The sequence below is a fragment of the Lygodium microphyllum genome, chromosome 21, assembly GCF_053477565.2.
Source record: "Lygodium microphyllum isolate KBCC chromosome 21, Lygodium_microphyllum_v1.1.10, whole genome shotgun sequence".
In the NCBI taxonomy this organism is placed as follows: Eukaryota; Viridiplantae; Streptophyta; class Polypodiopsida; order Schizaeales; family Lygodiaceae; genus Lygodium; species Lygodium microphyllum.
In genome coordinates, this window is record NC_141155.1 from 93,559,197 (window position 1) to 93,631,285 (window position 72,089).

The 72,089-nt window shown below is 39.7% G+C and overlaps 2 protein-coding genes across 6 annotated transcripts; both read left to right on the plus strand.

Moving 5' to 3' along the window:
* Positions 1 to 7,513: 7,513 nt before the first annotated feature.
* On the plus strand, positions 7,514 to 38,785 carry LOC148018293 (uncharacterized). Of its 5 annotated transcripts, none has more exons than XM_087661461.1 (6): positions 7,514 to 7,782; positions 8,281 to 8,424; positions 8,537 to 8,609; positions 37,244 to 37,340; positions 38,372 to 38,471; positions 38,601 to 38,777. In XM_087661461.1, exons 1-6 carry the CDS (start codon positions 7,525 to 7,527, stop codon positions 38,685 to 38,687), a joined length of 759 nt encoding a protein of 252 aa, XP_087517587.1. In that variant the 5' UTR covers positions 7,514 to 7,524; the 3' UTR covers positions 38,688 to 38,777. The 5 variants fall into 5 exon arrangements, with proteins under 5 accessions (XP_087517587.1, XP_087517590.1, XP_087517589.1 ...); XM_087661464.1 differs by having other exon boundaries at positions 38,372 to 38,496; positions 38,601 to 38,682; XM_087661463.1 differs by having other exon boundaries at positions 38,372 to 38,496; positions 38,597 to 38,664.
* A 15-nt stretch (positions 38,786 to 38,800) lies between these two features.
* On the plus strand, positions 38,801 to 44,107 carry LOC148018294 (uncharacterized). The gene is made up of 11 exons (XM_087661558.1): positions 38,801 to 38,848; positions 38,924 to 39,091; positions 39,671 to 39,739; positions 39,861 to 39,917; positions 40,639 to 40,905; positions 41,758 to 41,850; positions 42,786 to 42,896; positions 43,042 to 43,121; positions 43,224 to 43,481; positions 43,558 to 43,651; positions 43,736 to 44,107. The coding sequence occupies exons 1-11, from the start codon at positions 38,801 to 38,803 to the stop codon at positions 44,036 to 44,038; spliced, it is 1,548 nt and encodes a 515-aa protein (XP_087517684.1). The 3' UTR covers positions 44,039 to 44,107.
* Positions 44,108 to 72,089: the final 27,982 nt, after the last annotated feature.

Consider the following 72,089-nt stretch of genomic DNA (forward strand, 5'->3'; position numbering starts at 1 on the left):
TGTAGTATATGGACCTATGCCTTCCCAGTCACTTGGTGGAGCATCGTACTTTGTGACCTTTGTTGATCATGCTACCCATCGTGTTTGGGCTTTTCCCTTGGTGCAAATTGAGGATGCTGCAGTTATGTTTGACAGGTTTATGGTTTCTACTGGTAGTAGCAGGCCTAGGTGCTTGCAGATGGATTATGAGAGTCATGCTCTCTCTCCCAGCTTTCGGACCTCTTGTCAGTAGTATGGCATTGATTTCTTGTGCCCACGATATTATGGGATTGCTCATGGCATGTGTCTGACCTTACAGGCAAAGGTTGCTTCTATGCTTACCACAGCTGGGTTGTCTTATGGCTTTTGGGCTGAGGCCCTTATGACAGCAGTCTATTTGGTTAACAAGACGCAGTGCTTGACCTTGGATGGTATTACACCCCATGAGGCATGGAGTGGCATGCAACCCTCCTATGATTACTTGAGGATGTTTGGTTGCCAAGCATCTGTACATATGCCACATGAGCCTATGTCACATAGATGTATCCTCCTTGGTTACAGAGATGGTGACTTTAAGACCTACAAATTATGGGATTTGGATGCCCATCAAGTCATACGTAGCCGTCATGCTGTCTTCTATGAGACGCAGACACCTCTTAGCCCTCTTGATGAGCATTCAGTATGCTTGTGGTTGATTTTACAACAGCTACAATGCCATTACAGCAAGCTGTTTATCCTGAAAATGAGGCACTTATTGGCCCAAATGACGTAACTATGCATAGTAGTCAGGGTCAGGATATTGGTGGTCAGTTGCTAGACCCCTTGTAGGCTCATGAGAGTTGTTTTCTTGTAGTTTTGCAGGCTAGACAGCGAGCCATATGTCAGTCTTCCACTTCGCTGTGGCTAGTCTTGAGACCCTGTTGGACAAGTGTCCGGGATGTTGGCCCTCTTTCAGTGATTGACTCTGGAGAGTTTGGCGCTGTCTTATATGCGCCACGCTGATGCTATGCGCGACTCTAATGCTTTACAACCGTGCACTGATGAGTTGTTCTTGCTTTATGAGAAGCATTCTTGGATTGCTCCATTGTATGGAGCTGCGGGATCGCTTAACTCCTGGATGTCACAGACTCATGGATGCTTGACTCTTCTTCTGCAGAGGTTCCCGACACTTCTTGCATAGCTCGCTTTCTGATTGGACATTGGGTGAGATGTTATGATTCCTCACCTTTTCTTTTTTTTTCTTTGTTTTCACTCCCCAGCCACATTGGCCTTTTAGTGGGAGGCTGTTGGGGTAAAAGGCCTCTGGGCCTACCCGTATATATTGTGACCGCCCATTCTTTATTCATATATAATATGATAGTGCAATAAGGATGTCAGTTCAATTGGACAGTACCTACATTGTGTGTGCTCTTCTCTCCCGCATCTTCCTCTTCTCCTTCTCCACTGCCATTGCATCCCCTTCAAGGCCTCTGGGCCTACCCATGTATACTATGACCGCCCATTCTTTATTCATATATAATATGATAGTGCAATAAGGCTCTCAGTCCAGTTGGACAACACCTGCATTGTGTGTGCTCTTCTCTCTCGCATCTTCCTCTTCTCCTTCTCCACTGCCATTGCATCCCCTTCACTTGTTGCAGGAGGATCAATGCATGTATGAGGATTACCAGATAGAGCAACAATGGGATGAGGAGGTATATCGAAGATGCCTATTTTTCTCGACAATCCAGAAGGTGAATATCCCTCCAATGAGAAAATTTTATACAAAAAATACTCAAGGAAAAAACTAACATAAGAGACACAAGGATCTAGAGGCATGGTAAGTGAAATGAGTTGCATTCTTAGGAGTATATTGCACTTTGTTATCTCCTAATGAAGAGACTATGATGGGTTCACAAGAAATTGATACTGATAGTGTGGTTACTATAAAAAGAAAACACAAGGACAAGCGCACATCCAATATCATTGAAGAGAGGCTAAGCAAAGTTCTACCATCATCACCAATTAATTTGGTTTCTCCACACCTAAAAGGTTTGATGTTTTGAAGTACTATAGCCAAGACATCTCTTATGTCCCTCTAGTAAAAATATTTTATTGAATATGAATCATAACCACCAAACCATGTAGACCCTTTCGTTGATACCACTAAGGAGCATATCACAATGGAAGGCATCAATGAGGAGGTCCGTGACATCGGCATGGATAGAAGGATACAAGTTCTTCCAGATCTCGCAATGGAGAGTGTTACCTTACACACTGCTATAGAGAGATGCACGACAATGACAATAAGTAGTGAGGCATTACATGGAATTGACACACGTATTATAGAGCACCAAGATGGAAAGCTTGCTTTTGTACAAAACTCATGATGTGAAGGCACATAATTTTTGTTAATCACCAAAGTAACATCAACAATATTTTTAAACATGCAGAGGGTAGAAGAATCGAGCATCTTGGATTTGAGGTCACATTGGACGTGGTGCGTGCACAAAGAGGTAAAGAAACAATGCTCGTGAATTCTACGCATGTCATGATTGGATGATGTCAGAGCTTTAAAATATTCTATCATTATATGATGTTAATAGTGATGTGTGTCCTTGTGTAAGGAAGGAAAGAATGCAAGAACACAAACTAGCAGTGCTAGGGGATGTGGCAGCTATCGGTAAACAAGTGTGACTCATGGTTTTTTTTTCCCGCAATACAATGCCAATAAAAATGGTCTATGTTTTTGTAGAGGGGGATACAATTTTTGATTTTCGATCTATAATGCTAGAGGATGTGCCAGCCCCACAAACATCGATAACCTAACATGTCTCAATAATACTATCTACAATAACATTTTGAACGAAAAATATGTTGCTAATTATGAATTTATCATACAGAGGGCCATGCTGAAAGTCATGTGGAATTCCGCTTGCAAGACATCATCTCCCATGAAGCTACAATGGTGCAAGATATTCCAACCACACATGCAAGTAAACAAACATGTAAGAATAATATTATCTATTGTTAACATTCAGTAAGAAGAATATGTAACTAATCGAGAAGTCAATGTGTAGAGGTCCACAACATTGAAAGCCCTATGGAAGACCCCTTGCAAGTCGTCGTTTCCCATGCCACTATGATGGCAAAGGTGGAGTGGCATATTGTTCTATGCGACCCATTCGAGATTGAACATGCATTGCGAAATGATAAACCAAGTGAGGCATTCTCTCGATTGGTAGAGGCATTGGAGGAGGTCAACCAAAACAAGATGGTTGACGTTGATGAAGAAACCACAAACACAGCATGCAATATCATGGTGGTTTGTCTCCTTGAAGATAGTGCCGTGTATGGATTGGGGGATGGTATTCCATTGTGGAACTCCCATATTGAGGTAGAGTTAGTCGATGCCATGTATCTGGTTGATTGTGTTCTCAAGGACACAGGGATGTTACTGTTCCTTGCCACAACACACTCCATGGTAGAGCTTGTCGAGTAGGTTGTGGAGGATGGACATTGACAGATGGAGTCAGGGAAAAAGTGTTGGGCCTTACGCATGGCACAAGCTATTCATTGTGAGACACATATATGTGTCATTTGGGGTAGAGAGGTGAGAGTTTTAAAGTCATGATATGCTCATGCTTGATACTATCTATATAACACACTTGTTGGCTTCATTTAGTGAGTATAATTACTAAAATTAGTATTTCAATCTTTAAATGCAAGTACATATGCTATATATTCTAGCATACATGCATTCAGATATCACTTATAATGGAATAATCCCTCTGGAGTTCACAAAGATGACATTACTGTGCATGAGCGGGTGCAAGATACATCAAGATCCCCAATGAGAGGTCAATATGAGATCCAATGTTGTTAAACTATTATTGATATATTTTGTAAGCATTTAGTAGATTCTTAATACATTATATGACTACTAAATACTGTAGGTTGCATGCAACGTGGTAGGGCTTTTTGGAGCTCGTTCTTGCAAACATACACAAAAGAAGGGGACATGCCCATTTGAGGGAAACCCCATGGACACAATCCTTCTGGAGCACATGCTTCCCTGCTTGACTGAGCTAGCGTGTTTCTGTGGTTCAGTCCTAGACTTTGTTAGGGATCACAAATTCCACCCCCTAACAATGGAACTCGATTGATATTTGATGTGCATGATAAATATGTACTTTCAAAATTATTAGATTCTTTTTATTTACAAGTGTAATAAAATGAGGATGAGAGGGAAGAGGAGAAAGAGAGAGGAATGTGCAAGTGAAGGAGATTCTGTATAGGCATTTGCTCAATTGCAATACTACAAGATGTGTAAAGAGAGCATGTGCAAAATATCTAGGGAAGAGTGGAGTGTAGAAACGTGCATGCATGTAAATGTATGTGTGCACAGTGGATTGAGTAATAATGAGGTAATATTGTTGTCTCAATATTAACTATTTGATTAAAATGAAAAACAATAGATAGCTCATGTTACTGCAGTGAGTGTTACAAACTATTTGATACCCTATCCACTTGTAGTAAGTCCACACAAAAATGCTCAATTGAAAGTAGTGAAAACATGTGCAATATAGTATTGCCTATGTGTGTACAATGGAAGTGATATATCATGATATAATATCAAATCATGCACATAAAAGTGAGAGGTACATAAATGTATATATGCATGTGGGATAACAATGAGATATTATTTTTGTCCTAATATATAACAGCTAAAAGTGTTTAAGATAATTTACCTCATGCAAACCCTTGACCCTTGTAATAATAAGAGGGTTATGAAAAACGGATGGATGACCCTTGCAAAATTAAGAGGGGGAGATAGAGACAAGTTGCTAATTTAGAGTGTGTATGAGAGAGGGAGGGGGGAGAGAGAAAGGCTGCTATTTGAGAGAGAGAGAGAGAGAGAGAGAGAGAGAGAGAGAGAGAGAGAGAGAGAGAGAGAGAGAGAGAGAGTGTGTGTGTGTGTGTGTGAGTGGGTGAGATAGAAGTAGATGGGGAGGAGAGAAAATAGAGAGAGAATAATTGGTGGAAGATGGGGGAGAGAGAGAGAGAGAGAGAGAGAGAGAGAGAGAGAGAGAGAGAGAGAGAGAGAGAGAGAGCTTAATTAATATAGGGGGAGAAACATGGGAGGGGACGGTAGTGGTGAAAGCGATGGAGGTGGTAATGACAATGGCAGTGGAGGTGACGATAGAGGTGGTGGTGGTAGTGGCAGAGGTAGTGGTGGTGGGTGGTGGCAATAATGGTGGTGGTGGCAGTAGGGGCGGTAGTGGTGCTTGATATGTGCACAAGAGAATAGGAGGAATAAGTGGAATATGTGGAACAAGAAATGGAGGTTTCCCAGAAAAGCTCACTTGAAAATTTCGCTTCTTGCCCTTCCTCTACAAATTGTTGGAAGATTATGATGATATATTTCAATTTCCCTCTTATCTTCCGCCCAAACGTGAAGTGGATCATCCTATTGATTTGCTTCCAAATACCAAGCCTATCAATAAGCCTCCATATCGTCTCTCAAAGTTGGAGAGAGAAGAAGTCGAGTGCCATGTAAAAGAATTACTTGAGATGGGTCTCATAGAACCAAGTTAATCTCCATTTGCTTCTCCCGTTCTTTTGGTAAAGAAGAAGGATGGATCATTCCATATGTGCATAGATTATCATGAATTGAATAAGGCCACAATCAAGAATAGGTATCCAATACCAAGAATCAATGATCTTTTGGATGAGCTGAAAGATACCAAGGTCTTTTCAAAAATCGATTTGTGATCAAGATACAATCAAATACATACTGGAGATGATGATTTTGGTATTGTTGAAATTAAGTCCATGTTATAGGTTGAATATAAAGTGAAAGATTTGGGAGAGTTGAAGTACTTTCTTGGCATTGAGGTAGTGACTACACCTCAAGGGATTTGGTTGCTATAGAAGTAGTATGCACAAGATATGTTGCTCAAATATGGAATACTAGGCTATAAGCCCATGGAAACCCCATTAGACCAAAATGTAAAGCTCGGAGTTGATGTTGGCAATGAGATAGAGAATGTTACAATGTATAGGTAGATGGTAGGTAGCCTTATTTGTCTTACTATTAAGCATCCTAACCTCAATTACTCAGTGGAGTTGATTAGTCAATTTGTATAAAAGCCACGTAAACCTCATTTGGATGTAGTTAGGAGGATTATATGGTATGCTAAGGGTATATCTGAGAATGGATTGTTTTATGGGCTTGGAAAGCCTCTTGAGTTGACAGGATACACTAATGCAGATTGGACTGGTTGTTCATATGACAGATGATTGACAAGTGGATATGCTTTCAATCTTGGAAGTAGTATGATTAGTTGGAGTAGCAAAAAGTAGCCTACAATTGCTCTCTTTAGTACAGAGGCAGAGTATAGAGGTGTAGCCCTATCTACATGTGAAGCAGTTTGGCTCTTAAAACTACTGAATGACTTGGGTATACATAAGGATAGATTAGTCACATTGTATTATGATGACATGAGTAGTGTGCTTCTTGGTAGCAATACAATTTACCATTTTAGATCAAAGCAACATTGAAGTATATTATCACTTTATCAGGGAGATAGTGCTTGTAGGGAAGATAGAGTTGATTAATGTGAAGATTGAAGACCAGGTAGCTAATATCTTTACCAAATCACTTGGAGTCTAACAGATGACTTGAGCTTGAGGGGGAGTGTTAAGAATCAAGCTCAGTAACCGACATTGTAGGACAACTGTAGCCAAGTTGTCAACCATCACGTGTGACATAATAAATGAGTCGGTGTGACTCAACCGTAGTTAGTGTTTGTGGCCAATTAGTGGCTTATCTTTATTCACTAGAGTGTGTGACTGAGAGTGTTTTTCTGCATCAATGAAATAATGAAGGAATGAGGGTACACTGCCCTTTTGCCATCCTGTGCCTATCTCTCTCCCTCTCTTTGAACATTTATTGTCCCACCACACAATTGTTTTGCACTCTTAGGGTAGTGTCACACCTAGAGTCTTGATCATACTTTCAAAGTAAAGGTAGCCATATTTTTAGTAAGCAAGCAAGCAAAAAGAATGTATCATACCATGTTTATTTTACTTGTAGGACTCTCACAAAGTGTAGTCTAAACTAGGCATCACACTACCCTCTTGATGCTTTAATGCTCCTTGAAGCCCTGTGAGAGAATTGGGCTCAAAGATCACTTAGAGTGCCTTTTCACGGCCATGCTTCAAATGCACGAGAGATACTTGCAGGGAAAAATTATAGACTATATTTGATATTTACAGCCTTCTTTTGCACGTCACACAACTTTTGCAAATTGGCAAGCGTTATAGTACTTTAGTGATAGCTTGGTACATTTAACTTGCTATAGCTAGTGATAGTGCATACACTCTTTCTCAAGCTTGTGTGTACTTCACAAGTAGTTGGAGAGGAGGTTTTCAAACTCAGCACGTGAAACCCCTCTTAACGTGTTAAAAGACTGAAGCCTATGTCACGTTGGCACATGCAGAGGTCATTTGTCACGTGCCAATGCAGTGAGTCATCGGTAATGAATGCATTTTGAGGAGGCAATGATCTCGTGGGAAGGCTTGCTCGGTCTTCGCGTAAGAAAACATCTGGCGATGATGCCGATCGCATCAGTAGCATCACTCCTGTTCTTGCTTCGTTTTCTGCACCTGGTCGCATGCCTGGAGGACCCTCCTGCGCCTGCGGGAAGCTGTGGCTGCTGTTATTGTTCTTCGTCCTGTGTTTTTCATGAAATTGCTCATCCTGCTACACGTGATTTGGAGTGTGGCAATTGCTTTATCGTCTTGGATAGGCTCAAAAGGGTAAGAGATCAAGGTCAATATCAAACTGTTCGGATGATTGAGAGAGAGAGAGAGAGAGAGAGAGAGAGAGAGAGAGAGAGGTAACGGGATACGGCCTATGAGACAGAACCAGGCACAATGAGTAGCAATCACTGGGTATCAATGTGTACCTTGCAAGGCGTAAAATGTGGGCACCTATGCCAGAAAAGCGCTTTTCACGGTTGGTTGTACACTTCCACTTGCAAGTTTGCATTTCCCCTCTTACTTGTGCGAGTGGCCAGGAGACCCTGCGGAGATTGAAGGGCTCTTAAAGCACCGTGAGCTGAAATTTCAGTAACAAAGGTTACAGTGATTACCTTTGATCAACAGATCTTAACCTATAGTGGTGCAAAATGGCAGCTGCCAGAAACAACGGCGTCGGGGGTTTTGGACATTTTGATGTCAGTTAGTGCATCCAGAAATTGCTGAGATCAGTGTACAGCCCAGTTCCCGAGATGACTGAGCTTGTTTGTAATGTAGGTAAGGATGGCATGGGAGGAACATGGTGTAGCCAACAACAGTTCCACACTACTACGATATATTAAACAGCTCGATCATGGCACACTCTTTCTCTTATTGCCACTTGCACTTGGGCTGCTTTATATGCTTCTATGCCCGGTTGTGGTGAGTATAATCTAAAGCGTTTGGTGCTTGGTTGCGACTGTTTGTGGAACATTAAAAAGCTACAAGTCAGGTTATCATTATGGTCCATCACTTTACATGATGATTTTAACAGCAAAGGATTCGACTTGTGGCTCAGCAAACTTTTTACGTTGGCCATAATGCACAAAATCAACGTTCTTGTCCAGGTACAGTTCTTGCTATACCAAATCGATTAATCTCTGTCCTAAATGATCAGATCATTATGGTGATGAGATATGTCAAAGTGAATGCAGCTAGGCATTGCTAGCAGCCTTGTTGACATATATTGTCTTCTCTAACTTCTTAATGACTGCCAAATGGTCTTAGTTCATTGGACTATTGGGACACCAATTTGTTTGTCGCTCCAATTTTCCATAAGGTTGGGCTACTTGGGATGCTCAATTGTTTGTTGGTTTTATCCAAAATCCTTTTGTTAAATTCGTAGTTTGTCATATTGTGTTGTTATTGGATCATGACCATTGCTTGCTACAATTGAGGTCCTGAGTGGACCACAATTGAGAAGGTCTAAAGGAATGAAGTATACAAGCGATTGGTGAACCATTATGGTCATATGAGTATGCAGTATTCAAATGATGTCTAAAGTGCAACATGAGGAGCTTGTGTGCTTCAAAGAAGCAATTGGCGATGCTCATTGGAAGAATGCTATGGATGAGAAGGTGTATGCATTGACCAAAGAAAAGTTTAAACTTCTTGTTGCAAAGACAGATTCTATAAAGTTTGGAGGCTGGATTGTTGTAGTTTGGAGGGTTGAGGCCTACTAAAAGTGGAACGACACATTCTTAATGTTGTTCAAACATCAAGCAATCATTGTTTACGATTGACAACAACAATTTACAGCAAAGCTAACATGAGTGTTTGTGAGTTGAGACTAGCAAGTGTGTTTATGTGTGATTGAAGTTGTCAAAGATTACAAGATTGGTTGGAGTTTGATTATGGAGTGATTGTGATCCATCTTGGATAAAGCAACAAGGCTTCTTTTAGGATTCGTGATTTTCTTTGGATTCTCTTATCTTTCTTTGAGTTGAGCATATGGGTTGTCTTATAATTGTTATCAAAGTCACAAACGTTTACTTTTTGTATTAAGGTAAAGGTAAATACAAAATGTTTCTTTCTCTCAATGAGCTTTGAGTAGCCACATCCATCCCTATTTGATCATGCACAAGAGTGTCAAAGGCTTTTGTCTTCAATACCCTATTTGGTTCAAAGTTGGGCTATTCCAACATCATTGCTTCTCCTTTTGCACAACAATAGTACAAGGGTTCATTATCCATGAAGGCCATAGTAATATGGGACGACTATTTTCTAGCTTTTTGTTCTAGTTTCATCTCGTTCTTGTACTGTTCTAAACTTGCTTCCATGTTAGAGCCCCCTCTTATGGTAACATGGGATGGCAATTCATGTCTCCATCCCGGTCCTTGTTACCATCCCCAAAACCCATGCCATGTTTCTATGACGGAGGCTTTTTATAAAGGGCTCATTTTTGCAAGTGACGATGATACGCATTAAGATAAAGAGAGATATGTATTGAGGTGATGGCACTTCCCCTTGAACTCTCTTTTAGTGTTGACTTGGGGAGGCGCATGGAGTCAAGGGTGGCTCTTTCTCTCGCAGTTGGAGGTTCTAGACTCTGTGGGTGAAGCTTGTTTTGTGGATATTGCATTGGGGCTATCTACTTGGAAGATGGGTAGTACAATTGGGGGGAATTCTCCGCCTAGTATGCATGGAGGATCAAAATGGAAGTGTTTACCTACTCTTTGAAATGTTTCTAACTTGTTTTAGTCTCTCTTTGCGAAAGTTTGCAAGGTAATTTAGAGGGAATTAAATTATATTGCATCATAGATTGTTGAACGTTGTTATAAAACAAACATAAGTAACATCAACAACCATTTTAACTACTCACATTAACAAAGTAATCCTCTACTAAAAATTCAAAAGAATTGCTTGGAGCTTGTGCAATATTTATTGAAGCCTTTGAAGTTGACTTCGCCTTAATATTCCATGGACACTCTTTGTCTCCATGAATGTGCCTTGTTTAATGATATGTGAAACGACGGCATTTTGTTGGAGTAAAAGTGCCTGTGTCTAGACGTCCTAACTTTACTTCACACTATGACCGCACACTTGTACATTGCAAGTGGTGGGTGCCTATCACTATCACTTTATTCTTTATTCTTTCAGCAACTATTGAATAAGGAAAGGCCAGTCACACATTGTTTAATGATATGTGAAACGACGGCATTTTGTTGGAGTAAAAGTGCCTGTGTCTAGACGTCCTAACTTTACTTCACACTATGACCGCACACTTGTACATTGCAAGTGGTGGGTGCCTATCACTATCACTTTATTCTTTATTCTTTCAGCAACTATTGAATAAGGAAAGGCCAGTCACACATTGTGACCGTTGAAGTTTCCATATCTTGTGTCTCTTTCTCTTGCTCTCTTGCTCCTGTTAGAGATCAGTCGCCCTGGTCGGACTGCACAGTCCACAGTCCAGTCGAACTGTACAGTCGGACTGCCACGTGGCAGTCCGACCTGCTTTTGTACAGTCGGCCGCATTTAATGCAGCCGACAGGCAGTTATTTGGCGCCCAGATTTTGGCTATTTATAGCCGAGTTTTCAGCAGTCTGCCCATATTCTTCTGCTCGCAGATTACAGGCTGGTGGCTCGCGTAGATTCTGTCTCTATTTGCAGATTTCAGACAGGAGATCGTGCAGACTGCAGCGGACTTCGAGGTGAACAGCAGGTTGCATCGTCGAGGTGGAGACTCGCAGTCCAGCGCATTGCGCCCGTGTACATATCTGCATATCTTTGTATACAACACACTTTATACAGCAGATCTTCATCTTCCACTGTCTCTTTCTCTCTTCTCTCTGCGTTCTCTCTCTCTCAGTCCTACACTTCTGCACCGCTGCACTCTGACATGGTATCAGAGCTGTGTAGAAGGGCTGACTGAGTGTAGAACCAACTTGAAGAGGAGTTTCTATCGCGACACAAGGCTGCGTTTTCAGCGTTTGAGGGCAGGTAGGAGGGCTGCGTCTTGGAACAAGGTTGAAGCGAGCGTGGGCGCGCGGGAAAGGAGTCCAGGTGGTGGATTTGTTGCTGTTTTCTGCTGTTTGACGAGGAGGAAGTTTGAGTTTTCAGCTTTCAAGTGCAGGTTTTCAGTTTTCTGCTGTTTGACGAGGAGGAAGTTTGAGTTTTCGGGACGCGGAAGAGCCCTAGCAGGCTACGTTTTCACAGTCAGATGGGGCTGCTTTTGCGTTTGTGAAGGCATTACAGGTGAAGATGTCTACAGAGATTGACTTGGAGTTCCAGATGATTATGGACCGGAAGGTGCCTGTCTTATCGGCTCTTCCTGCAGATATCGGCGTTCCAAGGCCGATCCGTAGCTTTATGTACACACTTCCGAGGCTGGTTGTGTGCTTTTTGTGTTGTATGTTGATGATTTGATTGTCACAGGTGATCATGCACAGAAGGTCAAAGAGACGAAGGCAGCTTTACATCGGACGTTCGAGATGACGGACTTGGGTCTACTTCATTTCTTTTTGGGCCATGAGATTTATCAGTCTCAAAGAGGGATCTTCATCTCTCAGCAGAGATATGTACAGGAGTTCTTGGTTTCTTTTGCGATGGAGGATTGTCGGACCCTTTCTACTCCTATGGATCCGAACTAGAAGGCCACTTCCCATTCAGCTTCTCCCATGGCGGATGCTTCCTGCTATCGTCAGTTGATTGGATCATTGATTTGGCTCCTCAACACTCGTGTTGATCTGTGTTTTGCTGTTGGGCTCTTGGCAGGGTTCATGAATGAACCTCAGACGGTGCATTGGCAGGCTGCCCAGAGGATACTTCGGTATTTGAGAGGGACGTTTGATTTAGGGATTCACTATCCAGCAGGCACAGGTGGTTCAGATCTTGTACTTGCAGGTTGGAGTGACTCGGATTGGGCCGGTGATGTGAACCATAGGCGGTCTACTACAGGTTACTGTTTTACCTTGGGTACAGGTGTTATCAGACATATGTAAGGCGGGGCTCTAGTAGCTCACATCTTGTGCCTCATGATGACATCCCCTTTCGTCTACTAAGACGGAGTATCGGGCCGCGTCTTCCACCACATGTGAGGCTGTGTGGCTTCGGAGATTGTTGGAGGAGCTTGGCTGCCCCCAAACTCGTCCTACTTTGCTACAATGCGACAATGAGAGTTGCATTGCCTTGGCACGAAATCCTGTTTTTCATGCCCGGACGAAGCACATAGAGATCCAGTACCACTTTATCAGAGAGAAGCTTTTGGATGAGACCATCACTGTGGAGTACTGCAAGACGGAGGACAATCTTGCAGATTTGTTTACGAAGGCGCTTCCCCAGGCTCTACTTCGGAGACATGCCAGATCCCTCCGGCTTTTGCCCCGCCCAGGCTCTGAGAGGGGGTGTTAGAGATCAGTCGCCCTGGTCGGACTGCACAGTCCACAGCCCAGTCGGATTGTTTCGTCGGACTGCCACGTGGCAGTCCGACCTGCTTCTGTACAGTCGGCTGCATTTAATGCAGCCGACAGGCAATTATTTGGCGCCCAGATTTGGGCTATTTATAGCCGAGTTTTCAGCAGTCTGCCCACATTCTTTTGCTCGCAGATTACAGGCTGGTGGCTCGCGCAGATTCCGTCTCTGGTCGCAGATTTCAGACAGGAGATTGTGCAGACTGCAGCGGACTTCGAGGTGAACAGTAGGTTGCATTGTCGAGGTGGAGACACACAGTCCAGCGCACTGCGCCTGTGTACATATCTGCATATCTTTGTATACAGCACACTTTATGCAGCAGATCTTCATCTTCCACTATCTCTTTCTCTCTCCTCTCTGGATTCTCTCTCTCTCAGTCCTACACTTCCGCACCGCTGCACTCTGACAGCTCCATCCTCCATAGCTCACATCTCTCTTATTTCTGCTTGCTCGTGTTTCCACTCGGACTTCTCCCTTCAACTGGTACCAAAGCTTACCATTCGAGAAGCTTCTTCTTTATTTGCTTCAGCCGGGATTTAAGGCTTAGAGCTCAAGGTTTCATGGCAACCATGGCTTCTTCACCCTAAGGTATACATTGTGTTCCTAGCCTTCCACTTCTTCTCGGCTTGTCCCTAGCTATTGAGGCTTGTTTCAGGAATACAAAAGACCTTCCTCATATGTGCTTGAGCCTTAGTCTTGAGTAGCAAGACTAGCAAGCAGGGTAGTTAGCTCAATGCGATTTGTGCCTAGCTGTCCAGCTCACTTTCCTATATTGTAGAAGTCACTTCTAGCTCCTAGAGCTCCCGACACTTGGTAAAAACTTCGGCAATCATTCGAACATTGAGTGGCTAGCTCCCAAGCATTGGTAGAAGTGTTTTTGGTCAGCCATTGCTTCACTATTTGGTACAAATTGGTTGTATAGGTGTGGACAACAAACAATGAGCTCCATTATGCTTGTTTGATGCTTTGGGGATGCTATTTTGATGCTTGGATGGTATGGCTACGCTTTGAGATGCTACTTGGATTGCTTAGAGTTGATTAGCTCGGTTTTGCAGAGTTTTATTGCTGTTATAACTATTGTTGTTGTAACAATTTGTTGAGCAAGCTTTTCAACTAGGAAGGTTTTACCTATTAAGGGTTGATGCTATTTGGGTATACCACTCGTATATATTGATGTCTAGCATTGATACTTGAGCTTGGATATGGTTATGGAATGCTTTGGGACTTGAATTTGAGTCAAATTTCATGTCTTGAGCTTTGGTTACTCGCTTTAGTTGCTTCATTGATTGTCATTTTACAGGTTTGAAGACTCATTGGGTTTTATGCTCTCCAATGTATTGACTGATGTCTATAGGCACCCAAATGCTATATACTTAGTGTATCGAGTCTTACATTGCTCTTTCACACTATGAGATATGCTTGAGTGGATGCACCTTTGAGATGTTTGTATTTACTTGGATACATTGCATTAGAGCTTTGAGTTTTCTACGCAATTGAGCGGTTTACAAAGACAATGGGAGTTTTGTTTTATGTATATGCTCTCTTGGATACTCTTGGATGCAGTTACCCTTACTAGTGGGTTGATTTGATTTATATGCTTTGGATATTAGCACTTACGTCTATTAGCAGGATTTAGTGATGTATACATGCTTCTCGGCTATGTACTGAGCTTCATTACGTTTTCATCAATTAGTTGTGTATTTGACGGATCTTTGTACTTGATCTTGAGATCTTCTATATACACAATGGCTATGCCTATGAAATGTATCGGTTATTGACTCCCTTTAAGTTTATGACAGGTTTTACCATCGGTTGTATACCTACTCATTGCCAGTTGCTCTTATCTATTTCGGTTGTTACCAGGATATTCTTGGCAGTGAAGCTTGGTATTTTTTGATTAGTTACCCACAGTTATCTTAGCACACTGTTGCATTTATTACAATAGTAGTGCAATTGTAGTTTTCAACAGTCTTGGAGAGTAGACATTGTACTTTGGCAGTGTGTTGCTTGTAGTTGGTGGACAACTCTCTATTTTGGTATTCCCTCTTGTTTTGCCCTTGGTTTGGTTGAGTTTTGGGGCTGATTTGCAGCCATTCATAGCAGCTCATTCTCTTGGATTTTGCATTGGTTTACTGTCATTATGGCTGGTTCTTCAAATGATAGTGTTTATTTTTAATATTGAAAACCTTGATGGCACTAATTCACTTATTGGAAGACAAGTATGGTAGGTACTGGTTTAAAAGTAGGTTAGACCATTGAAAACCAAGAGTGTAAAGCTCGAAGGCATGGATCAGGATGAGTCATATAAGCTATATAAATCCACCCTTATAGTGTCATTGTCTAAACATATTTATTTCAATGTTGTGGCACCTAAGGATAATGCTTGGTAGTTATGGGAGAAGATATGCAATCTTTATGACAAGCAAAGTCCTGAATCATAGTTATATTGGTTGAAACAGCTCATGGACCTTCCCCTAAAGGAAGGGACTAGTGTATCTGTGCATTTTAATGAATTTCATTCGATTTTCAGCTAGTTGACTTTGTGGGGCATTGAGTTCAAGGATAATCTCTCTCTCTCTCTCTCTCTCTCTCTCTCTTGTTCTTGCTTGTGACACTTCTTGAGTTATGGGACATTTTTTGTATTACTATGTGTGCTAATATGCTTAAGGATGGCTTGAAACTCTTGGATGTTGAGGGCGGTTTACTCATAGAGGAGATAAATAGAAAGTGTGGATGTAGCTCGAACTTTTCATGCATTGACTGTTAGGGGTAGACATGATGGTAAGAGCGGTAACGATCGTCGTGATAGAGACTCATAGAGGTCTTTAGTCTCATGTGCAGTTTCGTAGTAAGTCTCGTGGTCATAAGTCCTCTCTTACATATCATTACTGTGGTAAGTAGGGCCATTTGGCTGCAGTGCAACAAGATACGCGATAATAAGCACATAAAGAAAGGCAAGGGCAAAATGCTGGAAAAGTTTGATGATCGCATCATTGTTTCTAGTAAGTCTAGTGTAAAGATTGAAGAGATAAATGTAGTGTAGCATGAGTTAGGTAATGAGTATATCTTAGTAGCTTCCTCTCTTGATACTTCTCAATTGACAAATGCTTCATCTACATATTCTTAATGTTCGTTGCTTCATTTGGGGGCTTCTTTTTATGTTACCCTGCATCGGGATTGGTTTCAGTTTTATTGTAGCATGACAACTTTGTTAGACTGAGAAATGACTTCACATTAGATATTATTGGCATTGGGGATGTATGTCTGTAGTTTTCTTCAGGCAACTCTTTTACTTTGCATAATGATGCACATCATGTACCGGCTTTGACAATGTTTTGGTTGTGGTACAATGTTTTGGTTGTGGTTGACATACCACATGTACTTTTATGGCATCGCTGCCTTGGGCAAATGTCCTTAAAGGGAATAAAAATGCTTACTCGTTTGCAGTATCTCCCGTCTCTCGTTACAAATGTTAGGATTCTTGTAACCATTGTCTTTATGGCAGGTAGACACATAGTTCTTATAATAAGTTTGTGTTGGGTGTAAAGGCTCTTTGTTACGCTTCTCGTATATATATTTTCTTATGCATGTGAACGCACCCTTACAGGTGTAAGTGTATCGTACCTAAGTATAAATATATTCTTTTATTCTTTGTGTGTACCACACTGGAATACACCCTACTCACGTTTTTTGCTCTCTTTACACTTTCTATTGCTGCACACATTGCAATCCTGCTGCGCACACCCCCTTTAAATTGGTATTAGAGCTTTGGTCAAGGTGTGTGTGCTTCTCGGAGTCTGTGTGAGTCAGATCAAGCTCATTCGGTGTGCAAGAATAATCAAATCGTCACTTTTTGGGTCACGTGTGTGCTTGATTGTTAGTCGACAGGCCAGAAACCTTGAATCTGGTAAAGGCATAGGTTGTTTTTTGTTTAGGTAGACAGGCACAGGTTGTTTTTGCTCAGATAGGTGGTCTGAAACCCTAAAATTATATAGACAGTTTGAAACCCTAAAATTAGATGGATGACAATTGACAGTACCTTTTGGAATAATGCGACAGCAGTTAGGCCCTCCTGAGGTGATGTGGCAATCCTGCTATTAGTTCTGGACTGACATTCATTATAGGAGCAATCTTTGGACACTAGAGTAGTCAGCCCTTTAGGGATTTTCTCTAATTTTGCATAGTGAATACTTTGTGTAGTGACATTTGACCCAAAACTTGCAGACATTGTACATAATGGCTTTGGAGCATTTGGGGCTTTTCATGAATCAATGAAATTTTACTTAGCTGAGTTGAATTCACTGACATTGGTGCATGTTTGGACCCGAGAAATTTGGGGCTTTTGCAGAATTTGTTAAACTGCTGCAACATTTGCCCTTGTTTGGCACTCGAGAACTTGTATTAATACAATTGGGGCAGATTTGTTAGAGATTTTGGGACAATTCACATTGGCGATGTATTTTGCACTAAATCATGCTTTGGCAATGAAATAACAGCAAATTTGTTGTTGAGTGGGAGAAATTCTTACTTGGGATGTATCAAATGTTGTCAAAAGAGCTTCCTTTAGTACACGTGTTGCTGAATTGACGGATCGACATGTTGTGAAGGTGGTGTCTTGCGACAGCGCACATGGATTGTGGTGAAAGCCACCTTGTCCACCAGATCCTATGCCGTCATAGTGCTGATGTATGCCTCCAGTTCTTGCCTTTTTAAAACCTGAAGGAGTCTCAGCTTGTCTTCTTTTTGCGTACTTTTAGTATGGGAAGCTATAGTAGGCATCTTAATTTGTACATGTAGATAACAACTTTTTTAATCTAGTTCACAACTTTTAGTTGTCGTCTTTCTCCTGGCTAACATTAGAACATAAAAAAGACAACCAATATGACAAGAGTACTTTGGCTCCATGGCTAAATGTGCACTATAACAATGGTATATACAACACTTGGGTTGTTGCATATGGACATTATGGTGATGTACTATTGAAGTGGGAATTGTCTTTTATGCATACTTATCTCATTTTGTGCATGTATATACTGTAATCAACCTGTTTGGACTGAAATTGCAGCAAAGTAACTACTTCTTTAGCACCTTTGGAAGTGCATATTGTGTACTTGTTATATTCAGCAGCCCTGTTATTGGTTGACAATATTCAACACTTTATTGCATAAATTTATTGTGGAAAATGGTCGGCAGTGTATCCACTTTTGACACAAAGAATCTTTTCAAGATTTGAAAATTTGATTGCAATGGCTTCAATCTTTGAAAAGATCGTGTGTGTGGTATCTTGGTTTTGAAGGTTTGTGATAATGCTTTGGAACAAGAAAGCCTGTTGCTTTGTTAGATGAGGAATGAGCTAAGATGAATAAGAAGGCTATTGCTTATATCAAAATGGCAATCACAGATGATATCTTGGTTGATATCAAAGGAATCTCCATTGCACATGAAGTTTGGGTGAAACTCAAAGCTTCATATGATAATATGACAATCAGGTCCATCTCATGTGGAAGTTAGTCAACTTGGAGCTTGATGAGCCCAAGCCTGCCTTAGAGCATTTGAATGTATTTATTGGGATTTGGAGTCAGTTACAAGATGTAGGCTTGCAACCTTTTGATCCCAAGTCGAAGGTTATCTTTTTGCTCATGACTTTACTAGATTGATGGGAAGCATTGGTTGTCTCTTTGAGTGACAACCCCAAGTTGACTTTTAATGGTGTGTGTGGTTCTATCCTCAATGAGAAGATTAGACACAAGGCAAGTGGGGGCAGCAGTGGATTAGCCTATAATGTAAGAGGAAGGATTGAAAAGAAGTAAAATGCTGCAAATAAACACAAAAATCGCAACAAAAGCAAGGAAAAACAATTAGATATCACTTGCCACTAGTGTGGATGCAAAGGGCATAAAAAGCCGGATTGTAGGTACTTTAAAAGGGAACGAGAATGCAAAACACGGATAAATGTAAAAAGCCAAAAGAATGAGAAAGATAGCAACTCTACCCCTAAAGAAACAAAGAAGGCAAATGTGGTACCTAGGGTTGTCATTGAAGAGAGAGAAAAAAATTGAAGATACTGTAGATTTGTTGGTTGCATCCTTGGATCCACATGCTATGGCAATAGAAGACATGTATATTACTAAAAAGGATGTGATAGACGCCTTGTTTGTTGATGATGGTTTATCACAATCGTGGATTGTTGAGAGTGGTGCTTCGTTTCATGTAACTCCGTCTATGAAGTGTTTCTCTTCTTATGTAGTAGGTTACCTTGGGAAAGCTGATCTAAGGAATAACTATGCATGTGACATAGAGGGAGTTGGTACCATACGCCTGGCTCTTAAAAACGGCTAGGAATTGATTCTTCATGATGTCAGGTATGTACCTGGCATCAAGAAGAGTCTGCTTTTAGTTGGGCAGTTAGATAGTAGAGGTTGCTGCACTTCTTATGGTGGTGGAATGTGGAAGGTGCAGAAAGGATCCATGCTTGCCACTAGAGATAGTAAAAAAGAAACTTTGTATAGAGTTCATACTTTCATGGAGCCTCTAGAAAGGCATGTGTTTTGGATTTAGTCCATTATGATGCATGTACCATGCCAATAAAAACTCATAGTGGTTTCTGTTATTTCCTGTCTTTTATTGATGAGCACTCCAGAAAGCTATGGGTTTACTTGCTTAAGCAGAAAAGTGAGCCGTCGGACATTTTAAAAAGGTTTTATGCATTCGTTAGCACTCAAAATGATTAAAATTAAAGTGTATAAGAATAGATAACGGAGGAGAGTATGGATCAAAAGAATTCAATCAATTTTATGATGTAAACGGGATTAAATGGGAGCTCACTGTCCCTTATAATCCAAAATCACACTTTATGTGAGAAGATTTGGTGCATGTTGCTCATAGCTAATCTCTCGCAATTGTATAAATCTGTTTCATATAACCACTTACGGATCTTTGGTTGTGAATGTTATGTACATGTACTTGTTGATAGTAGAACCAAACTTGACATGAAATCCATCATAGGCATCTTCATGGGTTATGGAGATGAAGGTGAAATGGGTTATATAGTCTGGATTCCAAGCATGAAAAAGTAATATGCAGCCAAGATGGGGTATTTAATGAATCAAAACTACTGAAAAATGCCACATCTAGTGACTTAGACAAGAAGAAAGTGAAGTTTCAGTACGATTAGCCACTTGAACAGCCATCAGCCATTGTAAATTCACCCCTGTTTGATGCTGGTTTTGATGACTGGCGTGCCATTATTGAGCCAGATGAAAATGGCAGCAAAGGGATGTTGAAAATTAGCTTGGGCAGCATAATCAGCATGCTGAAAATGAATTACAACAGCCTGAAAATGTAAGCAGCCAAATAACGAGGTTATTGACATTCCTTTGGATGTAGATCCATTGCCCAAGTATACAGATCATTGGGTGAGAAGATTTGCATGTGTTAGAAGACCTATACAAAGGTTTGATCCCTCTTTGGACTGCATTTTACTCACAAATGAGGGTGAGCTTTTCACATACAAAGAGGCATAATCTTGTGAGTTGAAGAAAAGTGGGAGCTAGGTATGCAAGAAGAAATGAAATCTTTGTATTAGAATGATACTTGGGATTTGGTCCCATTGCCCAAAGATAGGAAAGCCATTCCGAACAAATGGGTCTTTAAAATCAAGTGTGTGGATGGCAAACCCAAATACAAAGCCATGCTTGTGGCTAAGGGTTATACACAAAAATAGGGATTGACTTTCAGGTCAAGGTGACTACTCTTCGTGTATTGTTTGCCATTGTAGCATCTATGGATCTAGAGCTTTGATCATATGGATATTAGAATTGTATTCTTGCATGGTGATTTGAAAGAAGAGCTGTACATGAAGCAGCCATAAGACTTTGTTATGTTAGGGAAGGAGAGTTTGGTGCGCTTCTTAAGAGAATCTTGTATGGTCTAAAGCAGGCTCCTAGACAATGAGAATTTGATGCCTTCACACTCTCACATGGGTTCAAGAGAAGCAATGCAGATCATTGCTTATATACAAAGACGGCTAGTGATGAAAGCATTATTATTCTTGTGCTTTATGTGGATGATATGCTTATTGTTGGTAAGCATAAGAGCCAAATTAATGCATTGGAAAGATAGCTGAATTCAGCCTTCTCCATGAAGGATTTGGGTGCAGTTGAACACATTTTGGACATGCGTATAACAAGAGAGAGAGAACAATAACTCTTATTTCTCTCACAAGAAAAGTACATTAGTAAAGTACTCGACAGGTTTTCTATGGCTGATGCTAAGTCTCTTGGTGTACCATTACCACCGTACGCTAGGCTTAGCAAAGCAGATTGCCCAAAAGATGATAAGGCAGCCAGTACTATGAGGGGTGTTGCCTATGTTTTAGCTTGTGGGTCACTTCTGCATGCTATGGTTGCCACTAGACTTGATATTGCTCATGCAGTAGGAGTTGTGAGTAGGTTTATGCCAAACCTTGGCAAAGTGCATTGTGAGTAGATTTATGTCAAACCTTGGCAAAGTGCATTGGGAGGAAGTGAAATGCATCTTCCAGTACCTTAAGGGCACACCAAGAAGATATATATGCTATGGAAAGGGTATATACATTAGATCTGCAGGGATATGTGTTGCAGACATGACAGGTGACTTGGATACTCGCAAGTCTACTAGCGGGTACATTTTCACCTTGACTAGTGGGGTAGTTTCATGGTGCTCTAGATTGCAAAAGATAGTAACACTCTCTACCATTGAGGTTGAATATATATCAACCACTGATGCTTTGAAAGAATCTATTTGGCTTGGCCGTTTAGTCAAGGATTTTGGGCTGACCACTGAAACACCTGTACTTGGATGTGATAGCCAGAGTGCTATATGCTTGGCTAAGAATGCCATGTTTAATGCACATACCAAACATATTGATGTGTGGTATCACTTTATCAGACAGGTTCTGGATGATGTCCTAGTCACATTGACTGAGATCAAAACACAAGATAACCTTGTAGATGTTCTCACTAAGAGCCTTTCAAAGGCTCAACATGAGCATTGCATTCAACTAGTGGGAGTTGGTTAAAGGTTCACTCTAGATCTTTAAGTGTGGGAGATCGTTGGGTGTAAAGGCCCTTTGTTATGCTTCTCGTGTATATATTTACTTGTACATGTGATGCACCCTTATGGGTGTAAGTGTATCCTACCCTAAGTATAAATACATTCTTTTATTCTTTGTGTGTACCACATTGGTACACACCCTACTCATGTTTTTGCTCTCTCTACACACTCTATTGCTGCACATTGTACTCTTGTTGTGCACATCCCCTTCAGTCTAGCATTACGTGCATGGGTGAGCCTCTGGCTCTTGTGCATTCTGATGTATGCTGGCCCATGCCCTCTCAGTCATTGGGTGCGGTAAAATACTTTGTTACATTTGTTTGACGATTATTCGCATAAGGTTTGGGCATATCCTATTAAGTAGAAATTGGATGTCTTACTTATCTTTTAGCGTTGGCTTGCTCTTGTTTTTAAGAATCAACCTAGATATAGGCTGACATGTCTAAGGTTTGACAAAGGGGGTATGTTCCTAAAGCTTTTGAGTAGTTTTGTGATGAGAGGGATATTAAGTGCCAATTGATCACCCCATACACCCCACCTTGAAATGGTATTACCGAGTGCATAAACATGACGATTCGGGAAAGAGTTCGAAGAATGCTTAATCAGGCAAGCTTATCGTAGTATTTTAGGGCTGAGGCAACTACTATTGCTGTACACTTGATCAATATATCCCCCATTCACTACTATTGGCTGTTAGGTTGCAGAGGTGGTATGGTCTAGAAAACCTTTTTCCTATGTGCATCTTAGAGTCATTAGATGTGAGACTTTCTGCCATGTACCCAAGGACAAACGCAACAAGTTGGATCCTTAGTTAGTGAAATGTATCTTTCTCGGTTATGGGGATGTAGCGGAGATGGGCTATTGCCTATGAGATCCTTAGGCTTGGAAGGTCATCCATGATGTTGTTTTTCATGAGGAAAAGATGCATAAGTAGTATGAGCAGGTAGTTGAGGTACGTGTTAGTAGGATTGTTAGCTCATGTGTGAGTTTGTGCATGCCTTTCAGGGCTAGGCACATTGTCTTCATTTTAGGCATTATTATTGTTATTTATTTTGTGGCATTTTATGCTAATCGGCCAACATTTAATGTTGGTTGACTAGTTGCTGGTTTTGGCATATCTTATGTCTATTTATTGGGGCTTCTCCTCCTTTGTAAGGTTGAAGTATAGCGATGGAGCAGAAAGAAGTGTACAGGAGTGATAGAGAGGGAGTGGTCATAGCACGACTGTTTGTATAATAGAATGTGAAGTGCAAAGTACAAAGTACAATCCTTAGACTTTAGGGTTGTGAAAATGACTTAAAGTTCGTTCACACACGTGTGTGTATTTTGCGGTAAGTGACCAAAATGTGTAACGTAAATACATATGAAAATAAAAGTGATTGGGGAAAAAAACCTCTCTTACGGAGAGTAAAAAGTGCCCGAGTGTCTTACGTGCAGATCATTGACACTTCTGTGTGAGCGTAGGCGTGAGTAAAACCCAACAAACCCCCTTGGAGTGATAGATGATCATCATACAAGGGTCATCCACCAAAGGAGATCAAATTTAAAGCATTGTGGGATGCTTTAAATTTGTCGCGAGGAAGAATTTGTTGAAGATATTTGCCACATTCTTGTTGGTAGGATAGTAGACAAGGTTGATATCCCTTGCATGTAGCCTCTCTCTGACAAAGTGATATTGTATCTCAATGTGTTTTGTGCGTGCATGAAACACTGGGTTCCGTGCCACTGCAACGGCACTCCGGCTGTCAACAAACAAAGGAGTACCGTGAGAGATATATAAAGATCAGCCAACAAACGCCTCAGCCATACACATTCAATTGTAGTAGTGAAAGCTGCCTTGTACTCAGCTCATAAGACGATGTGGCAACAATGGATTGTTTCTTGCTAAGCGAAGAAATGCAAGAAGAGCCGAGAAAGAAACAATTGCCGCTGGTAGAGTGATGAGAATCAAAATCACTAGCCCAATTTGAATCACTACAAGCATGTAATTGTAGCAACCCTCCCTTGGCATAAAGCAATCCAAGAGTTCTGGTGCCTTCCAAATAATGGAAGATACACTTCATAGCTTGCCAATGTGACATGTGTGGGCTGTGCATATATATGCTCAAGATTGAAATTGCAAACTGAATATCTAGTCTCGTGCCTCATAAATAAATGAGGCAGCCAACTGTTGGAGCATATGTATGGATGTCAAACTTATCACCGTCATCATGCAAAGATAGCTTAAGTCTAGTCTCCATTGGTGTGCTTACTGACTTGCAATGTTGGAAGCCAAATCTCTCAAGGAGTTTACCAATATATTTGGACTATGACAATCCAATGCCTCTAGCATCATGAATAGATTGAATGCCCAAATAGTAATGTAAATGCCCTAAATTTGACATATCAAAAGTTTACTCTTTGCAAACGTAAAGAGTAGACTTTGATGGGTTGTTTATGAACTCTTGGCTGAGTAAGAAGGCATCAATTTTTGCGCACCAATCTTGTGGAGCTTGTTTTAAACCATACAAGGCCTTTTTCAGCTTGCATACCTAGTGTTCGGATCCTTTAACTGCAAAACCAATGGGCTATTGTACATACTCTTCTTCCTGAAGTTTCCCATGTAAAAATGCAGTTTTAATGTCAAGTTGGTGCACAATCCAACGGATAGACTTTCCCAAGATTACCTTTTGCATAAGAAAAAAAGCACTCCAAAGATGGAGTTACATGAAATGAAGCACCATTTGTCAATAATCCACGATTGTGACAAACCATCATGAGTTGACAACAAAGCATCTATCACATCCTTTTTAGTGATATACATGTCCTCCACTATCATAGCATGTGGATTTGAAGATGCAATCAGCAAATCAACATCTTTATCTTCTTCTATCTCCTCAATAACAACACTAGATACCACACTTGCTTTTTTTTGTTTCTTTAGGGGTGGAGCTGTCATCCTTTTCATTCTTTTTGCCTTTTGCATTAGTTTGCTTCTTGCGTTCTTGTTTCTTTTTAAAGTACTTGCAATCAGGCTTTTTATGCCCTTTGTGACCACACTGATAACAATGCAAAGAAATGCCCTAACACAGAAACATAAACAGAAACCGTACGACAAAGCACAGACTGATAAAAGAATACAGTTAGGGTTAGGGTAACTTAGAGACAATGAACACAATAAATAAATGAAGTGATATAACTACTAAATGATACAATGCTAATGCAGCAAATACGCTATGTGGTAAATGAATACTAAACCTCAGACTCTTGTATCTCAAGGATCAAGGCAGGGATAATGAGCTGGAGAGTGTGTCGTACTCCGAACGAACCCCGAATTGCAACAAGGCAGCCTCCGAATGTCGAACACCAGCAAACGCAGCAGTGAGAAGCTGGATTTGATGCAGTCAACAGTGAGGAGAGAGAAATACTAAAAACCCAAGTAGGACAGTCTGCAGGAGAGAGAAAGACTAAAAACGTAGGCAACAGGTGAGAGAAAGACTAAAAACGCAGGTAGAACAGCTTGCAAGAGAGAGAGACTAAAAACGTAGGCAGGACAGCTTGCAGGAGAGAGAAAGACTAAAAACGCAGGCAGCATGACTGTGATGATGTGGTAGGCTATACGGCAGCAGGTCTACATAGCAACAGCAGTGGCCTGGCTGGAATCAGCTCCAAACTGTGTCAAGAGGGTTGGAAATCAAGCGCCATTTGATGGAGACAGCAATGGACAGCTTCGGCTGAGATGTCCTTTGCGAATGGGGTGTGGGCAGCAAGTTGAAACACTTGAAATTTGCAAAAATGAGATTAGAGAAGAGTGGAGGGCTGGTTGCCTATTTATAGAAAACTAGGGTTCTAGATCCTCTCCCACTTAACTCTCTCGATCCGCTCCCAATTTTAGGGTTTTTCTAAAATAAGCCTAAAATAAGCACGTTGTGGGGCTGTTTAAGTGGTTAAGTGCATTTCTTAGCACAATAAACAAGTGACATCTTGTTGTTTTTCCTTGCTTTTGCTGCGACTTTTATTCTTATTTGTAGCATTTGACCTCTTTTCAGTTTTTCCTCTTACATCAAAGTCATAAGCAAGAAGATAGCCCTCAATTTAGGATCAAAAGCTGGCAAGCCTGCATCTTGTAACTGACTCAAAATACCAATGAAAGCATTTAAATGCTCTGAGGCAGGCTTAGACTCATCAAGCTTCAAGTTGACCAACTTTCGCATGAGATGTACTTGATTGACAGGAGTTGTATTCTCATACGTAGCCTTGAGTTTCTCCCAAACTGCATATGCAGTACCAAGTCCCTTGATATCAACCAAGATATCATCTATGATAGCCATTTTAATGTAAGTAATGGCCTTTTTATTCTTTTTAGCCCAATCCTCATTTGACAAAGCAACATGCTTATGTTTTGCCAAGGCATCATCACAATCCTTTAGACAGAGTATCACAAATTCACGAATCTCAAAGAGATTCTTTGTATCAGATGTAGATGCATTGCTAGCCATCATCAGCAATAAAAACTGCAATAAAGTGCTGAATATTTCTAGCCAATTAGCAAAGTTGTTGAGTGTAACAACAACTACACACTCTTGTACTTCCAAGATGTCCAAGAAGCAGATGTTTTGCTGCAATTTCAGTCTCAAGTGTTGATTGCAGCATGTACACAAATCAAATTTGATACATTTGCATGAATGACAGCTCCCACTTTGGTAATACATGACCATAATACTCAAATGCAATAAGCCAAGTGCTGTATATACCATTGCTTCACTGCATAATGAGCTTTCAACAATACATGTGCCAAGAGAAGCTGCCCTTTTATAACATTTGAAACATCCCAAGTTCAAATTTGTCCCACTCAACAGTGAATCTACTCAAATTTCATTTTTAAGGCTCAAGTTGACTCAAAGTACATCACCGATGCGAAAAGCCCCAAAATTTTTGTTGTGAATTTGCCCCCATTGCATCAATACATCTTCTTGAGCATCAAATATGAGCAAATGTTGCAGATTTTTTACAAATTTTGCAAAAGCCCCAAATTTGACGTCCAAGAGTGCACAAATTTCAATGAAATTGGCTCAATCGAGCAAAATTTCACTTATATGTGAAAAGCCCCAAAATTTTCGAGGCATGACACCCAATGTTTGCAATTTATGGGTCAATAGTCACTGTTATGTGTCCGACTCCAAATTTTGGAAAAGCCCCAAATTTCAGGTGTAAATTCGCACATATCTGCAATCTTTGCTTGGGCGCACGAACATCTGATAAGATAAGTGGCCCAATTAAAATAAATAAATAAAATGTCAAAATATTGACCCTTTTGGCCCGTTGCTTGCAGTTTGGCCCATTGCTCGGAGTCCTGGCCTGTCGCCCGATGTTCTGGCCCGTTGTGTGCAGTTTTGGCCTGTTGCGCGCGGTCCGCCTGCTCGTTGCAGTCCGCTGACACGTTGCAGTCCACCTGCCCATTGCAGTCCGCGTGGTCCACACAGTCGTTGAGATGACCAGCCTTCGATAGGCTTGCCAACCTGTCACGCCTGGTGCAGGCATTATTGCAGCCGTTGACTTTGACCTGTCTGGCTGCACATGAATTGGCCTGTCGATAGACCTGCCAGCCTGTCATGTTTACTTGACTGCTGGTTATGACTGCCTGATAGCACCAATTCTCAAGCTCTAATACCAGTTTGAAGAGTACAAGCGGAAGCGAAATAGAGTATGCTCGTCGTTCAAGGTGCAGCTATGGTTGAGTGAACAGTGAATGAGTGAGAGTCGACTAATAGGTGTGTACTAGTGTGGTACACTCAAAGATTAAAATAATGTATTTACCCTTAGGGTATGGTACACTTACACTTGCAAGGGTGAGTTCACATGTGTAAAGTAATATACACACGGGAGTAGCGCAAGGGCCTTTACACCCAACAATGTTTGATTCTTCATGATAGAATCATATTCAGCTTGCATTGCTGCCATCCAATGTAGAGTCCGTTGTGCATCCTCAAAAGAATCAGACTCATCATCATCATGTGTATTTGCTGCCATAAGAAACTCCATAGCATTAGCATAATCATGCAGACATGTTTGTCTTCGAGTATGACTAGCAAGAGGAGCATTCAAATGACTATCTTGCATAGTTTGCAAATACCATCTAGGTATGTGCCTAGCTTCTTGATTATGTACATGCTCTTGTTGGACCTGTTGTTCAACATCTTGTTGAATATTTTGATCAGCCATAGGCTGAATTTCTGCATTATTTAATGGAGTAGTTGGATGAACATTTTGTTCATTTAATGGAGCTCCAGCTGTATCTTCAAAAGAAATGGGCAGCAATCCTTCAAACACATCTTTTGCAGCTTGATATGTGTCATAACCAGCAAGAGATAATCGTGATTTTTCATTAAAAATCATATCTCTACTGACAAAAACTTTCTTAGAAACAGGATTGTAGAATTTGTACTCTTTGCTTTCACTACTATACCCCACAAATATACATTTGATAGCCTTATTGTCTTACTTTTTTCTCAAAGTAAAAACATCCACCCAATGACTTTGTTTGCATGGGTCTACATATATGGCCTTAGCTTTGAAAGCAACATCATGAGGGAAAGAAAACCGATGCATTTTTCCCAAAACGCATCCCTCACAAATGTGCTTAGGAGGTCTCTCCAAGAGAGGTAAGCCTTCCAGTATTTGAGTATGTTGCTTAAGCATTATACTGCTAGAATTCACATGCCCCATACGAGCATGCCATAACTCTACTTGTGATATAGCAAGAGTAAGAGTAGGTGCCAAATTAAACTGATTGATTACCAGAGTGAGCATCTAACTCATAAAGTCCATGACATAATGTGCCAGTGAGCACCAAAGTCAAGAATTCCTTATCCCTGACTATGCATTCCACATTTTGCTAAAGAAGAAATGGATAATAAATTCTTCTTTATCCTTGGCATATATAAAGCATTGTGCAAACGGAGAGTGGAGAGTAGAGAGTAGAGCCATCAATGGCTTTCAAAACAATCTCTCCAATGCTTGTTGGCACATTGTATTGATTTGCCAATAAAAGCTGCAACAACAGAAGTAAACAAATCCTTGTGAGATGTAATGTGCTTAGAAGCATCATTGTCAAAAAACCAAGTACTAGCATCCTTAGTTGAGCTGAATGCTCTATCTGCCCAAGAAGAATCATAACTACAAATAAAAAAACAATAGTCACGGTCAATGACAAAAGACGCGGACTCTGTGGTAGTAGAAGTAGAAGGTGCATTTGAAACTAACATTCCAGACTCCTTTTTCTCCTTAGCAATGCCTTTCGTGCATTCTGTGATATAATGACCAGGCCATTTTACAATAATGGCACTTGTCCTTCTTAGCTTGTGTGTTCCCTTGCTGCTTCTTGTTCTATGAAGTTCAAGAACTTCCAGAACTTTCTAAACTCTGTGGAGCATTCTTAGGCTGATTGCCCTTACCTTTCTACTTTGCCACAAAAGCTTGTTCAGAAGCTACTATATTTGCACCACTATTCTTCTTTGTTTGCTCTTCTTCCAGCAATAAGCTAGCCAACTGAAGAAAAGTAAGTTTTTGTGGAGAAACCCGCATTGTAAGATTCAATGTAGTGTGGAAGGCCAAATAAGACAGTGGAAAAGAGTTCAAAGTAGTAGAAATCATCTGAGCATCAGAATAATACTCATCTATATTGATCAATTGCTCACGCAAGTCTTGAATTTTATTAAGGTGATCTTGCTAAGTGATTGTGGAGAAACCTGGATTGTAAGATTCAATGTAGTGTGGAAGGCCAAATAAGACAGTGGAAAAGAGTTCAAAGTAGTAGAAATCATTTGAGCATCAGAATAATACTCATCTATATTGATCAATTGCTCACGCAAGTCTTGAATTTTATTAAGGTGATCTTGCATAGCTTCACCTTCTTCTATCTTCACATTTCCAAGTTCCTTCTTCAAAAAATAAATGTGCGCTTGATTCTTACCAGCAAACATGTGCTCAAGTGTAAGCCATGCTACTTGGGAAGTAGTAGTAGAACGAATATACGGGATTATTGACTACTGAACTGCCAATGAAATAAGTGACAATGCTTGGGCATCCCTAGTGTTCCAAGCACTCTGAGCAATTGTTCTTTGGGGTGGTGGCTGTGTGACAACTTCTTGCCTTTGTCCACGTCTTGTTGCTTGTTGAGAGGTTGTTGCTGCACCCTCTTGCCTTTGTCCACAACCTCTTGCTTGTGGAGGGGTTGCAGGAGCCAAATCACCTGGACGCACTTCTTTCCCACTGATAGAATCCCAAAGACCTTTTGCAACAAGCACATTTTTCATTGTAAAGGACCACAGAGAATAGTTGTTGCCATCCAATCTATCCTCTTTCGAAACATAAGTGAAGACATCATTCTACCCATGAGCTACCATGATAAATGTCACTTGATCAAATGCAAAAAGAGCAATTACAAAAGCTGGCTGACCTGGAAATCTTCATATTCCCAGAATTACAGCAAATGCCAATCTGTAATCGACCAAATTTAGTCAAAAGAACCACCAAATTGTGTCACACTTAACCAATATTGTCTCAATGTGCTGAAATTTTCCAGATTTCAGTAAACAAAGCGCTGTCCAAGGAAATAAGAGTTCCCAGTAGCACTAAAAACACAAAAGCCCCAAAATTTGACTGTTCAATGTGCATAGTTTTAGTCAATTTTAGACTAAAAACACATTACATGTGCCGATGTTTGCCAAAAATACAAAACCCCCAAATTTGCTGACCCAAATATCTGCAAATTTCTTCAATTTGTGCACTGAAGCACTTGCTGAAGCAAAAATTGACCTTTTCCTGCAAAAGCCCTTGATTTGGCTCTGAAATTCTGATTAAAATAATGAAATATACATGTACCAGCTGCGCAGATCTGAAAACATGCTGACATGGCAACTCGAGAGCAAGCAAAACCAGTTCTGAGCCGCGTGGCTGCTGACGTGACAGGCTGGAACAGATCTGGAGCAGTTTTGGATCCCGCAGGTGCTAACGTGGCAGTTCTGGACTATGCCTGCAAAATTAGGGTTTTTAGGATTGTGCCTGTGAAATTGGGGTTTTCTGGATTGTGCTTGTGAAATTAGGGTTTTTGAGTGTTCTAAACAGCCACGATAGGTTGCAGAGGTTGAGTAGAACAAAGAAGGTGCGTCAAAAATATAGGTCGCCATAGGCAGCAGCAGCACGTGGGCTTAGTTGAGAGTGAAGAGAGCAGAGAGAGAGCCGGTCGAACAACTTTGATACCAAATGTAAGATTGAAGTACAACAATGATTGATAGAGAGAGGGAGTGGTCATATCACGATTGTTTGCATAATAAAATGTGAAGTGCAAAGTACAAATTACAACCCTTTAGGCTTTAGGGTTGTGAAAGCGACTTAAAGTGCGTTCATATACAGATGTTGTGTATTTTGCGATAAGTGACCAAAGTGTGTGACATAAATACATAGATGAAAATAAAAGTGACTGGTTGAAAAAACCTCTCTTATGGAGAGTAAAAAGTATTCCAGTGTCCTACGTGCGGATCATTGACACTCTTGTGTGAGCGTAGGCGTGAGTAAAACCCAACATCCTCAATCATTATCATCATTACCATTCACTAGATGGACTTTCTGTTGGAGAGAGGAGCCAGTGCCAATGCCCATATAGCCAGTGACTCACTCTTGTATGTGGCTGTCTCGTCTTTGGTATATGGATTCCATTTTTGAGTTGTCTTCTTTATAGTGTTTTTATGTGTTTTCTCTTTCTTTCTCTTCAGTCTTGTGTTTAGTAGTTTATTTCAGCACTTGTCTATGTTTCTATCCCTGGAAGTAGCCCACCTAATAAGCCACCCTACAGGGTTAGTGTAGCCCAATTGAAGATAATGAGTCAAGTGAATGAGTTGTTGGACAAAGGGCTGATTGAAGGCAACTCATGTCCCTTTTGTTCTCTAGTGCTTTTAGTGTAGAAAAAGGATGGTTCATGGTGTATGTGTATTGACTATGGTGCTTTGAATAAAATCGTGATAAAGAATCGATTTTCGATCCCTCGGATCGATGATGTTTTTGATAGATTGCAAGGGGCAGCCATATCCATATGTATAGATTTGAAAAGTGGTTATTATCAAATACACATTAGATTAGAGGATGTGCCTAATACAACTTTTAGGACATCTTTTGGGTTGTATGAGTTTCTTGTCATACCTTTTGGACTTACTAATACTCTTGTCACTTTTAATTGGATGATGAATTGCATCTTTAAGCCATATAGGGGATTTATGGGCACCTTCTTTGATGACATGGTTGTCCACTCAAAGAATGAGGTAGAGTATAGAAAGCACTTGGATATCTTGTTCAATGAGCTGCGTAAGCACATATTGGTCATCAATGAGGGAGAGCATAGAAAGCACTTGGACATCTTGTTTAATGAGTTGCATAAGCACACATTAGTCATTAATGACATGAAAAGCGAATTTTTTTTGCATGAAATTCACTTTTTGGGTCACATTATATCGGTCGATGGTATTTATATGGACCTTGCAAGGGTTGAAGCAATACATTCATAGCCATGCTTTGAATATGTACGTGGTTTTGTTGAAATTATATCTCCATTGCATGCTTTGCAGAAAAAGAATGTAACATGTCGATAGACAGTAGTGGAAATGTTTGCATTTGACAAGTTAAAAGAAAAGATAACTTCAGATCTTGTGCTTGTGTTACCCGATTTAAGAAAGTCATTTGTGGTTTAGTATGATGTATGTGGGAATAGCATTGGGGATGTTTTAATGCAGGATGGTGGAGTCGTGGCTTATGAGAGCAGTCTTCTCCATAGTGTAGAGAGGAATTTGTAGGTATAGGAAAAAGACTCTTAGCTTTGGGCTTGTCATTTTTCACTTTAGAGTCTTTAGGAGTTATGCATACATGCACATCCTTGATGATAAGATAGAAAAGCTCACCCCTTGAGCTGATCTCTTGATTTTTGTAGAATACTTCTTTAAAGTGAAGGTCTATTGTTTATTTGATTCTTGTACAAATAAGGTGATTGTTAGGAGAGATGTAGTTTTTGAAGAGAGGATTATTGTGTAGTTTTCTATATCGGATTCTACGTTGTTTTCTGAAATTATTCAATGGGAGATAGTGCATTTTGAGCTGAGTCTACTACTTGCTCGTGACATTTCCGTAGATTTTTCAATTCCTAGCCCCCCTTCTCAAGACCCATTACTTCGCTGGTACCAGTTGACTATGTGAGATTCGGGGATCTTTTCATTGGATTCCACATTGGAGGGCCTTAGAAGATTTGCTTGGCTTATATCTTAGTCTTCATTTGCATCGCTATTTGTAGTTGATTACATAGTGTATTCTGAGCTGAATAGTTGGCAAGTGGCTCTTTAGCACTCCCAATGGTGAGAGACCATGAAAAAAGAGCTAGAGAGTATTGACCGAAATGAGACTTGGACTTTGGTCGATGGTGCGAGTCACAAGAAAGTCATTGCGATGAAGTGGACTTTTAGGACTAAGCTAAAAGTTGATGGAAGTTTAGACAAGTACAAGGCTTGCCTTGTAGTATAAGAGTTTTGACAGAAGCAAGGCATTGAACATGAAGAGACCTTTGCTCCTACTGTACGGTTGACATCATTCCGTTGGTTGGTTGTGCTTGTTGCTCACCACGGTTGGCGGATCTATCAAATGGATATCTAAAGTGCCTTTCTAAATGGTTATTTGGAAGAGGAAGTCTATGTGGAGTAGCCATTCAGATTTTCTTCAGTTATTTGAAAAGATAAGATCTTTCGCTTGTAGAAAGCTCTTCATGGCTGAAGCAAACATTGCGGCTTTGACTCTATCGGATGGATGAGTTTCTCAAACCCATGGAAACCATTCTACCCCTTATGACCCGAAGTTATATGTCCATATTACTTCAGAGGGGGTTAGCTATATCTTGTTGTGCGTAGATGACTTACTTGCCAATAGCTCATATTGAGCTACCCTAACAAAAGTTAAGGCTAAGCTTTATGCTACATTTAAGATGACAGACCTTTGTTTGTTGTTTTACTTTTTGGGGATGGAGGTAATTTGATTTGGGGGATCTATCTTTGTGTTAGAGCAGAATTACTTTCTTTAGTTAGTGGATTAGTATTGCTAGGATTAGACATGGCTTGTGGCTACGACTCTTGATTCAACTGTCCGCTTATCTGAGGACATGCGAGGTCAACCCATGAGCATATCTATAGATCTGTGGTAGAGAAATTGCTTTGGTTGATTCATACTAGGCCAAATTTAGCGTACTCAGCTAGTTTGCTAAGTCAGTATTTTACTACACCTAGGATGTTACATTGGATTGCATGTCACATTGGATTCCATGTCTTCGCGCTTTGAGATATTTGCGGTGTACTTATTCTTATGGACTGACTTATGGTTTTGATTTATGTTTGCAAGGATACATTGATTTTGATTGGCAGGAGATCCTAACACCCAACATTCCCATGGTGGCTAGATCTTTACCTTGGGTACGACTCCCATCTCTTGGGTAAGCTATAAGCAGGAGATGGTGGTGGCTTTCATGGCCAAGGCTAAGTATAGGGCTCTCTTTGATGGTACCACTGAGGTCATCTATTTGAGGAGCTTATTGGTAGTGCCTTAGTTTCCATGTGCTGCATTGACTATCCTCTACTGCAATAACCAGAGTGTGATTGCTCTGGCTGGTAATGCGATTATCATACCTCAGATGTGACATGTTGGAGTCCATTTTCATTGCATTAGAGAGTAGGTTTAGCTAGGCACCATTTTGCTTAGAGTTTGTGCCTCCATCAAATTATTTGTTGACATATTGACCAAGGTGGTAAGTTGAGCGGTGCTCAAGTACATACTACCCAGGATCAGCTTGAGTGCTCTCTCCTCTACTTCTTTAGATTGATGGGAAGATGGTGCTTGCCTCTAGTTTTCTCTTCCAATTTTAGAAGGGACGACTTTCTTCTCATGATGGTGACAGGATGTTGTTTATAGTGTTGATTCAGATATTATGTATATTGTACTTTGTATCTTCATTCACATTGTTAGAATGACTATGATTGTAAAAGGACTCTTGGGCAAGTAAACAATTTCCTTGCGAGGGCATTGTCCAAATGGCACTACTATACAACATTTTGCATGAGCATGCTTCCTCTTGCATAACTCTAGTGCATTAGCATTCTGTAGTCTCCCTTGCTTGCTTAGCTTGTCTAGCTTGCTTACCACACTTTTTTTTGGCCTCCATAAACTCACCATAGATGCTTCCCACATCTAGCCTATTTTTCCTTCGTCATCTACACTTGGTAGTGGTTGGGATAGGTTTGTTTGTTTTGTGAAGATCTTGGGGGTGACAATCTTTATCTCCCCTTTTGGCATTGTTACTCAATTGACTGAAAACTTTTTGAAAACACTCACTTAACTATAAAACTTTTGAAACACCAAATAAAAGGCCTCAAAAGAAAAAAAGGAAAAAGATAGTCCATTGTATCCTATCCGCTTTTGCAAGACTTAGTAGGCCATTAGATAGTGGCCAGTCGAGGAGTACCCTTTGTTTGATGCCCTATCTATCCTCTATGGGGTGAATATGTGGGCTCCCGTGGTAAGATAACCATCGCCTTTGTAGTCTTGGTAGGCCATTAGGCAACCAACGTGCACCCTTCGTCCAATGCCTTGGTTGCTTTGGGGTGGGATGCCTTGGAAAAAGAAAAGAAAAAGGGCTTGGGCTTGTTTGCAGTCCCTTTTTGGTTCTAGTTTTGGGCCTGAGAGAGGGTGTTGAGCTAAATTATCATTAGCTTTTATTAAATAGCCTAAAACCTTAAGTTAAATAATGAATTTTAACCATTCTTTTTAAATCGGGAGTGGTTCGAGAGAGTTTCAATGTCCCACATATAAACCATGATTTGGGAGGTCTCGATTCTCCATCCATCTGGCACCTGTTTCCAGCCCTCGGACATTGCCTACATCCCCTGGTTGCTGCCACTAGTTGTCATCTTCTCTAGAGGCTGCGCGGTGCATTTCAGCAAGGTGGCCTGTCTACAACCCATGTTTGCTGCAGCTGCTGCTGTATGGACTGCACTCTGTTTCAGCCTGTTTGCTGCTGCCTGCCCCTTCTGGACCACTAGAAGGTTGTGTTTTCATCCTGTCTATTATCGCCAACCAGTTCTACACCCTCTTTAGGCTGCATTTTGCAGTTTTCTCTCCTCACTGCTCTGTCTAACTCAGATCCGGCATCTACTGCTGCATTTGCTTGTGAAGATTCATTCATTGCATAGTGTGTTGCTGCATGAGCATTGTATCATAGAGATTCATTCATTGTGATCTTCACTGTGTTCATTGCCTTTGAGTTACCCTAACCCTAATTGCGTTTTGTTCAATTTGTGCTTTTTCATATGACTGTATTGTGTTTCTGGGTTAGGGTATTTTTTTACACCCCCCTCATGACACTTACATTTTAAAGACTAACCATGCTTTATGTGCACATCCTTAGCTGAATATTAACTAGTTTCATGTGTTTATTATTATCAATACAGAACTTGTTTCTCGCCATTTCTAAAGTTTTACAAAACCATTTCCTATGTATGAAACTGAACTCGTGGCTACGTTAGGAGTGTAATGCAGATCAGTTGTTGGCAAGCCCCAGCTTATACCCTTGTATACATCCATATTACAGCTGTAATTATATATGATCGGAGGATTGTTTCTGCCTCTGGGTTCTCTTATCTTTCTCTGAGTTGATGATGTAGGAGACTAGTGTGCCCCAGATACATCTATCCATTTTTTGATCTATGACAACTTTTCTAACTCTGATTTGGGTTTGCCATGGCTAGACATTTGGGGAAATGCTGACTGCATTAACATTCGTCACATGAGTTTCAGGTTTTTGAAATCTGAATATTAGCATACTCTCTCCCTGTCCTAGATATAATCAGACTAGGCCACCTAGCCATTTTTTTAGAAACAATCTATAAACTTGAGCATGCAATAAAATATGCATCCTTTACCAATGCTAATTTCAAGTTGGAATTTGCCTACATATTGGTCTAATTTGGGACTAAGTCTTTTATGCAATGTGTTTGTATATCTGCCCGTATTTAGGTTTCCAGTTGCAATACTTTGATTTGAGTGTACAAATCTAAACAGAAAATATTCAAGTGTTTTTCAAGTTATAGATCATACTGGTTTATCAGCTGACACACACTTCTGATTTTACTTTTCAAAGGTACAGAAGAACTTCGCCGCATTGTGGAACAACTTTCAGGATCATGGATTGGAAGCTTTGGCAGTGTGAAACTTGTTCGATGTAGGAATGACCGAAGGTATTGTATTCACATGCTTCCAGATATTTGGTTAACAATGTTTTGTTCAATTGGGTCTAGAGGATCTGTGTGACAAAGCTCTGCAGTAATGGACAGCTATAAAATGCAAGGGTTTTTGCGCCAAGCACAGGCGATGAACCTAGACTGCATCAGGTTGGGGCTTTGTGTTGGCACTCTATCAAATCATTGTCTCCAGCTGAGATGAATGACACTGTCTTCATGACCAAGGATGGGTCTTTGGTTGTTGTTGGGTTGGAGGCAGTCCCCTGCACACAGGTTGTGGAGGCCGTTGCTTCTTGGTCACCAGTTTGGGAGATTATCGCGAGCACCTCTGCCCCTTCCTGCTTTAGCTTCTTTTCATCATCTCTTGTGGACAGTGAGATCTCAAATAACCACTGAGCCATAGGTTCATTAGGACTATCCCAAGTTGGGGTTCAGTCCATCCATTTGTACTCACTATCTCATTGTGTTTGGGTGGCTTTGTAGGTAAATCTGCAAAAGGCATGCCAGGCCCGTTATGAGATTTAGATCAATCTCTGTAAAAAAGATTGTTCATGTCCCATCATATCTTTTTATCACCTCTTGTGGCTTGACTGAAGTCAGTACTTTATATGGTTTGTTAATTCTAAGATTAGCTCTACTTTATATGGTTTACAAAGTCAGTACTTTATAAAGTACTGAAGTCAGTACTTTATATCGTTTGTTAATTCTAAGATTAGCTCTATGCAAAATGACATTCTGATTGTCACAACTCCCTCAGTTACTGCATAAGCCACTCTGTGGTCTATACCTCCTTAATATGTGAGCCTGAGCGAGCATAAGCTATAGCAGTATGGACAGATTACCTTCTAGGAAAGAGACAGTTCTGGAATTTTTGGGTGAGATAGTGTAACAATGGACAAAGGGACAAATTAACTTTGGGCAAAGACTAGTTATGGAAATTTGGGTGAGATAGTGCTAATAATGTCTAAATGTAAAGTGTCTCTTTGTGTTTGATCTACAATACCAATTATTTCTTTATGTTTGATCAGAATGGTGGATTTAAGAGAAGAATATGGAGCGTGTCAACAGAAACTGATTGATTTTTCGACGAAAAGAAGCAAGTTGTCATCTGAGACTACTGATGTCAAGGTGAAAATGCCATAGAATTAAGAAGGTTGTGGGGTGTACATTCATGCTTGGTACTATAATGCTGTTCTGTCATTATTCTAGTAATGGACTGAACTTCTATTTCCTTGATGTGTCAACATGGCAAGGTAGTTTGGAAGACATGAATTAAAGGATGATGGCATGATGGAACAAATTACTGAATCACAAGACAGGTGTCCGCTTCTGGAAGGGATTTAAGCCAATTCTCATTTGTTTAAGAGTAGAGAATTTTTGTTTGTATGTCAGGAACATTTATGAGCTGTTAACAAAGTCTTGAAACTTGTTTTCCTTGGTATAATTTAGGTCAGACAATGAAAGAATTAGGAAAGATGGATGATGAGACTGATGTTTGTCAGAAGGTATCACATCATGACAAGAAACTTGATAATTATGTAAATTCTGTACAAGTTATACAACTGCTGTGTATTCTGCAGGTGGTTGAGAGGTTCTGGAAAGTACGAGGTAAAGCTACTGGGCCTTGTGAAACAAATGAAATCCAGGATAAAGCTTCCATTTTATTACAAGATTCAGAGGACTTGTGGCACTATGGTGAAACAAATGAAGACCTGTATGCTCAATTGAAGCAGGCCAAAGACAACTTGGTAGTAGATAGTCTGATAGCCACAACTTCTTGAATTTCTTCCTGTCTCTTTAATACATGTGCATGAAGGGAGCATCCAAGTCTGCCATGTTGCAGTCTGCTTTTTTGTGGATGGGATTCGATTGCTACTTTTGACTAATAAGTGATGCATTTTGACTAGGTTCAGAGTGCTTTTACCGCTGATTCTCAGGCTAAGCTAGTTACAGAGTTGGAGTAAATGGAGGGAAAAAAGTGATAGATTCTGTCACACACTATGATATGAAAGCATGGAAAGCTAAAAATCATTGTACCAAATTTTACTATGTGTTCTTTGCATATCATGATCTCATGAAGAACTTGCTGGTAAACACAAATTCGTTCACACAGAGTGTTCCGTAATTTTTATCACTGGCTTTGCCATCCTTGTGATCATTGTAAATGTACTACCTTTTACTTAACTTGTATTTTCCATAGCGGCCTACAGGCTAAATTTGTGCTGTGCTCAATGTCAAATTGTGTGCGATTAATCATAAATATGTAATTATGGCTTACAAAAGAGCTTGCACCAGTTTGTATAATCATCTCAACTTTATTATTGCAGGCTATGGTTCAAGCAGAGTTCCAAGCTTGCAGTGCTTCACTAGCAATGCTCAAGTCAACTATCGAAGAGGTAGCTTTACTTCAAACATGACATGTTGCCAGCAATCTCATTTGCTGTCAAGTTTTTTCAATGCTTTATTGTCAGCCTTTGGTAGGATCTGATCATATTTAATACTCAAAATCTGTATTAGGAAATCTGTGTGAGAAAGCGAGCAGAGGATGCAGTTTTTTCCCACAAACAGCAAATGGTACTAATGAGTTATTACTCGATCTATTTTATATTAGCTTTGATGTCACTAGATATGCCACGACTGTGACATTTGCTTAATTTGCTTAAGTTGTTTATGGAAACACAGTCTACTGTTTCACAAGATGCTAGAGCAGCTGTTAACACCTTGTTTTCTTTCTGCATCATGACCTGAGTACTGTGTTGTCTCCAAATGAGTCAATAGTTAGTCATTTTATAAGGTAAGCTGCTGTAATCCTCTGGTCTATCCTGTTGGTCATTATGCTGTTTTCTCCATTGCCAATGTGGCCAAATGTCCAGCAAGGTATAGTAAGCATTCTCCTCTATAGATCTGTCTCATGCCAGTGGTGTCTGCCAATGTATGTTACAGAACTGAAAATCTGCACATGGTGCCCACATTCTTTTTTATGTAACCTGCATGGTACGAGACTGGTGAAACCTGTGAGTGTGTTTTAAGTGCATGTGCAATCGGATGGCATAGCACTGCATGCAGGTTACTTACCTTCACAGGATGCTGCTGTGCACTGACTACCAGAGCTACATAAGGTAGCCCGCACTATTTTAAGGCATGGCTTCGTTCGTTTGATTTTATGCTTGCTCCATATTTTTATGCAAAGCATTTCCTAAGGAGGAGCCTTGCTTTGTGTCAGAGGTGTTAGCCCTGTCTTAATAGTGTTGTTGCTATTTAATTTGAGTACTGACACTGTATAGGTACCTATCAGTCTGTTTTGACAGAGTTCCTTGGTTCTGAACTTCAACAACTCAAGACTCTGAAAGAAAGCTTGAAGGAAGAAATTACTTCTCATTTTCAGAGAGAAGCAAGTTGGATCCACTCTTTGTCTGATTCTTTGCAAGATTTCCGGGAGAAGGTTGTGGCTAAGGGTGCCAACAGTGAAATTGCAGAAGAAGACTGTGATATTGTGCAGCAAGGTTCTGAAGTATCAAGATCTACTGATGTCAAGCCTTCTTTCAGTGGAGTGGCTCTTGAGGTATAACCTAAGCCCTCACAATGTCTAAAAGGATGAATCTTATGTATTGCTCAGCATACTCAAGTTGGACTGCTCTTCCAGTCACCATATTCAGGTTCATTTCAGCATGCTTATTACAAAGTCTTTTGTGCTTCTTAGCATACTTACGTAAATTAAGCTGGTTTCTGGTCATCATAATGAAGTGCAAATCATCATGGCCATTATCACAGATAGGAGAAAGTTTCCTGTCTGTAACACTAGTCAGAATACTCAGGTGTATTAGCTACTTTGTCTTTTTGCAATCACGATTCCCTTTGATATCATTAACATTTCCATGGAGCATTGTCTGCAACATATGGTTTCCTGTGAACTATACAATCCCTTGTATGCAGAATTAAAACAGTGCACAGAGGAAAGGATTAAAGTATTTTGAATGAAAACATTCCACAAGAAACGCATGGAGAATAGAGCTTACACTTTGGTGTGATTAACATGTCCATGAAGCATTGTCTTGCAACATATGGTTTCCTATAAACTATGCAATGCCTTGTATGCAGAATTAAAAAGTATGCAGAAGAAATTGTATAATATTTTTGAATAAAATCAGTCTGCACAAGAAAGGGCTGCAGGCTAAAATGCCACCATTCAATTTAGGATAAGGTAGGTTTGCAAATCTTGAAACATTCCAGGGAACTCTGTTTCTTTCATGGAAGATAAATCTTCCTCCAGTTTTCCTAGATTGCAACTTAATGTACTTCAACCCTACAGTAGGAGTTTTTGAGTGCAGAAAAAAGGCTAAGTTTTAAAAACCATGTGTCTTTCTGGAAGAATGGAAGGGGACTGTTGTGACAAACCAGTGTTTTTTTTCTGCAGGATAAAGAAGCTGTAGGCCAGCTTGTGGCATCTGGTGATCAGATGCAAGAAAATGATGATAAAGTTGCTTTGGCACAAGCTTTAAAAGAGAAGGTGCCATTTTACTATTTTCTTGCCCAGACTATTCTTGCAGCTCTAACGGCCTATAACAATTACATAAATATTTATCATTTTGTGAACCATGAACCATCTAATGCGCAGATTATTTATAACTGGTCAAATGCTAGAAGGATCCACTGCCATCATTTGCAGCTCTAGGACAATTATAAATGCATGAATTGTTTTTATGGTAAATCAGCTAAAAGGTGGGGTATCTACAAGCAATCATTTATCTTTGAGGAACTGTGAGGCTAAGCCAAGCCCAGTTATATTGTAAAAGCATCAAATTGATCTGTTTTGTAGTTCCTTTGCAAGTTGAAAATGCGTAGCATACTGGAGAAGCAGTGTGTCTTAGGAATTTTAACGAGCCATCCCAAACAAGTTAACATGATTTGTGGTATACAGTGTCCATTTTCATCTTGCTTCGACACTGCTTGACTTCTGTTCGGTGGATTTGTCACTGGCACAGCATAGAGATAACTATTCTATGGATTCTGGCTTGCCAATTTCACCAGCAAATATGCTTATCAACCAGATGCATAGTCTGTGCAATCTATGGTGAAACAGAAGAAGTTGGGATTTGTCTCGTTATATTTAGGCTTTATTAAGTTCATTGTAAATATTTCAGGCGATTATAGAGGGCTCTGCTAACTTAGGATCGAATCTTTATGGCCACATAAATACCTATACCTGTCAGTTCCCCTTACAAGAGTAAATGGCTGTTGCTTCTCATAGTGACTAGGTCTGGTTCATTCTGGTGAAAAAGCAAATTAGCAAATTGCTCTTGTTAGGGGAGTCACTACCATTGATTGAGGTAAAGATTGCCTCAGGTGTGATGAAGCTTTATAAAGTAAACTTGGATTTCACTGGCGTCACAGTTTTTTCTCTCCCTCCATAACACCCCACTTCCATTACCCTTTTGATTACAGGTTACTGCACTATTACTACTTTCTCAGCAAGAAGAGCGACATATTTTGGAGGCAAATGCTAACATGGCTCTTGAAGCTCAAATTAGTGCTTTGAAACAGCAGCTTACGCAGGTATTTTATAACTGTGAGGTTTAAGGTGCAAGATTCAGATAGGGATTATCTTAGTAAGACTTGTGTTGCTCTAAGAAAGAACAGATTTTTTGATCAAATGTCTTTAGCTGACATTTCTTACTAGTGCACATGAATAGTGTTTCAGGTGACAAGGGAGAAAGTGAATGCTCTTTTAAAACTGGCTCGCCTACAAGAAGAATGCACAAAACTACATAACCATGACAAGTAGATATGTGTATCTTTTCCAGTCTTCAAGTTTGATTTGTTGGCCTCTCTCTCTCTCTCTCTCTCTTTCTGCCCCCCTGATGTTTCTAGGATTTGGTGCAGAAATCTCAACCAAGCACTATGGCATCCTCATAGTTTTACCAGTGGTGGGTGGGGCGGCCTGTGGGAGGGAGGGGCCACATCAGAGGACGAGAAAGATGTTATCACCCATGCACCTGACGGTGCAGGAAAGCCTTCATCACTTGGATATTTGAAGCAGCTGTGGCCCAAAGGACCAGAACTCGGTTCCAGATCAAAAAGTCTGAGCCACATGTTCTCTTTAAGCAAAAGCAAAGACAATGAGACAGTTGGCAATGCCAGGTGATTATTCATGGACTGAGTGTGTCAGGTAATAATTGTGGTACCAATGTCCAGAGATTGATTTGTCCTATTCCAGGCTGCGTGTTGAGAATGCATCTCTTCGAGAAAGTCTGTGGAGCATCCGTCATTTATGCAAGTCAGCATATCGACTCCGTTTGACGATAGCTAGGGTAAGCTTTGCAAGCCAGTCATTCATATGGTATGGCTATGTTGCAACATGTTTTTCGTGTCAGTGAGAAGATGTTTGATGACAGATAGCTGCAGACACACACACACGAACATCGAGCTCAATTCGGGATGCTGTGGAGGCTGTGGATGGGGTCATCTCTGAGGCACTGCAGCTTAAGGTTGCTCTTCATGATTATTTGCCGGCAAACGATCTGGGATGGAACAGCATTGGTTTCCCCTTGACAGAAGGGGATGAACTTGCTCCAGAGAGTCCACATGGAGAGGCAACAGAGGACCTTGATATTGTCACTTTTTTTGGGTTGGAAATTGTGAGGCTGGTGCTGTTAGCTGCACAGTTGCAGAAAAGGTTTTTGGGCCAAAACATGTGACGGTTACCGGTAGTGAGGCTGGGATTCAAATCTTCATACATTCGATTTCCCTTTGTGGAGCTTGATGCATTGTGATTCACATTGTTGGTGTTTATTTGTATGGTTTTATTTTGATAAGATGGATAGTGAGTGGTGTTTTGCCATACCAGAGATCTCTGCATGACAGAAATCTTTTGCTGACGGGGCCGAGTACATTGATCCTCCAATGATGACTGATTGCAATCACTTTTTGGTTTGAAGGGATTACACATATGTACTTTCAGAGGTGCTTGCAGTGTTGTTGGGTGTAGAGACCTGGTGAATACAACTCACATGTATACCAAAGAAAGGACAATATTTAATAGCAAACCTGAATTCACCCCCCCAACCCCCCCCCCCCCCCCCCCCCCCCCGTAAGGGCTTTGTAGCTATACCATGCCGTTATCATCGGAAACACCTGTATAGGTAGTAGTAGTGACTGAAAGCCTTGCCTTGTTTCCACTCTACGTGTGATTCCCCATACCTAGTGGTAAACCCTCTTATGTGCAGTGTCACGAGGGTATAGTCCTGGGATGTGCCTATGTTGTACCGCTTCTTTGATTGAATAATACAAGAGTATACCTTGATCTCACATATCGTGTTACCTTTTTGTGCCGTGTGGAGTGCATAACGAGTGCAGGTGCATCACACTTGGTATTAAAGCAACTCTTGCTTGAAGTGAAGGAGTGCTCACCGAAGTAAGAGAGAAGCCCCGAAGAGAATGAAGTCGTAACGACCCACGTCGTGACGTTCCTTGTCGTGATGCCCCGCGTTGCGTCGATCCTCGTCGCATCAACCTGGGTTGCATCGATCCTCGTCATGATGCCTCCATTGCGTCGGCCTTGGCGTGACGTACCGACCTCGACACCACCCACCATCTAAAGACCTGACGCGGCTTTCCCGTGGCACGACCACCATCACCAAAGGTGAGACACAACTTCCCCGCACCGATGACACCACCGACCACAATGCGGCTTCCCTACGCTGACAATACTACCAACCATATGGAGGACGAGAGGGAGAATGTCACACTCCCAACAATGGAGGAGAGGAAGAAGAGTAGAGGGCAAGAATGGAGAGTAGCCCAAGAAGAGAAGGTAGCCGGATTAGAAAGGTAGTTGGAGGGCATGTCAAGCATGTTGGAGTCAATGTGAAGGAACATGTAGATGAAGGAAGAGGAAGAGGAAAGAAAGAGGAAACTAGATTTGAAGCATGGCTATAGAGAATGGGTGTTATAGCAACAAGAAGAGAAAATACACAAAATGCAAGAGGAGATGGATAGAATGGGTAGAGAAGAGACGTCTAGGAGGGCGCAAGATACAAGGAAAGAGAAGAAGGTAGTAGAAACAGGAAATAAGAAGGACAAGAAGGATAAGAAGCATAACCGAAGGGAAGAGGAAGACGGTGATAGTTTAGAAGATGACTATGAAAAATTCAAGATGCCCCAACCTGCCAAGTACAAAGGAGAGAGAGACGTTCTAGTCCTGAAGAAGTGGATTGTAGAGGTGGACAAATACTTGAAGTATGTCCAAATAACCGAAGATAGGAAGGCAGAAGTGGCAGCCATTTACTTGGAGGATGCTGCCTGCTGGTACCTGTTGGAGCAAGAGCAGGGCGACACTATCTTTTCAGGGAAGAACACCATGAAGAACTCAAAGACTACTTCATTCCAAAGATGGAGAAATTCAAAGTGAGAGACGAATAAAGAAACCTCAAACAAACACAAGGGAAGATGAAGGAATACATGAGCAAATATAAGCAGATTATGCTGCAACCACCAAACATGGATACTAACACTAAATTGCATGGATTTTTGTTTGAGATGCAAAAATGGGCTAGAAGGGATGTGGAGAGATAGGAGCCAAGAAGCTTAGCAGAAGCCATGAGAATGACCAAAAGACTAGTAGACTTGGAAGGCACGAGAACGGCCCAGGGGAATCAAAACAGATTCAACACCAACCTCAACAACAATTCATGGAACTTGAGATCCAATGCCCCTAGAGGGCCGTTTGCAGACATGCGGGGCCAAACCCCCAATACCACAACAGTTGCGTTGCAATCCGCATTGGTACCAAGAGGAACAGTAGGAAGATGGGGAAACAACCATTACAGGCCAACTCTAGTGCATCATATGGACCCGCAGGATCAAATACAACATGGTGGAGACCCCCAGGTCCATCCATCGGGATTAGATGCTTCAGATGCGGGGGTCCACACTACCAAAACAGATGTCCCGTGGAAGATATAACCTCATCAAGTGGGTCGAGGGTGAATGCCACTAGTGCATATAGAGGAGAAGAACCACAACCACCATGTATCCAAGAAATCCCAAGCGGAAGTGATGAAAGCATGGACCACCCAAGGGCGGGGACAGTCAGTGTGCTCGATCCCAATGTATGGCGGCTCGAGTAGCAGTCCACCACTTATACATCAAAGGCAAAGTGAGCGAAGCAAAAGTGGCCATCATGGTGGATATAGGGGCCACACAACTTCATTACCCCAAAGTGTGCAGCTAAACATGGATTGAAACTATCTAAGATCCCAGAAGGTTTAACAGTAACATTCGCACAAGGAGAGGCCAAAGAAGTGAAACAAGTCTTTGCAGTGCAAGTAGAAGCTGGAAAATGGAAAGCAAAACTCAACTTCTTAGTAATCCCCATGTATGATTTTGAAGTGATCCTAGGCTTGGAATTCTATGACAAATATGTTATTGCAATGTTTGGGAAAGAAGTAAATGAGATGATGCTAGATATGCAAGGAGAAGGTGTTAGAGTACCCTGCGAAAGAATGTGATTACATGGCAGGACCCCAATCAAAGTGCAAATGAAGGAGAATAAGCCAGGAGTCTCATGCCAAACAGTGAAGCCAAGTGCAAATTAACCAATTGCCCAACCTAAGCAACACCGGTTCAAGGGACCATTATCAGGCCACGCATCATGATGTGCAGTGCCAAGCAAGTAGAGAAATTAGTCAAGCAAGGAGATATTATCTACTTGTGTATGATCCGACCCCTTGGGCAAGAAGTCGAACCATCAGAGTAACAATACAGAAGTGACAGAGATACTTCAAGAATTCAAAGATGTAATGCTAGCGGAGCTACCCAAGGGCCTACCACCCAGACGAGATGTGGATCATAAGATTGAATTGATTCCAGGATCTGCCCCACCGGCCTGAGCACCCTATCGCATGAACCACATCGAGCTCATGGAACTGAAGCAGCTGCATGAATTAGAGAAACAAGGCTTCATTCGCCCCAGTAAATCCCCTTTTGGCGCCCCAGTGTTATTTGTCAAGAAGAAGGATGGGGGACTTATACTCTGTGTAGATTATAGGGCCCTTAACAAAATCACCATTAAAAACAAATACCCGATGCCCCTAGTGGAGGACCTCTTAGATAGATTGCACGGAGCCAAGTACTTTAGCTACATAAACCTTAGATCAGGTTTCGATTAGAACCGCATAACAGAAGAATATATCCCTAAAACAGCCTTTTGTACCTGCTATGGTAGTTTTGAGTGGTTAGTCTTAGGATTCGGCCTAAGTAATGGGCCAAGCACATTTTGCGGCCTCATGGATGGAGCCTTTAGACCCGAGATAGATGTCTTTGTCATTATCTATATTGATGATCTCCTAGTCTATAGCAAAATCTTAGAGGAACACAAGCAACACTTACGCTTGGTCTTTAAGAAACTGCGGCAACATCGATTATATGCCAAACCGGAAAAATGTGAGTTTGCAGTAAAAGGGTTGGAATTTTTAGGCTACATTGTAGGAGTAGCTGGTATCAAAGTGGATCCTAAGAAAGTGGAAGCGGTCCAAAGATGGCTTGTACTGAAAACTGTAAGAGAAGTGCGGGAGTTCCTTGGCTTCACAGTATTTTGCCGAAGGTTCATCAAGGATTACAGTCTCATCACTGCCCCCCTCTCCCATCTCACCAAAGAAGATAACTCTTTTACATGGGGGAGTGTGCAACATGAAGCTTTTGAGCAGAAGAAATACATGAGTCAAACTACCATCTTAAAGGTACCGAATTTTACCAAACCCTTTGAGATCTCCACAGATGCATCCGATTATGGCTAGGAGGTGTACTGGGCCAAGAAGGCCACCCCATAGCTTATGAGTCCAAGAAATTTACAGATGCTGAAACAAGGTGTACACATGAGAAAGAGATGCTTGCAGTTATCCATTGCCTCAGAAAATGGAAGCACTATGTTCAAGACAAGCACAAAGTAGTCTTCACAGACAATATCTCCCTTAAATACTTCCAATCACAACCCAAGCTATCGGCAAAACAAGCTCGCTAGTTAGACTTCCTAGCAGAATTTGACCTGGAGATTAAACACAAGGCCGACTCCACCAACAAGATAGTAGATGCCTGAGCCGTAAAGTTGACTTGAAAGCCGTCAGTGTGGTTAGCAACAACTTTATGGAGTTAGTCAAGGAGGCCTTGGAACAGGACCATGAGATGCACAAAATTATCCAAGATGTGGAAGTTGTTAAAATGCCGCATGAAATATACACCCTCGAGGAGGGTATCCTATTTGTAGGCAAGAGATTGTATATCCCCAACAATTTGGATCTGAAAAAACTCATCCTCCATGAAATACATGATGGCAAACTTGGAGGACACAAAGGGCAAAGCAAAACATTGGAGGCCCTTAGGAAGCAAGTTCTTTTGGTCCAACATGAAGGAGGAAGTCATGGACTACATCAAAATCTGCCCCACTTGCCAACTTGTAAAAGCACCACGCTCAAAGCCAACATGATTATTGCAGCCATTGCCCGTACCAAACCACCCATGGGATGTCATCGGTATGGATTCCATTGTGGAACTTCTGGAGTCCCATGGGTACACAATCATCTTTGTAGTGGTGGACTATTTCTCCAAACAAGCCCACTTCATCTCGGCCAAACCACCACTAAACGCCAAGGAGGTAGTCCGCCTCTTCTTCACACGTATTCAAACTCCATGGATTACCCTTGGCTATAGTATCATATAGAGATGGAAAGTTCATGAGCAACATGTGGAAGGAACTCTTCAAGACCCTGGAAACACACTTGAGATTCTCCTCATCCTTCCACCCTGAAACAGATGGACAAACAGAATGAGTCAACTAAAGCATTGAAGATTACCTCAAAAGCTATGTCCGAGTGGATCAGAAAGATTGGGTATTGTACCTTGATGTCTTGGAATTCCACTACTACAGCTCCATCCACTCGGCCACGGGTTACACGCCCTTTGAATTGGCCATAGGAAAAGAAACCATTACCCCACTAGCCTTAGAATCAGGAGCGGCCAAAGCGGAAGATCAAGATGCAGAGGAGTTTTTGAAGAAATGGAGAGATCAAAATGCGGCAGCTAAGCAGAGCCTAGAACAAAGCAAAATCACCATGATTGAGCAAGCCAACAAAAAGAGGAAGGCCGTACTATTCACCAAAGGAGACATGGTCCTAGTCAGCTCTAAGAATATGTCACTTCCCAAGAACATGACTCCCAAGTTCAACCATCGCAACTATGGACCCTACTGAATCATTCGAGTGCTGAATGAAGTTACCTACAAACTCGACTTGCCAAACAGTGTATGTGTCCATAATGCTTTTCATGCTCGTCTTATGCGCAAGTTCTATCTCGACAACCAACGGGGACGGCGCGTACCAATGCTCCATTCCAACGGTCCCTTCAAAGTAGAAGCATTCCTCCGACGTCGGGAACAAAGAGGGTACCCCGAGTACCTCACCAAGTGGCGCGGGCGGCCACTCAAGGAAGCCACTTGGATTTCAGAAGTGGAGGCTCATGAGTGCGGCAAAGACGCCTTTGCCCTTTGGCTCAAGGAGAACCCCACTACTTCCAATGCCCATTGAGCCTCTCCAACAAACAAGCGGTTCTTAATCATAGGCCCAGAACGCCTCCACTCAAATGTAATTGAGTCGAGGGTGGATTCGCATGGTAATCCCAACATCAATAAATCCAATAGAGCCCTAAACAAGTCTAGATGGGCAGACATTGGCCGGCTTGCTAGAAATGACTGTGTTAAGACCCCCAAGTCCTAGTGCGGCAGACACTGACCAGTCTGATAGTATAGACTGTGTTAAGACCTTGTGGTCATATAGAGTGGCAGACACTGACCAGCTTGATAGAAAAAGTTGTGATAAGATCTTGGATGAGTCAAATAAGCGCTACCCTTAGATTGCTGAGGACAACAATCCATTAAACGGGGGTGAGTGTAAGGGCTTTGTAACTATACCATGCCGTTATCATCAGAAACACCTATATAGGGAGTAGTAGTAACTCAAAGCCCTGCCTTGTTTCCACTCTATGTGTGATTCCCTATACCCAATGGTGAACCCTCTTATGTGCAGTATCACGAGGGTGTAGTCTTGGGATGTGCCTATGTTGTACCGCTTCTTTGATTGAATAATACAAGAGTATACCTTGATTTCACATATTGTGTTACCTTTTTATGCCGTGTTGAGTGCGTAACAAGTGCCTCTTGTATGAAAGTTGTTTTAGCGTCTCTTGGAATATCAAGTGCTTTGATAACCAAGTCATACCTCTTGCATTGCCAATCACCTTAAGCTGGCTTCTCTTGGACTATCATTAGTTGCTTTGATGACCTAGTCCTTTTTCTTGCACACTTTGCATGTAGACTTGAAGGCAGTACGAGAACCTTGAAGGTACTTGAATAAACATTGAGATATGTTAATATTTGATCCAACATGTGTTAGATGCCCATATGTTCGGTGGAGAACAAGAGACATATAGAAAGTTATGCACATGAGTATGTGCTTGAATCCTTGCGTATGTTGTACCCTTCAAAAAGTTTGTGAATATTTTATTTGTTCGAAAGAGTAGTAGCCTACAAAGATACCTAGGAGATGCTTTGTGCCTCAAGGTTGGGTTTTCAAACCCTATTTTTGCATTAAAAATCACTTCAAATCAGGTGTTCCAACCCATTATCTTGACCAGTTGCATATGAAAAGTAAGTGTGATAGGTGTCCTTGATGTTTGTAAGGAAGTTATCCTCTTTATGAAGGTTAGAGGGCTTAGCCTATCAATAGGGGGGAGAGAGAGTGGGGAAGGGGAAATACAAAATTTTTGATTGATAGTGGGTAGGTCGATGGGATGAATTAAAGTCAATAGGGTAGGTGTGCCAATAAGCCGGCACCTCTTTGGTTAGAAGCATTTGGAGAGGAAAATGTGTTAATTAAAAAAATTGGAATGCAAAATACCAAGTGAGAAATACAATGATTTTCATGAAACTCACAAATCATACTTGCTACATTGGTACAAAAACACAAAAAACTTCTTATTAAACTATGCTCGACCATTTATGTAGAGAAGAGGATCTAAAAAGAAATAAGACCCCAAAAGAAAGATATCTTGAAAAAGAAAGGGAGTAAACAAGACATGCTAAAGTTGATGAGATTCCATTGCAACATAGTGGAGGTATTTGAGTTATCCATTATATTCCAGAATGCAATTATGAGCAAGAATAATTGCATAATCATTGAAAGAAAATAATATTAAAAAGGCACACCCTTATAAACATGATTCTTTAATCAATGACGAGAATAATGAAAACAGGTGATGATTGCACTTTGTTGATAAAGCATCCATAATATCTGAACGATCAAAATTGCATAAATCCAAATGCAATATTATTGTGATGAGGAAAAATTACAATGCCCAAGCTAGAGTTTGTTAAAATGATGAATAATCTATATCCAAATAATATTGTTCACTCTAATCAACAATGGTGGTGGGCTTTATGCACCTAGGTTGACCAAGCACAAAAAACAAAAGGAGAGAGAGAGAGAGAGAGAGAGAGAGAGAGAGAGAGAGAGAGAGAGAGAGAGAGAGAGAGAGAGAGAGAGAGAGAGAGAGAGAGAGAGAGAGAGAGAGAGAGAGAGAGAGAGAGAGAGAGAGAGAGAGAGAGCACTCCAATGAATCAAAATATGTTGATTCTTAACCAATCCCAATACTCTTAGGTACACATAATAGAGATGCTTGCATACCAAACATGACTTGTTTTCTTTTTCTCTACTTTGAAAATTGGGACATGCACATGATGACTTGCACTTTGTACAAGTTCTCAGTCATCACAAAAAATGAGGCTATAACTTTGTGATGTATCACCCTTTTTTTTTTCTAAAAGCACAATCTCCAAAGCATCAATCAAATAAAAAATTTCTTTGTATCCCTTGAGATATGATTTTGCCACTTCTTGCATTTTCCACTTGCAGAACCTTGTCTTGTAACACTCAACTACAAATCCAACTTGGGGGTAAAAGGATTACCCCCGTCTTTGACATTGAATCTCATCCTAAGAGAGAGAATCCTTCTATCCCACATCCATCTTTGGGGTAGAATGGTTACCCCCATTATTGACATTGAATCTTGTCTTCTTAAGAGAGATTATTTTCTCCTTGGGATATATTTGTTTTTGTAGCAATAGGCCAAACCACTAGCAATATGGGTTATGTTTTGCTTGCTTGTCAACATTCTAGGTGTGCTTCATGTCATGGCTACAAAATTAAAACAATTGAGGGATCGCTTTGCTTTACTTGCTCATCAACATTCTAGGTGTGCTTCATGTCATGGCTACAAAACTAAAACCATGGAGGGATCAATTTTCCCTCGCACTTTCTTTCAAACTAAAAGCAAGGTGTAACAAATCTTGGAGATTTGCCATCAACTAAAACCTTCTCTCTTTTTCTTGACCATTTCAAAACATTTCATTTTACAATGCATTAGAATTCTACACAAAGGCCACAAGCTTCTATGCACATCCCCTTTTGCAATCAGTAGAGGTTGATTGCCTTTATTGGTATTGGCCATTGCCTTCTATTCCAAGTCTAGAATTTCAAAGCTTATGAGGGCTACAAGACATTGTGCTCTTTCTTTTTCTTTGCACGATTTCCTTATCCCTAACTAGAATCACCTCTCCATAAAAAGGACTACATGCAATCACACCTTGTATTACCCAACTGACACATGCAAGGAAATCAATGTTTTATGCAGGCACCCTATTCAACAAAGCATCCATATATGGATCATTTCCATTGTACCTCCCTCTCATGAATGCCAATTGACAAGAACATTATTTGCAAGACTTTATCAATTTAGTCACACAAGCATCATGCAAAGAAGATTTTATATTATCATCCTTCTCTACTAGCAAACTTGAATGCAAACTCTCAAACATGTCTATATTCAAAATTTGAGTGTGCTTCCAAGGGCTCAGTTGCACTTGCAATTGTCATAGAAATCAACAAGTCAACCAATATAAGAATATTATAATATTTGTGGAAAAGGAAGGGCAAAATACACGGCTTTGATTGGCCCAATGGTTTAACTCTATTTCATCACCCTCTTAACCATTGTTTCAAAGCTTAGGTACTCTTGTCTAATAGCTCATGCAAATGGCATCACTAGCTTATATGCAATGCCTTTTACTTTACAATCTCAAAAGTTTGAGATAATTGCATTTTGTTGCTATCGAGAGTTTAATTGTGTTTGGCCTAAACTATCGGGGCTCTAGAAATAAGAACTTATAGAAGAAAAGCAAAAGAATCCATTGAAGAAAAAGGCAACAAGAACTTAGAGAAGAAAATCAAGAGAATCCACTAAAGAAGAAGGAAATAAACAATTGAAATAAGTGGAATATAGGGAATAGACAAGAATCCAAATATAGTTTGTATTTATCGTAATTAAGCTTTGGCTCAGATTCAATACAACACATACAATTCCTTTCAAATAATTAATCTAAGATGATAGCTCAGAGAAAACCCGATTGGATTCAACCCAAAAGATTTATAGTGTGTTATACATCAATTCAACCTGAAAACAATGTACTTGCAACCCAAACAAGGCTCCATACATGCACAAATAAGATCGCAAGCAAAACAACTTGTACCCTTCAAAATACCATGTTCTTTTCTTCCAAAGATCCCTATTTTTATCCTAAAATCCATGCTTTGAATTGCCTTTAGCAGTGAGAAAGACCAAACCTAGATCTATCCACTAAAAGCCCTCAATTGGGAGCACAACAAGCAATATAATCACTTCGAATAATAGTAGAAACTCTTGATGAGAAAGTAGTGAACAATATACTAAAATAGCCTAATATCACTATTTAGATAAATCCATAGAAGTTCAAGGACTCTCAGATTAGTACTTTGACATGCATCAATAAAAAATAATTAGTCTTCTATAAGAGAACTTTAGTTATGTCTTGTATTCTTCAGTGATTAGCCATCCAAAAAGCATCCAATCCCAACCACAAAGCAAACAATAATAAATGCCCTATTTCAGCTCACTTTTTGTACCAAATTTTATGAAGGCCATCCTATAGGGCTCTACCACATCCAATTAATGCTAAATATCATCTAGGGTTAGTAGATATGACCACTTACTTGTCTAGAAAAGAGCCTATCTCTTGGTGAAGAACATCTATGTCTAAATTGACTTCAAAAGCACTAACATCTAACCAAAGACAAATTGAATTTTAGCATAAATATTGATAGATAAGTCTCATAAGCTTACATGTGAAATCCAATCAGTCATCCCATAAGGTTTTTATTAGTAGATACAGAGCTACATGACATCTACACCTCTAAATCTACACATCCTCTGATATGTGCCACAAATCTTACTCTTTGGTAGGTTCAAGATCTTGTTCTTCATCTACAACGTCTTTCTCTTCATCTTCTACATTACTATCTAGTGTATTCTCAATCTCATAGTCTAGTTCATCATAGGTGTCAAATTCATTCTCTTGAACAATTTGATTCATTTTCTAGATATGTGTATCTTCAATGTAGTTCCATCCAACTCAGAAAGTGAGCATGTGGCATCATCATAAGCATGCGACATAATATATGGAACAAACCATCTCTTGGAGACTTTATGAATAGAATTGTGATGATTATCCATGCTACTGTTATACACAAGTATTTAGTCTCCCTCCTCTATAGCTCTTGGTCTAAGCCTATGTCTTTTGTAAAACCTATCTTTGTTTTCCAATCTAGCTTCTTTCAATCTCTTCATTGCAAGCTCTATGTAGTTTGATGTTTTTTCCAATCAAAGGATCCTAAGAGCTACCAAATATTCTCTACTCATCCATTCTTCCCATGAAGTGATGGCAAGACACTTCATATAGTAGTTATCTCTTCAATTTGTATGATTGGTTTCTACCCATACATCAACCGTATTGGCATATATTCTATCACAATAGCATGATTGGGGTGATTAGCCCATAATTCACATGGAAGAAATTGTGGCTACTCTTGAAACTTACCCCTACATGCATTTGTTAAGGCCTTGAGAATTGAAGGATGCCCTCTTTCACTTTTGCCATTCCCCTTTGGATTATATGCTTAAGTTAGTGCAATTTCGATCCCCAATTGGAGGATGACCTCTTTTATTTTTTCCATTCCTCTTTGGATTATATGTTGAAATTAGTGCAAGTTTGATCCCCAATCTAGAGAAGAAATCTCTAGCCTACAACATCAAGCTCTCCTCTACCATAGTAGTGATCTTATTCACACACTCATAATGACAAAACACATCTTCTCGAAAGAACCTGCATATAGCACTTGTAGCTTAAGTTCTCAAAGCTCATTCTTCAACCAAATTTTGTAAGGTCCTTAAGGGCAAGAACATCATATTTCATTTGCAAAGTCCCATAGGTGTGGTCACTAGATCAAGAACCCATTTATAATGCATTGAAAGAGGATATGTAGGATGTAATCCATCTTTGTGCCTCACAGAAGAATACATCTAACATGTGGCACAAGTCTCTACAAACTATGAAACATTTGTGCATGGCTTCCCACCAAAATCTCTCTTTAATCTTCTCAAAAGTAGCCCAAACACCCTTGTGAACCAGTCCATAAGCTCTCATGAAAATCTCACATAATCTAGAATTGAGTCTCCCTGTCACACAACTCGTAATGGAGAATCTTTTTTGTTCTTCGAGCGTTTCCAAAGAAGATTGTTCTTCAAAAAGTAGCCATATGCTTTCCTAATTCTCTTAAAGTCATCATCATTTCATCCATCCCTCCTCGTCAAAATACTTAAATATTGTCCAATTTGTAGCCACTCTCCACCATAAAGCTCATTTGAAAAAGTTTCCATTGAAGAAATATGATAATCATGAACAAGTGTAGTAGCTGCAATTTCAGCCTCGTCATCCTTAGCCATCATATCCTTCTTATCATCATACTTGGCTCTAAACAACATGAACAAGTGTAGCAGATGCAATTTCAATCTCATCATTGTCAGCCATCATATCCTCCTTATCATCAAAATTGGCTCTAGACAACATATTTGCCTCAACTAGGTTATTTTTGTCAGAATTCAAGATTCATAGATTTTATATGAGTAATCCATCTCAACATAGTAATACTTGGAGTAGAAAAGCTCATAATCATACCAACCAAAGGTACACGATTAGTCTCCACAATAACTAGAGCTCGGATAAAGTATTCTTTATTGTACTTTTAGAGCTGTAACAACTCTCCACAATTCCCTCTTTGTCTACTGATATCTTGCAATATTTAGTAGTTTCTTCAATTTCCTCATAGCCTTCATGTGCATCTTATCCCACTAGAATTCATGTCCTTTCCTCAATAGTAGCTAATACAATGCATCTACAATATACACAAAATGGGGTATCTAGACAATACAAAATACATAGGCTCCCATAAATCTCCTGATCTCAGACACTAAAGAGCATGTCTCATTCATCCCGTCAATTGTTTCAACTTTTGCTAGTGATGGCTTTCTACCATATGGTCCACACATATGCCCAACAATCAGTACTTCATTCACACCAAATATTGGATATTGATAAAAAAAAGTTAGATTCGCCTCTTTCACTCTAGCAAAGATCCTCTCATAGCCAACAATATGATTAGTGATGAACCTTTTGTATCATTCAATTCCTTATCCTTATCTTCTTCTTTGTGTAGCCGTTTAGTGGTATGCCATTTGGAAAAGGCATAGTCAAATGAGGTATATAATCCGATAATACCTTATTGACAACATTCATAATGTGGCAATAGAATTCATAGCCCCTTGTGGTAAAGTACACATGCACATTATCCAAATAATGTTTTCATGGTGGTAAGGTCTCTACTTTCAATTGCTATTTGAAATTGATCAAAGCTAGAGTACAAGTCACCCAAGGAATATACTACTCTTTCAGTAAAAGCTTCTACAAAGGCATCAAGAATGGGACCTACTTCCACATTCCTGATAGCCACCTTAGTGCTGGTTGCATATCTTGTATAGACCTCAAAGCCCCATTTTTCTTAGGCATAGTGAATCATATGTTAGAGTAAGGAGTTGAGGGAGGCTCAAGAGCTCCCATATTCATCTTTTCATTCAAAAGATCATTCAACTTTTGCAAATAGGATTTTGGCATAGGATTTGGTCATAACTTCTGTGGTAAATGCGGGATAGTAAAAATCACCATAGGAGCAACTATACTTGGATCCACATAGCCAATATCATGTGGTTGAAATACAAAAGCCCTACCATACTTTGATAACATCTCCTCAAAACATCACTTCTCTATAGGAAAAAGAAACTCATCGCAATCATTTTTTAGCTCTTTGAGAGAAATTGTACTAAACTTGTGATACAAATCTTCTTTGGATCCCTCAAATTTGACTGATGAGAAGCCAACTCAATCATTTCCTCACTATCTGAAGGCACTGATATTGCAATCGATTTTACTTTCTTATCCATAGTCTTATATTTTTTTCAACCTTAGCTTCAGTCTTGTCATCTAACCATAGACCCTCCTACATCATGAAATTAGGTATCACATAGTACATGTCCAAAGAACACAACTGTATCATACCATTTTCAAAATTTTGCTTAGATTTCAGCATAGTTGAAATTTTAGCCAATGTACTTACATAAGACAATTCATCATATATGCCATAATTACATTCATTTGCAATCGATAATCCATGCCTTTCCATATATTTTTAAGCATTTAAAACATATTTCTTTGTAGCCTTATTCATGGTCTCAACTTTTTGACAGCATATGGAACTCCCTACTGAAAATCTAATGAAGCTCAAAGAAAAATCACCCAAGCTTGCTATTTGAAGTGAGAGATTTTTTCACTTAGCACCATATTGTAGTCTTGCTTTACAATGGTGTTCATTGAAAGCCGAATGGTGAAGAGGAAATCAGCACACAGATTTGTCCACAGGTTTCTTTGCAGATGGCTGAAAATTTTGAAGTCAAAGTAAACCTGATCACTTTGGAAATGGGGCTCATAGATATTGTACTTGGTTGTGACTGGTTGATGACCTTAGGCAGGATTACTATGGATTTCTCACAGTTATATATGGAGTTTTTCTCCAATGGAAAGCTCATCCGTTTACAGGGGATCCCTAGTAAATCTGATTTTCAGCTTATCACCATTCAACAACTCAAGAAAGAGTACAAGAAGCGCTCACAGATATTTGTATTGCATTTGAACAAAGAAACACAGGATCAGCCCAATAATTCAGCAAACCATCCAGCCTTGACAGCTCTTCTTGAGGAGTACATAGATTTATTTGAAGTACCTACTTCATTGCCTCCTAAGAGAGCGGCGGATCACCCCATTGATTTGGAACCCAACTCAAAGACGATCAATAAGCCACCTTACAGACTATCAAAATGTGAATGAGAGGAAGTAGCCAAGCAAATCAAAGAGCTTCTTGAAATGGGATTCATTGAACCAAGTTCTTCACCGTATGCATCCCCAGTCCTGTTAGTCAAAAAGAAAGATGGATCTTTCAGAATGTGCATTGACTACAGGGATCTTAACAAGATAACAGTGAAGAACAGGTATCCTATACCCAGGATAGATGATTTGCTTGATGAGCTCAAGGGGGCTCGATTCTTCACTAAGATTGATTTGAGATCAGGGTATCATCAGATTCGCATGAGAGAGGGTGATGAGGTCAAGACTGCTTTTAGGACTGATCGTGGGCTCTACCATTTCTTGGTCATGCCATTCGGCCTTACAAACGCTCCAGCTACCTTTCAAAGCCTGATGAATAAGATTCTACAACCTTTTCTCTTTCAGTTTGTCTTGGTGTTCTTCGACGACATTTTGATCTACAGCACGACTTTTCAGGATCATTTGTCGCATATGAGGAAGGTTTTTGATGTGTTGAGACATCATAGGCTTTTTGCTAAGGAGAAGAAGTGTTCTTTCATGCAGACTAAAGTGGAATACTTGGGACATATAGTCAGTGAAAAAGGAATACAGGCTGATCTCATTTGCGGCAATTGCAGCCCCTTTAACTGACAGGTTGAAGAAAGAGGCTTTCTTTTGGGATTTTCTTGCAGATAGCAGCTTCAACCAGTTAAAGGAGTTACTTACCTCCGCTCCTATTCTTGTATGCCCGGATTTCTCTAAAGAGTTTACTATACAATGTGATGCTAGTGGCCGTGGCATTGGGGCTGTTTTGCTTCAGGAGCATGGAGTAATTGCATTTGAAAGCCGTAAGCTTACTGATAAGGAGATGGCCATGAATGTTTATGATCAGGAAATGTTGGCTATTTTGCATGCAATCAAGAAATGGCACCATTACTTATATGGCAGCCGATTCAGGGTACATAGTGATCATCGCGTACTCAAGTATTTCCTTACTCAGTCAAATCTTACTCCAAAGCAACGACGATGGGTAGCAACATTACAAAGTTATGACTTTGACATCACTCATACAAGGGGCAAAGATAACATAGTGGCTGATTCTCTCTCTCGTATGTGGGCCTGCAAAGTATCAGCCATGACGGAATTACATAGTGATTGGATTGAAGAGCTACAAGAGGCATATCTCTTAGATGAGGAATTCAGCCAAATCTTTTAGAAATTACAGCAAGGTCTCATGGAAGAAAACTCGCATTACCAGCTTAAAAATGGTCTTATTTGGTGGAAGGGCAAGATTGTTATTCCCTCTACTTCTTCTTTCAAGCGAAAAATTATGGAGGAGATGCATTCTTCGCCTTTAGCTGGACACTTGGGAGTTTTCAAGACTTATGACAGGATCAACAAGAGCTTTTATTGGAAAGGACTGTGGAAAGATGTCAAGGACTTCGTTATGAAGTGTATGCCTTGTCAGCAAAATAAGGATAGCACCCATAAGCCAGGGGGTTTATTGCAACCATTGCCTATTCCTACGGGTAAATGGACTCATATTACTATGGACTTTATCACTGGCTTACCTACTACCAAGAAGGGGTGGAATAGTATTTATGTGGTGGTTGACAGACTCACCAAAGCAGCTCATTTTATCCCAACAAAAATTCAGTTTACTGCTTCTCAGGTGGCCAACCAGTTTATGGAGCATATTTTCAGATTGCATGGATTACCGCAGGTGATTGTCCATGATAGGGACTCAAAGTTTATGAGTAACTTTTGGCAAGCGGTATTTACATCTATGGGTACCAAGTTGGCTCCATCTACGGCTTATCATCCCCAAACTGATGGACAGACAGAGAGAGTTAATAAATGGTTGGAGACTTATCTTCGCCATTTTTGTTATGATGTCCAAACCTCATGGGATTCTTGGTTACACCTGGCTGAGTTTGCTTATAATAATTCCACTCATGCGAGCATAGGAGTTTCACCCTTTGAGGCTTTGTATGGTTACAATGTGCCCCTACCCACAGTCATTTTTAACGAAAAGATCAACCCTCATGGGAAGGAAGAGTTGGATAGAATGCAGACCCTTCTTCAGCAATGCAAGGTGAATCTAAGAAAGGCTCAAGATCAGATGAAGATGTATGCTGATGAGAAGAGGAGGCCTTTAGAGTTCCAGGAAGGAGAGCTGGTTTTGTTGAAGGTGCCCAAATCCAAGTATTCTACATTGAAAGATGGATCCAGTAATAAGCTTGCCCACAGATTCTATGGCCCTTACAGGATCCTTAAGCGGATTGGAGATTTGGCATACAGACTAGAGCTTCCCTCTTCTACAAAGATTCATAACGTCTTCCATGTTAGTCAGCTCAAGCCCTATTATGGTGATCCAGTGGATTTAGTTGATGAGCTGCCACCTATTGATGAAGATGGTATTGTTTAGTACATCCCAGAGGATGTTATAGGTCAGCGTGAAAAGAAGCTTCGATCACGTTCTATTGTGGAATATTTGATTAAATGGAGAGGTTTACCCTCTGAAGAGGCTTCTTGGAGACCTGATTCAATATTGGATGAGTATCCATACTTGAAGGATACATTGGTGGCTGAAGCCTATTGCTTATGGAGCTAGTATTGGTGCAGACTGGTTCAGGACAGCACGCTGTTTTAGAACAGTTTTTGTCGTACTTCATTTTCAGAATTAAGCTATCCACATGAGCTTAAAGTACTCTTCAAGAGCTTCGTTTTGATATGTGGTACACTTCATTTGGACACTTCTATCAAAAGTTATGGCTGATTTGGTCCAGCAGGGACTGTTATTCCAGCAAACTGTCTACTTTCTTCTGGAACTATTTGTTGAAGATTCTATGGCTCCAATGGCTTCTAAAGTTCTTCAAATCATGTATATAGCAGGGTCCACTTTCCGTACTTCAAATTCAGCCCTTGTAATGATAAATTCTTCACTCATTCCCTATTTGTAAAGCTGTAAAACAGAGTAGTACTCTGTTCTATCCATCTTTTCTTTAGCTCTTTCTAGTTTTGTTTTTGGGGACATAAACTTTTGGGAAGGGATGGATTGTAAGAAGCTGGGAATACTTAGAATACTAATAATATGCCATGTCACATTGACACTGGTATATAAGGAGAGAAATTGTAATTTTTCACATCTTTTGACATATCAATACATTTATAATCTTTCTCTCCCTTCTTGCTCCAAGCTTCCATGGCTTCTACATCTTTTCTGTCTTTCTCTCTCCAATTCTAGTCTTTCTCTCTCCTCGTCACTCTATTTCTCTCTCTTCCTGCAGTCTTTCTCTCTCCTCTGCAGTCTTTCTCTCTCCTCTTCTTCTCTCCCTAGTTCTCTCTCTGACAATACACTTGCACATTTATATCAAGGAAGAAATGAGGCTTATGTTGCTTACCTGTGTAAGCTATTAGAGAGTGAATATATATATAAAGGTAACTCTATGGACAATTTTTTGACAAAGGTTAAAGATCTTAAGTAGTAGTTGATAACTGCATATGAGATTTTTCTAGATAGTTCACTTATGCAAACAATTTTGAATGGCCTTCTTGATTCTTATTAGAGTTTTGCATCTACTCTTTGTTTGATGATGAAAGGCAATCCAAATGCTTTGCCATTTAATGAGTAGGCTTTTTTTTTTTTGCAAGAAGAACAATCTAGGCAAAATAGGTTCATTACATGTGTTGTAGATTAACCTTTTGTGGGTAGTGAGAAAGGTAAATGAAATTTTCATTTTCTACTACTAAGTAGAAATATGTAAATGTTGTTTAAACAAAGATGGCTAACAAGGATGAGAATAAAAAAGAGAGTTAGATGTTTTATAGATATTGTAAGGCAAAAGATAATGTCATTAAGAACTATCCTAAACTGGTTGTGAAAGAGAATAAGAAGAAAGAGGCTAGTATAGCTATTGCAAATGGTTCTCCTTCTAAGTCATAATCTGTAACTGCTATGTAGGATTTAGAGTGGACATTTAGTGTGCAATGCAATTATGACCCTTCTTTACACGATTCTTACATTTCTGTTGTGGATACTTTGAGAATGGTGTCATGAAGCATATTACTTCTTTATGTAATTTGTTCACTTCTTTTGAGGTTTCTCCTAAGAGAAATATAATCAAAATAATATCAAAATTTCTATAAAAAGATTAAAATTAATAATAAAATTAAATTATATTAAAAATTAAAATTAATTAAGTATGATTAGAAATATTATTAAATTTATAATTCAAAAAATTCTTGATTAGAAAATTAGTTAAGATTTCTTATCAATACTTAGAATTGCTAAATTTTTTAGTAAAATCCTATTAAACTTTTAAGTTAGTTGGTTATTCAAATCCTAAGAGAGAATAAATTTTCTTTTCATTTAGATTAAAATCATATTCTTTAGAAATGTATTTTTCTAGATAAGATCATTTTTGTTTTTGTTTTATTTATTTATTTAGAAAAAAAGATAAATATACAAACATCATTAATTTGTAGTTCTTTTTGCAAGAAAATAATGTAGTTTCTTGTTGTTTTGTTAGAGTATGTTTGCATACATAAAACACTAAAATATGCTTTCATGGAATAGAAAAAGGCAAAAAGAGTGTGCTCACATGTATGTAAAGTTAAATCATGTTCAAATGTACGAAGAGGAGCCCCTTTTTGAATTCAATAAATTGAGAAATCTTAGGAAAAATTTATATTGGACGATTTTGATTTGCTAAAAATTTTGTTTGGAAAAGAATGATTGTTAGAAAAATTAAAAATTGAGTATTAGTGATTTAAGTATAAAAATAACTATGCTAATTATGTCAGTGGCTTTTGTAGCCAGACGGGAATGAGGCATGACACCATCCCTAGGGCCACCTTGATTACTCTTCACATGTAGTATATGTACACCATATAAGGTATTCGACCACCACTTAGATATGTTTGGTCTCTCATATAGGAAGGTTCGCTCTTACAGGTGAATAAGAACCAATGAGGCTTTGGTTTGAGTTGTAATCTAAATTTGGGTCTTAAAATAGGGTTGGAAACTTATACAAGGCCAACGTGTTTGAGCATTGGAAGGCCCAAGATAAACAAGGTAATGGTGGTAACGTGATTTTGGGTTGATTTGCTCTTGAAGTGATTGTATGTATGAAAATAAATAAAAAATAGTTATGGTTTTTGAATGGGATTGCTTAAGGTTCATATCATAAAGGCATGCCAAGGAACTGTGTAAATATATTAATTAATGAATCTATTTTTATATGTCATTATAGCATGGTAACATGCTTGTAAAACACACTCAAGTACACCATAACACTATGGGAAGTAGATGGATGGTTTCCCAATGAATCATCCTATGGTTGGGTGGACCTAGTTAGCTGGATGGCTTTCCCCAAAGCTTAGAAAAAGACTAACAAGTGCGACCTTCCTAAGAGTCAACCCTAGAACTAGTTAAAAGTCCTATTTTAAGGATCTAGTGTGAGACTATGTCTTATAGGTAGAGGGGTTGCGCTCAGCTCCATCTCATTGAACTAAGTGTGGTGTTCACCTATCTCAATCTTTGATGATTTGCAAAATTGGTTCATTTTAAGCTCGATGTTAGATTGTTGCTAGAGACCGTAGTTGTGTCTTTAAGAACCCATAGATTGATCCTTGTGAGATAAGGTTGGATGCTTTGTTTGCAAGGTAGACCTAGGGAATGCCTAGTCACCTATACCCATATGCTTAGATATGGGTGGTGGTAACTAGGATTGGTCCCTAGATGACTATGAAACCCCCCACCCTAGCAGATCTACGGTCAACCCTTTTCTCGTTTGTATTTGATGTAGATGAGCCTCTAACGTAAAAAAATTCTTATTCCTCTCCCCTCTATAATCCCTCTCTTTACCCCCTTCTTTCTTTCTTTCTTCTTTTGACCTTTGTAAAGAAAAAACTAGAGAATAAGATGAGGATTCATGGTGTACTTGTTATGTTCAATGACATAAAGGATCTCATGCAACTAGTTGCTATGCTTCTCTTTAATCCTTGTTTGCCTTTGATAAATATATACTAGGGCTTCATTTGTTTAAGATTTTTAATTATGGTCACAAATTTCTATTCTTGGATATTAAAACACCTTTCTTTTTCTTTGTCCATTTGACTAACATATTGAAAGAAAATCTTGCATGTATATCCACATTTGCTTTATAAGATACATGTATGGACACTTTTCATTGTGATTTTTTTGATGTAACAAACTATCTTTGTGTGATTTTCTTTAGTTACATGTAGGAACACTTTATGATTCAACTTTAAAACACGCTTTCAATTGTCAATGGAATCAAATAATTTGATTTGTCGTAATAAAGGTTAAGTTTCCTTGATGTAGCTATTTTAATTGAGGAGGGGTCAACTATAAAAAGATTCTTATATTACCTTTATTTATGTTTTTATTGTTGGTAGAGTTTAGTTATTGGATTGGACATAATACTTTCCTAGTTTCTTGGAATTGGTTATTTTAGTCAAATTATTTTAGTTGGCTTCTTTGGCTATTTCTTTGCTAGTACTCTATGAATAGTTGATGTAAATTTTAAAATCAGTTGTTGTGGTTAGTACTTTGATGGATAGTTTTGCTTTTCTAAAAAATTTCCAAATCTTTGCAATAATTATTTAAAATATTGAATTTAGATTATGGCACAGGGTAGATGAAGCTCTGGGAGGAGGGATTGAGCATTTTGTGCTTGTCCAAGTGATTTAATAGCATTTTCCAAGATTATGATTTTCAAAAAATAAACTTTGACATTGTTGCTAATTTTGATAATTGTTTATGTAGACATACTGATCATGAAGTTACCTCAAGTCTATATAGACCATCTCATAGCTTTGATCAAATGGCATCATCATGAGCCATTTTTGAATCTTCAATAATGTGACGTGGATGTGCTAGCAAAAAAAGATGTACTTTTGTCAATGATGAGGCTATTGATGATAGTGGAGAAGACTATCTGAGTTTGGCATCTAATGAAAACTCTTTACTACAACAATACAAAGAAATACTATGCTTCATACACTAAGAAAAGTAACCTGAAATGCTCTAGAAGTACTAGAGGGATGCTCAGGGAGACTAGACACATGGATGAGGCATTCCATAGGCTGGTGTCTCCCAAATCAGATGTTATATGCACGCGTAGTGAATGCCGGAAGATCCCCAAGAACGAAGAATTCTACAAAAGCTTCATAAAAGCAAGAAGAGGGTTTGCATGACATGAGACAAAAAGACCAATTGGGTGCAATATCCCCCCATGCCTTATGTGAGCGCTTCACAAGGCATGTATTTATAGATTTATTAATCTCCAAGCTAAAAAATAGCCCACTTTACAATTACCATGCTTTTGGCTTTTGTGTTTGCTTTTGCCCAAATAAAGAGTAAAGCGTTTGGGCATCCAAAAATCGGGCTGTGTCCAAATACAATGTCAAATAATGGAATATTTAATCGAACGCCTATGCGCATACAAAATAATAAATGTTTATCAAGCGCTTTAATAAATATTGGTGCCATGCCTTTAGTGATAAGGCGTACACCCATACAAAATAATTCTTCTTCTAGGTATTTTGAATTCACACCATCACCCGGTGCTTCCCAATGCCACCGCTACCTGCTCTACACATCAACTGAAGCATTCACAATTGCTAGAAAATAATAAGATAAAACCCACAAAAGTTAATACCTAGCAGTCTTGAGCTATAAAATAATTAAATAGGTTGGAACTCTATCCTAACCTTAATTTAATTCGAGTGCACTCTAAACTCATAAACGTCCATTAATTTAATATGTATTTTACGAAATCACTCGATGTGGAATCAGCCACGTATACATTAAATTATTCTGAGACCTAAAAAAGACAAGCCTCTCCGTCAACTTCTCGCACAAGGAATTCACATTGTGTACGAGCCCCAACAAATAAATATAGTTTTATGAAATCCACTAAGAAACCTCACGGAATCCACCGTGGAATAAAAACCTCACGAGATCCACCATGGAATATGCCTCCTAGCGTCATACCCCCGGGGCGGGATAGCAATTTTCCTCAATTGCTATTAGCTCAATGTGGAGGGAGCAGTGAGGGGTAAGCACTTAGGTCGCGGGTGTGCATCCATTGGGCTTCTTCAACATGATGATTTTTAAACTTAACCAAATATCTAGAATATTTACGGCCACTTCTAGTGGTCATAAAGTCAGTGTCTAGAATAGTTTCAGGTTCAAGGATTTCAATTTCTTCTTCTAATAAAGGAGGGTTTTCATAGACAGGGTGGATAGGTAATTGGCCTCTAAAAGGTCGCAGTAAATTGATATGAAAAGTATTATGTATCTTTCAATGTTGGGGTAGTTCTAATTTAAATACATTGTCATTGATCTTGTAAATTATTTTGAAAGGTCCATAAAATCTAGGTGCTAACCTAGCAATAGGGTGTTTCTCAACACTTTGCAATCTTCTCTTTTCAATGCATAACCAAACATAATCATCAACATTGAAACTCATGGCTTTTCTTTTCTTATTAGCTTGATTAGTATATGAATGCTAGGCTTTCAAAATCATGTCTTTAACTTGAGCAAAAATAGTAGCATGCATATTGGCAATATTATCAACATCTTTAACTTTGTTTGACAATGATGTAACAGGTGTAAACACCATATTGGGGAGTATGGGAATTTCCCATGAGTTTGGGACACATGGTCAAATATTTGGATTTGTTATAACTTGAACACTATAACTCCAAATCGAGCGCTCTATAGCTCAATAGATTCTATTTTTCAAGCACTTTTCAATGATAGGTCACATCATATGGTTTTGAGAAACTTATGGGCATGTTATCTAGGTGCCACCTTTTTAGTATTCAAAAAATGGGAATTGGGAGATTCCCATTTTTTGATAAACTTATGGGCATGTTATCTGGGTGCCACCTTTTGTATTCAAAAAATGGGAATTGTGAGTTTGGGAATTGGGAGATTCCCAAACTCACTAATATTGTGTTTGTAAGCAATCTATGTCCATAAATGATTTCAAAAGGTGCTTTATGAGTAGATGTATGTGGTGTATTATTGTATGCAAATTGAAGTAGATGTAAATGTGTATCCCATGTTTGTAGTTTTAAAATTGTGTATGCATGCAAGAGATCTAAAATTGTAATGTTAGTAGCTTCTATTTGCCCATTGGTTTCAGGATGGAATGCAGATGAGAAATCAATCTTAGTACCCAAATTAGCAAACAAAGTAGTCCAAAAATTATTGCAAAATCTAGAATCATGATTAGAAATAATAACTTTTGGCAAACCATGATTAGTAAAAATAGTCTTAAAAAACAATTGTGCAGCTTGAGATGCAGTTAATGTTTTCTTGCATGGTAGAAAATATGATTGTTTGCTAAATTGATCTACTATAGTCCAAATCATATCATGATTAGCTTGTGTGTTAGGCAAACCGATTATAAAATACATTGAAATATGTTTCCATGGACATTCAGAAAGACTCTTTGACAAATTAAACACTCAAAAACAAAGTTAGAAATATCAGATTCCATTTGTGGCCAGTAAAAATCTTTAATCAATATTCTTAAAGTGGAAATAATACCTCTACAGGCTTGATATGGAGAATAATGAATTTCATGCAACACAAATGATCTAAATCAAACAATGACACACAATCTTTTCTCATAAAACATAAATCCATCAGATTAAGACAAAGAATCAATTGGAATCCAGTTATTAGCAACCAATTTATTCCAATCAGCTTGAAAACTAGGGTCATGGTTATAGGTATCCTTCATAGGAATAAGAGGATGAAAAGATAGAACGGAAATATTATGGATACTTGGTCTTCTACTCAATGCATTAGCAACAACATTCTCTCTTCCGGGTTGATATTGGATAAGTGGATGGAAACTTTGAATGAAAGCAATCCATTTAATACGACAATCATAAATTTGTGGTTGACTAAGGAGATATTTGATACTTTGTTGGTCAGTTTTGATCATAAATTTGGATCCCATTAGATAATGTTTCCATTGACATTTAGAGGGTTTAAGTTTGCAACTAGAATAGGCTATGGGATGTGAATCTTGCACGAGGACAACTCCTATTCCTGATCCGCTAGCATCAATGACTACCAGAAAGAATGGTCGATTAAAATAACGTAATTACAAAATAGGTGCATGTGTTAAAGCATGTTTCACTAAATCAAAATACTTTTGCTAGTTGTTAGACCAATGATACACAACACCTTTCTTTAACAATTTCGTCAAAGGTAATACAAGCAATGAAAAATTTCTCACAAATTTTCTATTAAAGCTAGCAAGACCTAAGAAAGAATGTAACTCATGCACATTTTTAGGGATTGGCCAATTCAAAATTGCCTGTATCTTTTTAGGATCAACACGAATACCATCAGAAGAAACAATGTGACCTAAGTATTCAATTTGGGTTTGGAAAAATTCACTCTTGTCAGGGTTAGCATACAATTGATTCTCTTTCAACAATTTGAAAACCAAAGATAGATGTTCACAATGCTCATTCTCATTCTCATGCTCATTCTCATTTTTACTAAAAACCAATATATCATCAAAGAAAACAATCACACAATTCTGATACTTAAAAAATATACGATTCATCATACGATTGAATGTAGCTGGTGCATTGGTTAAAGCAAAAGACATAACAAGAAATTCATAATGACCAAACTGAGTTCTAAATGCAATATTGAAAATGTCAAGTGCATCCAATCGTACTTGATGATATCTAGATTTGAGATCTATCTTGCTAAAAATAGTGGCCCCTTGTAGTTTATCCATGAGATTGTCTACCCTAGGGATTAGATATCTATTCTTAACAGTGATCTTGTTTAGGGCACGATAGTCAATGCACATCCTGTAGGTATTATTTTTCTTCTTAACTAATAGGATAGGTGCACCAAAAGGAGAACTATTGGGCCTAATGAGTCCTTGGTTCAACAGTTCTTCAACTTGTACTTGGATTTCTTTTTGCTCAATCTGATTGTGTCTATAAGGAGAACTATTGGGCCTAATGATTCCTCGGTTCAATAGTTCTTCAACTTGTGCTTGGATTTCTTTTTGCTCAATCTGATTGTGTCTATAAGGTCGAATAACATCTTTAGGTTGTGCTCTGTCTTGATCAATAGTGGATCGTTGAAGTGTAGCCAGTTGTGCTTGCAAATTTTGACGTGCTCTTCGCTCTTCTTGAAGTTGCATCATAATTAGATCCAATTTTTGCTCCATAGTTGGCTCCGAAAAATCACCTTTGCCCATAAAATCTTCCATATTTTGATTAGATATCTTGCAAAAATCTCAAATAACCTCACATACTCGAAATCTCGTTAAAAGGATGAGCATAGCTCAAATTTGGGTTTACAAAGCTTGCTTTCTTTTCCACGGGTATGGCAATTGATGGTGGTCTTCTTCCAAGTGAATTTTTTTTTCGTATAGACTGCCTGTGGCAGCCTGCTTGCTATGAATCAACTCTGCTAAATTGCAGGTGTGAACAAAGGCTTAGTGGAACTACGAAACTGGTTTGGGAGTAATACGGTGTGAACACACACTATGGAGAAGATTGAAGATTGAATTTGTAACCTTAGGAAGGCTTAGAACTTTAAGCTTTTTAAAAAAAGCTTAAGAATTTTTAGGATTTCGTGGACCGCGGCATGTTCTAACCACAATCGTCACCGTCGAGTGCATCTTGCCATCGCTGGTCGTTGAATTTTGGAGCTTTAAGTTCTTTTTAAGCTTATGAAGCTTATAAACTTCCAACTTAGTTAACTTCTTCTTTGCTTCTCTCTGTCAACAAAAAGACTTACAAAGGATATTTAGAGGTGGTCCTTCGCCTCCTGATCGAGGTCCTTCTCGTGATCTGAGAGCACATTAGGGGGTTCTTCACTACCAGGAACATGCCTGTATTGACAATTCATCGTGAGACAGCCTATAGAGCCCATTCACTCTAGGAGCTTCGCCTTCGCATGAGATGGTAAGCAATTGGAGGCCCTTGATCTCGGCTTCACTCTGATACCACTGGTCCACAAATCGGATGTTGTATGCGCGGGTAGTGAATGCCAGAAGGCCCCCAAGAACAAAGAACTCTACAAAAGCTTCATAAAAGCAAGAAGAGCATTTGCATGACATGTGTAAGGTGCCCACCCCCATCACTTGTCTAGGCACGCATCTAGCGGTCTATCAAGAAACGAATCTAAGCATCGTTACTCGGCACTCCCATGGAATATTTCGGGTTTTGTTGCCTAGGGTTTCCCGAATCTGCCTCGCAATGGAACGTTTATGGTCGAACCCACTAGGATTGACTTGAAATTTGGGCTCCTAGTGGCCAAGGTCTCCTAACAACATTCTAACGTCGGATCTTGGATATCCTACTTTACACAGAGATACCCAATCCAAAGTAGACCCATACCACACTTGGTTCAAAGAGAATGGGAAATGAGAGGGATGCACTGCTCAAGATCTCTGCCCATAGGGCATAGTCCCATTCCGGTCCCCTAAAATGACATGAATCGGGTTCTAACCTAACAATACCTAAAGGTCAAATGACAGTAAAATCTTGTGAGAAGCCTCCTAGTTTTCTGGGACCACCTTGCCATAGGACAGACCCGTCGGGGGTTCTGCCCACCCACTTCCCTTAATAGCTTTAGTTTTCTAATTAGGTCCTACCACATTTATGTGTGACACTTAAAGTCAGCTTCATTAATTAAGCATTTTAGGGAACAAGGTTCGTTCGCATAACTTATATCACAGACACAAAAATAGAGCAAAGCAATCTATTGACAAACAAGATTCAAACAAGTTTCTTAACTTATCTTCAAGTTAATCTTTGTCTCCCGCCCATACAAGAGAAATTATACATCGCTTCTGTCCAATAGAAGTGTACCTTCTGCCCTGCAGAAGTAACTGGTCCAATTCACATGGCACCACAACTCAATTCTTTATCTAGAATAGGATCTCCCAACATGCCTAGACGTTGGGGGCCATGGAGGTCTTCAACTCCATTCTAGACCTAGCAAGGGGTGTCTAGAGCTCCAGTTGACCGGCAAGTTGTCTAGGAGCGAAACATCATTCCTGTGGTTGGCCTTTTCACCACTCGACCTTCGGCCCATGAATCAAGTAGTGCCCTCTCGAGTTAATCCGCGGTGCGATCGTGGAGCTTGGATTCTCTTCTTGCATTACAGCAATTAACTCCAGCAATCTCCCATTCTTTTTAGTTCGACGAGAGGCTTGGGATAAAGCAAGATCATTTGAGAGCCATGTGAATCAATCATAGCATCTTTGGCAGCCTCTCTAGACCTCCAAGATCAAATCGCCAACATCAGATTGCATATTAGAAGCTTCAGA

What these genes read in the sequence shown, in the direction of transcription:
- LOC148018293 (XM_087661461.1), top strand. Translation starts at nt 7,525, where the DNA reads ATGATCTCGTGGGAAGGCTTGCTCGGTCTTCGCGTAAGAAAACATCTG. An exon ending in TGCTTCTATGCCCGGTTGTG is followed by an intron (nt 8,425 to 8,536) that starts GTGAGTATAATC and finishes TGATTTTAACAG; the next exon opens with CAAAGGATTCGACTTGTGGC. An exon ending in AAATCAACGTTCTTGTCCAG is followed by an intron (nt 8,610 to 37,243) that starts GTACAGTTCTTG and finishes TACTTTTCAAAG; the next exon opens with GTACAGAAGAACTTCGCCGC.
- LOC148018294 (XM_087661558.1), top strand. Translation starts at nt 38,801, where the DNA reads ATGAAAGAATTAGGAAAGATGGATGATGAGACTGATGTTTGTCAGAAG. An exon ending in AGCAGGCCAAAGACAACTTG is followed by an intron (nt 39,092 to 39,670) that starts GTAGTAGATAGT and finishes TTATTATTGCAG; the next exon opens with GCTATGGTTCAAGCAGAGTT. An exon ending in TCAGTGGAGTGGCTCTTGAG is followed by an intron (nt 40,906 to 41,757) that starts GTATAACCTAAG and finishes TTTTTTCTGCAG; the next exon opens with GATAAAGAAGCTGTAGGCCA.